This window comes from Quercus suber, unplaced genomic scaffold (assembly GCF_002906115.3).
Source record: "Quercus suber isolate HL8 unplaced genomic scaffold, Cork oak 2.0 scaffold_403, whole genome shotgun sequence".
In the NCBI taxonomy this organism is placed as follows: Eukaryota; Viridiplantae; Streptophyta; class Magnoliopsida; order Fagales; family Fagaceae; genus Quercus; species Quercus suber.
The window spans coordinates 549,993-622,081 of NW_027069854.1; the positions used below are offsets into that span (position 1 = coordinate 549,993).

Genomic DNA, 72,089 nt, shown 5'->3' on the forward strand with positions numbered 1-72,089 from the left:
CTGCATACATTCAATTGTGATCCAATAGCCTTAAGGGCAACAGGAATTCATGTTGCACTTCAAATCATATTCAATTATTTATTAAAAAGTTGATTAGCACCTATAATTTTGTACACTCATCTTCTTGTCTGTTTACTTTAACAATACACTACCATTTTCACAACATTTTGCACAAGGTGGCAAATTGTTATTGATTTTTATATAAGCCCATCATTTACACTACTTTATTGTCTATTATATTGTTGAAAATTTATAATCTCAACAATTGTAAATAGAAAATTGTGAATTAGCTGTGTCTGTAGATTTATTGATCATTTATCGAAAGTTTGTTCTAGGTCTCCTAGACAACAAAAGTGGTAAAGCTTCATTGAAAATAGAAAGATGATTTTGGGCCTGGTAGCAAAGTTGTGATTTGAAACTGGAGTAGTCTCATTTTCATCCATTCGGAGCATGATTTTAAACTAGGCCTGGCCTGTTCTCCGGGATGGACTGACATTATTTAGACCCTAACCAAAATTGAACCCAAGGGTAGGGTCAACCAGACATGTTTCCCTACAAATAAAAATAATATACCAAAAAAAGTATTACACCATAAAAATCTTCTCTTTTTTTTTTTTTTTTTTTCCTTTGAAGAAGGAAATAAGAAAAAGATGTGAAAATCAGGTTCCAATTAACTCGTATACTTAATTCATTCGCATTAGTGGCAGGCACGTTTTAACACACATAAAATCTTCAGTTAGTTTAAATTATGATTCATATAAAATTTTATATATAAAACAATAGTTTAATCAACCAATCATTTGTTTTAAAATATCTATACTAGCAATAATTTCCTACATAAATAATATAAAAATAAAATTTCTCTTGGTAGATCAATTTTGGAGTGGGCCAAGTTAGTTTGATCTTATGACCCTTTATAACTTTTTTTCTTTAATTAACTGCTGTTCTGATTCATTCTATTTCTTAAAGTTACAATACCATCTCTTTATAAAAGTTTGACTCCTTTGTAATATATTTTAATAATTTGATTCGAAACTAAAGCATGCTCTTATGCAGAGCATATAAATTTAGATTTACCCCTAGCCAAAAAAATAGACTTAACAATTAACATTTTAATATGTAGTCTATATGAATTGTGGTTCACAAGATACCAAGGATAACAATTGGAAAAAACAAACACTATCGAATCAAACGAACATTATAATTTCTCATTATATGTACATAGCTTCTTCATTGACCATTGGGGAAAGGTACCCCTTTTACCGACTATACATTAGACCAACTTCAGCCCTCTCAGCAATTTCACATTTGCTCTACACTCCAGGCCTTTCCCTCCACCCAAAATGGTATAAACGCAAAATAATTCTATTTTGTCATCTAGGTTGTCTTTCGAATTAGATGTCTAACCTGGCACAGGAAATTAGGACAATGAACAATGATCTGTCAGTTTTAACTTTTAAGTTATAAGTTGTTCTTCAGTTTAGCACTTAATCTTCTTTTTAAATGTTCTGCAGATACCAGGTCTTCGCCAGCCATTCCAGCCTCAACCTTGAATCTGATGTTGGAAAATCAAATGATGACAACCTCCTGCACGATGAGCAACCTTTTCCATGACTTCGGCCTTTTCTTGGTTATTGCTTCTTTTTCTTTGTGGGTGTTAGGGGGAGGGGGTGTTTTCTTGGGGCAGAGGTAGTTAATGGAGTCAGAAATAATGATAAGCAGACAATGTTGGTTGTCTATTTTCTGAGATTTGCCAAAGCTTTAGTAAATATTTCCAGCTGTTTTCTTTACAATAAATTATATATAAAAATCCAGATTTGTTTGCAATTTTTTAATTAGATCATTTAAAGTTCTAAACTTATGAAATCATTGCAATTTCAAGTTTTTGTTTCCTCCTACCATCTTTGTTATCATGGACAGAAGAAAGCATAGAAAAACTATTGATAAAATTTTGTCTATGGTTATCCATAAGTTAATTTGACAACCAAACTTAGAGCATAAAGAGAGAAAATTGTCTAAACCTATCCAAACCAGCACATGTTCATGTTGGCTTTGGAAGCTATTTTGGCCAAACCAGCTGCTTCATTTGTGCCATAAATCCATTTTGACTGAGCGTCTATAAGGTTCAAAATATCAAAAAAAAAAAAAAAATAGGATACACCTTACATGCAATCTTCATTTATGCCAGATCAAGTTGCTCATGCAAGAGAAAGCCAAAATGACCAAAAAACATCTCGCAGTAATAACTCTCTCTATAACGTCACATGAACTCTCTCACAGAGTTGTCATCAGCGCCATATCCATGAATAGGCACAGAGAGATCTAAAATTACCGCTATGCTCAAAGTCACAAAGGTTTCAGACAATTCAAAAATTCACTATTATTTTATTTATATGCTTAAAATAATATGCTTGAAAAGGCTACGAGGATGATTTTGATCCAGAGGTATTTTTCTACATCCTTTTAAATTGAAACTCATTTGGCAAAGTCCTTTGTTGCAAAACAAGAGAAGGTACTATTATAAACTACATTTCTCTTCTCATCATTACCCTCTAACCAATTCGAGCCTAGTTTTTCTGTTGGAAAATTCTTTAATGCGACCTATTAGACATAAATACTGTCCAGCAAAAAATAATTTTTTTTTCATTATAATGGGAGAAAAAAAAAATGATGACATTTCAGTATTGATCACCAAAAAAAAAAAAAAAAATCAAATATAGCTCAAAGAAGAAACTTTTTTCTATTTGATAGGTGAAGTCTATACTCAGGTATGTTCTTAAAAATTACAATGTGAAATGTGAATTCTCCATTCAATACTGTTACATTATGAATGTACTATCAGTTTGGTCACTAACAAAAAATGCTGTATTAATTCAGAGATGCACACCTGTTTTCATTAAGAAGTGCATTAATCATTTCTGCCCAAATAAAATAAGGCAATGGAATTAGGTAAAATTGGAAACCATAAAAATACACTTCTAAATTGAAACATGTTAGCAGTTCTTTGTTTAATATAAATTCTATTGTTCATCATATTCTACAAAATTCACTTCTAAGCCCAAATCCCCACTTGCTACATATCCCGCATCTTTCATTAGCTCATTTAATCCATCCAATAAAGTGTAAATTTCTTCCGCATGGGGGTTTGATGTGTCGCCCGCCATAAAGGGCAAAAATCCCAAGCCCATGTCAATCCAAGTACTGCCAGGAGCCTTCCTCACACCCAAATCCCTCATGGAAGTCCTAACCTTAGCTACCATGTTCCAATGACCATCAGCAGCATACATATTAGCAATCGAGACGTAGTAACCTGAATTTTCAGGCCTCATTTCTAACAGTTTCTCACATTTGCGCACTCCCCTAATTCTGTATTTCCATAAATCCAACAGGCTCCTATTAGTGTAGCCCACATGGCAGGAGTTGGACTGTAAGGAATTGTTTTGTAAAAAAAAAAAAAAAAAAAATGAGCTGCAGCCAAGAGATACAAGAGGGTTTAGTTCCCCAAGAAAACTAGTTATGATCAGAGGGAGTTAGATAGCTTACATGTAGATGCCATCAAGTAGAGCAAAAGATCTCAGATTATTTTGCTAGAAGATTTACTTTACACAATCAAGGAGAGGCCTAATACTAGGCCAAGAGATACAAGCAAAAGATCTCACACTTTTAAGCCCAAATCCCCACTTGCTACATATCCCGCATCTTTCATTAGCTCATTTAATCCATCCAATAAAGTGTAAAAATCCCAAGCCCATGTCAATCCAAGCACTGCCAGGAGCCTTCCTCACACCCAAATCCCTCATGGAAGTCCTAACCTTAGCTACCATGTTCCAATGACCATCAGCAGCATACATATTAGCAATCGAGACGTAGTAACCTGAATTTTCAGGCCTCATTTCTAACAGTTTCTCAGTTGCCCACTCCCCTAATTCTGTATTTCCATAAATCTGACAGGCTCCTATTAGTGTAGCCCACATGGCAGGAGTTGGCCTGTAAGGAATTGTTTTGATAATATCTTTTGCTTTGTGCAACAAACCAGCCCTGCCAAATAGATCAACCATGCAAGAGTGATGCTCCAGTTGAGGACTTATACCATAAATACAAGGCATTTTTTCAAACAGCCTCTAGATCAACCATACCATGTTCCAACAATTTGCCAATAACCATCAAAACCAGTATTTGAGTCTATTGTGAATGCAGGTGCCTAAAGCAAATCAAAATGCTCACTGTCAGTATTTAACTGCAAATAAACACCAAGGTAGATGCTGGCTGAGGAAATTCAACAAATAAAACCTTGAAAATGAAGTTTTGTGAGTAAAGTTGAGTTGAATTTGAGTATTAAAAATAAAAACTAAAAAGCCAATGGGACAACCAAAAAAACCAAAGGTAAGAGCTTTATACCACTATAGGGAGGTCATCAGAATTGTGATTTCACCCATGCATGTAGCAATAAGTGCATTTCTAATGTGTCAAAATTATTGATCAAAAAAATTGGCAAACAATTCATCCAATTGAATAGCAAACTGAATAAAAATTTTAAAAATAAATAAGGAATTAAAGAGAAAAGCCAGACGCATACCTCTGCACATCTTTCTTCAATCAGCTTCTTATCCCGACCCCCTTGTAGAATTATTGTGTCATCAAGAGAGACAGACACCTGTTATTTTATTTTACTTTTTTGAAGTTAGTTGTGTCCCAAAGAAATTCAAATATCCATTGCCCACTCTGCACAAAAACATAAACCTTTTTTGCAGTTCCAAGCATTTCAAATTGAACTTTGTCAAGGGTTAAACCACGGTCTTCAGTGATAACCTGCACAATAAAGGTCTTAGCATAAAAAGAAAAATATAAAAGAGAAAAGGTATCATTTGATAGAAGTCTGGCATTGCTTTTAAGAGTCACATGTAATTTTGAAGATAGGCCCAGAATTATTCCAGAGCTTGAATTCTATACATTATTTTGTTTACTCCATGTGGAAATATCTCAAGATTGAGAACTCTTGATTAATAACTCTTTAACTTCTTGGGCACACCATTTGTGTGTCCCAATATAAAAGTTTCTCTTTTTTATTTCTTGATTTATGGGAGGAAAAAAAAAAAAAACCTTAAGAAAACCTTTCATAATACAGAAATATGAAGTCATTTAACTACTTAGAAAAACTCTTTTTTTTTTTTGGGGGGGGTGGCGGCAGTGGATGCAATAATGTAGCTCTGCCCCCCAGATGTTTCAGTTTTGATTTTGCTTCTTGTCAAAGGGCATACATGTACTTCAACTATCTATATAGCTCAAGCATGAAGAGCACACAACCGCGGAACATCATATTGCTACCAATAATTGTGTGGCCCTCTTGAGAAAAATATTTCAATGTCCAAGGACGTATGAATTACTAGAAATACATATACTATCTCATAAGGATTTCAATATCATTGCAATTCATTAATGGTCCCTATATAGATATAAAACTAACAGTACTAGTCCTGGAATACAGAATTAGAATATCAAAATAAAAGCAGAACTAGAACAGAAAATTTCTAACCATTAAGCCACATGACTAAGAACTCGGGGTTTGCTTCTAAGATCAGTACTCAAAGAGTTTTTCATATTAGAAAACATAAAGCAAGCAACTAAAAAGAACCAATGATAACAAGATGAACTTAATACCAACTCCAATCCATTAACTCTATTCCAAAAACTAACAATGTGATAACAATAACCAAAAATGAAGTTTAACCAAAAAAGCTAACAGCTGGAAAAAAAAATTCATATGTTGTCTAGTAAATATCCCATCGACATTTCACTATTAAAGAAAATTATAAAAATTTGTTTCCAAATCAGGTGAGCCAAAAGCTGGATGTTCCATGGATTCAGGGACGTTGTCACCATCAACACGTTCACCTTGTTGAATATGTGTAGATGGACATGTGCGCCTTGTGTGTCCAACATCTTTACAACTGCTGCATCGCCTAACTTTCGCATGGTTGTGGCTGTTGCTTGTGCTACCATGGTCGCCTTTAGTCTTGACAATGGCTGGATCACGAACATTTAAGTTTGCTTTATTGGACGCAGTGCGTATCCCATCTTCAGCAGCTTCTTTACTTGAATTATAAAGTTCTTCCATGCGGCGTGTCAACCTTGCTATTTCAACCTTCAATTCTTCAAAGCCTTGTGTTGTTCTTGAACCAAAGTAACACATTTGACTACAACTAGCAGACAATGCACTAAACCGTGCCATACGTATGATATCAGGAGAAATTTGGGATTCAAGTTTGCAAGGCAGGTCGGACTTTGCTGTTTTCAGCCATCTGTCCATTATACATGTCGGTGGAATCTGTTTCAAATGTTCAACCTTCATAATAGCAAATAGGTGCCCACAAGGATATCCATATGACTCGAATAGCAAACAAGAGCACTTCATAGATTGATCAGCTTGACAATACTCAACCTCCCATCTTGAGTCAGGGGATGCATACTGAGATAAGGTGTACGTACGATAACCTTCCTTATCTATGTAGTAAAGCACAATGAATTTTTGTTCATTCAATAATTCTTCTTGAACCATGCTGAATATCTCCCTTGTGAATATAGTGGCAGCATGTTTCTCTATTTCAGCTAATCCAGTAATCAAAATAGGTTCAGTATAATTTGAAGAAAAATCTGCCCCCATCTCATTGTGTCTAATACGTGAAAGTGCCCTATCAACTTGCTGGAACAACTCATAAAGCCTAGTCTTCCTATCCAAAAATCTATTCAAGAATGCATTCATGGCTTCACAACGTTGTGTACTCCTACACCCAGAAAAAAAATGACCTCTCATGTAAGCTTCAGCCCATTTCATTTTTTTAGCATACATTTCATGCAACCATTCATGGTTATGTAAATTGTAATTGTCGACCATTTTCTTCCACATGTCTTCAAATTCATCTGGTGTAACATATCGTACCATACACCTAATAAAACTTTCATATACTTTATCATGTAGATTTGCAAAAGCATTCCTTTCAAGATGCCACACACATAAACGATGTCGAGACTTTGGAAAAACCGTTTTAATAGCTTTACTCATTGCTTTGTCCCCATCTGTCACGACTGAAATAGGAGTCTTATTGTTCATTGCTACAAGCATATTTTGCAACACCCAAGTATATGTTTCGATGGTCTCATCAACCAATAGTCCAAAACCAAATACTATAGTTTGCCGGTGGTGGTTGACTCCTACCAATATAACAAGGGGTTTTTTGTATACATTCGTCTTATATGTTGTATCAAATGCGACTACATCTCCAAAACATGCATAATCTAAGCGACTTTGAGAATCTGTCCAAAACAGATTAGCCAAACGGCTTTCTTCATCAGTAGTGTATTGAAAAAAAAATGAGGAGTCCATGTCTGCTTTTGCTTGTAAATATGCCAAAGCACATTCAGCATCACCATCTCGCGTACTATTGTTGCGAATTGTCGCTAGATAATTGTAGAGGTCTTTTGAAGTGAACCCTATATTCTCGTATCCTCCAGCTTGTTGGATCATATGATCCATGATTTGATTTGATTTGACCCCAACATTATGCAATGCCATAATCTGAGCCTTATCAGAATCCTTAATAGTCCTGTGTGAACGGAGAAATTGAGTCTCCAATTGCGGAACTAAGTCATGATTATGCTCCCTTTTAAACTCTCCTACCACCCATTCACCTAACTTCCGTTCAAACCTAATACGAAAAGCGGCCTTGCAACCACTTCTTGTTATTGGTCTCTCACGCATGCAATTTAAATTAGACTCATTTTTCCTAATTCTCAATCCTTCCTTTGCACAAACCCATCTTCTAGAGGTCACAATGTTATCTTTATTACGCTTTATCTCATCTTTGCGAATGCTAAACCCAACCAATTTTGCATATGTGTTATAAAACTCTCCACCATCATCTAGGGAATTGAATTTCAAACTAGTTATTTGAGCATCGGTCAACTGATCTACTCCTTTTTCTAAAATAGTACTCCAATGTTTTTCCAAATCAATAAAATCAGTCTTCCCTTCATTCTCCATATCATGATCCATGTGAACCAATAAATTATTCCTAAACAAAGAAGATGTACAATTTTTAATTAAAAAAAAAAAAAGAAATAAAGAAGAACAATATATTATTCTTGTTTCATGATCCACTGTAAAGATCTCTGTAATATTCTGAGTTTTCACTATTATTTTAATAAATTTGTGTAATAATTTATTATATTATATGATTTATGATTGTCTTTTGTCTTTTGTCTTTTGTCTCTTTGCCATTATCTTTCTTTTTCTTTTCTTTTTTCTGTCATTGACCCAGTCACCCAGTCCCACTACCGACACTATGAATCCCCTACCAACAAACACTTTTATCATTTTTATTTCATGAAAGTTGAAAAGTTTTCCTTTTGATGCGAGCCTGGAACTTGTCCCGATTTTATTGCCCAACTACCACACAACAAACAGTCAAACACTGATATTTTCTCTAATTTCTAGAGACTCTACTCTCTCTCTCTTATCTATATAATATAGTCACACAGAGTCACAATTCACAAAGACAAACACAGGCTCATGAGTAAGATAGTCAGAGAGTTACAGAGCCAAAAAGCCAAAGAAAAATATCACAAGCACAGATTCCTCATCAGTAAAAACACAAAAACCACAAGCATAGATTCTGAAATTTTGAAGGATAGATTAAATACTTGAGTGTGAAGGCTGGAGCAGATCAAAGCCAGCAGCGGCGTCACGGAGAGATGGGTGTCGCGTGGTGGGTGTGGCCGTGTGGGTGTCGCGTGGGTCTGCGAGATGGGTCTCGCCGCTCTCGCGTGGTGGCGGCGTCACGGTGTGGCCAGCAGCAAGATTTCAAGCTCTCACCTTGCGTTTTGGCAACTTCACTCACGGCGTGGGCAACGGCGAAGTCTCTCGCCTCTCACTGTCTTTTTTTTTTTTTTTTTTTTTTTCATATAGCACATTGGGAAAGAGACAACCAACAATGAGTAGTCCTAGAAAATGTAGCAAATTATAACCATTTCAAGTGTTCTTCCCCACAAGAACTTCCTATATGATGGCACTTAAATCTAACCTTTTTTTTTCTCTTTCTAGGTAGCTCATAATTCGGCGGACAAAGCTACATTTGCATAAAAAAACAAAGAAGTAAGAAATAACATACCTGATCTGCCTCATTTCCTCAAGAAGTTCAGCCAAGTAAAAATTAGCATCATCAGCAAAGTAAACAATTCCATCAAGACGGTGAGTTTCTATGTGTGACAGTGCCACATTTCTTTGATGAATGTATTTATCTTTTATGTCAGACAAATTTTTATTGCAAACAAGATGCCTGTACACAACCCCAGTTTTCCTCAAGATATCAGCTGTTTCTGCAGATTGGGAGGTCATCTCCACTACAATCCATAACAGAGGAGGTGGGACAAGCTTCAATGTATGAGCTAAACGTATCAGATAATAGGCTTGAAATGGCCGAGCATATGTTGGTGTCACTATTATCAAAAGCTTCCGGGACACCAAATTTGAATAGTGGAGACTTCGAACAAAAGGGTGAGAAAGGGAGGAAAATTGGTTGCTATTATCACCAACATTGAAGGAAAGAAGATTTGGGATGAACAAGGGTTTTTCTTGGGCGTAGGATCTTGTGGGCTTTTCAGCTTATGGATTGAAAATAAAATTGCAGGCGTGAAGGATTCGAACCAGAGTTGCTTGGCAAAAAATATACCAACTTGCCACCATGCTGATTAGAACAAAGTATAGAGATGAAAATTGACCTTTTAACAACCAATTATATTCAAATTACACGTTCCAATATTTTTTAGGAACAAATACCAAATGGCTTTAGAATGACAAGTTTGTATAAATTTTGCGAAACCCAGAGAGAGAGAGAGAGAGAGAGAGAGATAAGTGCTTTGTGGCACCAATAAGTCTTCAACAACAAAAACACTTCATTGCTATTAGGGCTCTCTCAGATTTAGCTAATGGAGGCTTTGCTGACTCAAATGAGGCTCACACTTATCATTGTGGTCGATATGCTAAATTCTCAATGACAAAATTATTTGAATAATTTTTTTAAAAAGGACTGGTTTGTTCGTTTTTGGTAAAATCGGTCAATTTTGCTTAATTGTTTTTAGCTTTTCTATTGGTAATTTTTGTTATTGTGGAAATTTTTTGGGATGTTTATTTTGCTTTTGATGGCTCTAAATATAATAATAATTTTATGAAACAAAACTGCATAAACACTTTAATTGGGGTGGTTATACTCGTGTCGGACACAATCATTTAACACTTCTGCACACGTAGATCTAATGAATATGTCTAAAAAATATAAAACCTGGTGTAGTAGCCTTGATTGATGACTATTTCATACTGGATCTGTAGTTTTAATTCAAGTGTTTACTAAAAATTTTAAAATTGTCAACAATCTTTGTATTGGATTTTTTGCATAATTTGCTAATTGTATAGTCATCCTATTTCCAACCTTAGACACCACAATAAACCCACAACTGTGATTTAGTTGCAGATATTGCATAAGAACAATTAGAGAGCACATAAGGTTACCAAAATACCTCCAAAACCTAAAAAATGGCCAAAATAACCCTAAAGCCTAAAAAATAACCAAAATACCCCCGAAACTTAAAAAATGACCAAAATACCCCCAAAATCTAAAAAATTGCCAAAATAACCCTAAAACCTAAAAATGATCAAAATAACCTAGAAACCTAAAAATAACCAAAATAACCCTGGAACCTAAAAATGACCAAAATCACACTGAAGTCTAAAAATTGACAAAAATAATCTCGAAATCTAAAAATGACCAAAATACCCCCTAAACCTAAAAAGTGACCAACATGCCCCTGAAACCTAAAAATGACCAAAATACCCTCAAACCTCTAAAGTGATGAAAACACCCCGTAAACCTTTGAAATGACCCAAATAAACCCAAAACCTCTAAAATTACCAAAAATACCTTGAAACTTCTAAAACGACCAAAATACCTCTAAACCTATAAAACGACAAAAATACCCCTAAAAATCTCTAAAATGACCAACATACAACTAATCCCGTAAGATGAACAAAATACACCTAAAGCCTCTAAAATTACCAAAATAGGAGTTTGGGGTATCTTAGTCATTTTTTAAGTTTAGGGGGTATTTTGGTCATTTTTTATGTTTAGGGAGTATTTTGGTCATTTTTTAGTTTTACGGGGGATTTGGGTAATTTTTTAGGTTTAGGGTGTATTTTTATCGACTTACAAGTTTAAGGGGCCTTTTTTGTCATTTTATAGGTTTCGAGGTATTTTGGTCATTTTTTAGGTTTCGAGAATATTTTGGTCATTTTAACGTTTAGGGGTTATTTTGGTTGTATTTAGGTTTCAGGGGTATTTTGGTCATTTTTAGGTTTCTGGGGGTATTTTAGTTAATTTTTAGGTTTTGAAGGTATATTGATCGTTTTTTTAGGTTTATGGGGTATTTTGGTCATTTTTAGGTTTAAGGGCTATTTTGGTCATTTTTAGGTTTCTAGGTTATTTTGGTCAGTTTTTAGGCTTTGTGGTTATTTTGGCCATTTTAAAGGTTTTATGGCTATTTTATTCAATTTTTAGGCTTCGTGGTTATTTTGGCAATTTTTAAGGTTTCGAGAGTATTTTGGTCATTTTTATTTTTCAAGGTTATTTTGGCAATTTTTTAGGTTTTAGAGGTATTTTAGTAATTTTTTAGGTTTTGGAGGTATTTTGGACATTTTTTGGGTTTAAAGAGTATTTTGGTCATTTTTAGGTCTCGGGGGTATTTTGGTCTTTTTTGGGTTTCAGCGGTATTTTGGTCTTCTTTTGTGTTTTGGAGGTATTTTGGTCATTTTTAGGTTTCAAGAGTATTTTGGTCATTTTTTGGGTTCCAAGGGTATTTTGGTAATTTTTTAGTGTGTATTTTTATCAACTTACAAGTTTAAGGGGCTTTTTTGTCATTTTATAAGTTTCGAGGTATTTTGGTCATTTTTTAGGTTTCGAGAATATTTTGGTCATTTTAATGTTTAGGGATTATTTTGGTTGTATTAGGTTTTAGGGGTATTTTGGTCATTTTTAGATTTCTGGGGGTATTTCAGTTAATTTTTAGGTTTTGAAGGTATATCGATCATTTTTTAGGTTTAGGAGGTATTTTGGTCATTTTTAAGTTTAAGGGCTATTTTGGTCATTTTTAGGTTTCTAGGTTATTTTGGTCAGTTTTTAGGCTTTGTGGTTATTTTGGCCATTTTAAAGGTTTTATGGTTATTTTGGTCAATTTTTAGGCTTCGTGGTTATTTTGGCAATTTTTAAGGTTTCGAGAGTATTTTGGTCATTTTTATTTTTCTAGGTTATTTTGGCAATTTTTTAGGTTTCAGAGGTATTTTAGTAATTTTTTTAGGTTTTGGAGGTATTTTGGACATTTTCTGGGTTTAATGGGTATTTTGGTCATTTTTAGGTCTCGGGGGTATTTTGGTCTTTTTTTTGGGTTTCAGCAGTATTTTGGTCTTTTTTTGTGTTTTGGAGGTATTTTGGTCATTTTTTGGGTTCCAGGGGTATTTTGGTCATTTCGTAGGTTTCGAGATTATTTTGGTAATTTTTTGGTTTCAGGGGTATTTTGGGCATTTTTTTTACATTTCAGGGGTATTTTGGGCATTTTTTTTACATTTCAAGGGTATTTTGATCATTTTTAGGTTTCGAGGGTATTTTGGTCATTTTTTTGGGCTTTGGGGGTATTTTGGTCATTTTTTGGATTTCAGGGGTATTTTGGTCATTTTTAGGTTTCATGGGTATTTTGCTCATTTTTAGGTTTCAGGAGTATTTTGCTCATTTTCTGGGTTTTAAGGGTATTTTGGTCATTTTTTAGGTTTTAGGGATATTTTGGTCATTTTTTGGATTCTAGGGGTATTTTGGTCATTTTGTAGGTTTCGAGATTATTTTAGTAATTTTTAGGTTTCATGGAGTATTTTGGTCATTTTTTGGGTTTTGGGAATATTTTGGTCATTTTTGGGTTTCAAGGGTATTTTGGTCATTTTCTAGGTTTCAAGGGTATTTTGGTCATTTTTTGGATTCTAGGGGTATTTTGATAATTTTTAGGTTTTGGGATATTTTGGTCATTTATTTGGATTTTGGGGGTATTTTGGTCATTTTATAGGGTTCGTGGTTATTTTGGTAATTTTGAAGTTTTTGGGTATTTTGGTCATTTTTGAAGATTTTAGAGTACTTTGGTCATTTACACTTAAAGGACATTTTGGTAATTTTGATAATTGGGTAATTGGGTGGGTTAGGGTTTATCCATAATAATTGGGTTGGGTTGAGTTTGGGTTAAAAGCAATTAGTTAAATGGGTTTTAATAGGTAAATTGGTTTTATATACCTAACTCAATTATGCCCACCCCAAACCCACCCATTTGACACTCCTAGCTGCACAATGTGAGGATGAAATCATCAAGTATGAGAAAAAAAAAAAAAATGGAACCACCTAAAGTGACAAAAGAACTATCATATGTGATATTAAAACTGCACAATGTGAGAATAGAAACGTCAAGTGTGAGAAAAAGGTAAGGGAATCACTCAATGTGACAGAAGAACTGTCATATGTGATGTTGGAATCGCACAATGTGAGGATGGAACCGTCAAATGTGAAGAAAAAAAAGTAAGGGAACCACCAAATGTGAGAAAATAACTGTCATATGTGATGTTGGAACTGCACAATGTGCGGATGGAACCGTCAAATGTAAGAAAAAAGTACAGAATCTGTCAAATGTGAGAAAAGAATTGTCACATGTGATGTTGGAACTACACAATTTGAAAATGGAACCGTCAAGTGTGAGAAAAAAAGTAAGAGAACCACCAAATGTGAGAAAAAAACTGTCATATGTGATGTTGGAACAGCACAATATAAGGATGGAACCGTCAGATGTGAGAAAAACAAGTAAGAGAACCACCAAATGTGAGAAAATAATTGTCACATGTGATGTTGAAACTGCATAATGTGAGGATGAAATCGTCAAGTGTGAGAAAAAAGTAAGGGAACCACCCAATGTGACAAAAGAACTGTCATATGTGATGTTGGAACTGCATAATGTGATAATGGAACTGTCAAGTGTGAGAAAAAGGTATGGGAACCACCCAATGTGACAAAAGAACTGTCATATGTGATGTTAGAATCACATAATGTGAGGATGAAACTGTCAAATGTGAGAAAAAAAAGTAAGGGAACAACCAAATGTGAGAAAAGAACTATCACATTTGATGTTGGAACTGCATAATGTGAGGATGAAACTGTCAAATGTGAGAAAAAAAGTAAGGGATCCGTCAAATGTGAAAAAAGAACTATCACATGTGATGTTGGAACTGCACAATATAAGGATGGAACCATCAAGTGTGAGAAAAAAAGTAAGAGAACCACCCAATGTGAGAAAAGAACTGTCATATGTGATGTTGGAACCGCACAATGTGAGGATGGAACCGTCAAATATGAGAAAAAAAGTAAAAAAACCATCAAATGTGAGAAAAGAACTGTTACATATGATATTGGAACTGCACAATGTGAGAATGGAACTGTCAAATGTGAGAAAAAAGTAAAGGAACCACCAAATGTGAGAAGAGAACTGTCACATGTGATATTGGAACTGCACAATGTGATAATGGAACCGTCAAATGTGAGAAAAAGGTAACCTGGTGTAGTAGGTTACCTACTAGTGGGTACCGTACCCCCCCTTTTTTTGGGGGGTACTGTAGAATTACTCTTTATATATATATAAAAATAAAAAAAATTAACCTGAAATTATAGCAAGGAATCAACCAAATATAAGATTTGAGAAGATTATGAAGAGAACCGCCGAGGAGATAAATATCTAACGAGTCCACCCACTCATAGATTGTCGGTTTGTGGACTACTAAGCGATTATGGGTCCCACACATGTATGGGTCCCACAATATATGAGTGGCTAACCCCACAAAACATAATCACAAGATATTTCCTAGTTACAGTGAAGTTATGGTGGTGGAACAAATGTATTTAAAAATTTTAACAAAACAATCAATGTGGTATTGTATTTAAGAATAAGCAAAATCATACCTAATTAATTTTAATATTTATATATAAATTCAACTAAATTAGGAGTTTATTGAAATGTTTTTAAGTGTGGTAGGATGTGTTGATTTTTAAGTAAAATAATGATGTGGCAATTTCTTATTGGATAGTATAAAATATGAGTTTTAGATCACGTTTTTACCAAATTTGAACTCCATAACATAAACTGCCATGTCAATCTATAAGATGAAACAAACTTTGGAGAATGATTTTATTCTTTATAAATCTAACATTAATCTAAGTAAAATTCTTTGGTTATAATTACAGAAGGCTAAGATTGCAATTTTATTTTAATTGTAGCTAAGAGATATTGCTTGGACTTCTTTACGCAGACAACTAAGTTTCAGATCTCCCTGCCTGATTATTGTAATATTTAAGATCTTTAAAAAAAAAAAAAAAGGTGAAAAGAAGGTAAAAGGAAATAGGATTGAGTTTTTATAGGACCACAATATTTGTGTTACAACTTTCACCATAACTTTGATATAGTAGACTATGAATAACTGGTCTTTACTTTTACAAAAATTCACAATTTTTTTTATCACTTATAATTAACCACGTTAGAGTTGTAACAAAAGTTGAAGGGCAAAAGTTGCGTACACGTATTTTCTGAATTGGACCGTCTAATAAGCTAGCTACACCTTTCTACCTGAAATCCAGCTGAAAGGAATAGTGGGTGCTTTTTGGGCTTTGGCTATAGCTCTCTCCTCTAGCCTTCTCATCCTTTGAGCCAACCTACATACATAGTCTTGGGCTTCTCGTCCCTCGCTTGTAAGTCCAGTAAGCTTCTCTACCTTCCATTTAGCCACCAAAAGTTCCACAATTTCTCTATAGTCCCTAGCTGTGTAGACCCCAATTCTTGATGAAACAATTGCAAAGTGATCAAAAAGATTATGGTCATGGCCATCATACATCAAATGGGCTGGCATTGAGATTTTCCTCTTCATCATGTCTGCAAAGGCTATTACCATTTCATTTGGATCGAGCTCAAAAAGCTTCTCAGCTATTTTTGTATAAGCACTTTCATGGCGCTTCTCATCCGAGGCAATTATACCACATACTTGGGCAAGCTTTACGTCCCCATGTTGCATAGCCAGCTTGGCTGTGTTCCCATGGGAGATAAATGCTGCTCGTTCTTGAAATGATGTGTAAATGGTCCAAAGGTATGAATCTTTCCCGGTGCCAATATCCTAGGTGCAAAATGCAATTAGACATTAACAAGAATTATATGAATTTTAAGACTATAGATCTCCACCCAACATTATAACTTTTAACGGCATTACATGTGGAAATCGTATAAGGAACATCTTAAGCAAGGTTATCTAAATGTGATATGATAGCAAGGCTTAACTTCTCAATGGCAATATTAGGCTTAGATGCAAACTCCATGTGACAGTGTTAAAGAGAGTTATAATTATTGTATTTGAATTAGGTTAACAGTTTGGTCAAAGATAGTGGTCATTGAAGGAATTTTTGTTGGGTGGTTATTAAGAAATTTAAATTAAACAAAATATAATAAAAATAAAACTTGAATATAATGATATTATAAAATAAATAAATAAATAAATAAGCACAAATGCATAAAGTTTAAAATTTTCATTCTATGATTTTTTCTTATTTTGAAATTATCATTTGATAGCTTCATTATTAATACTATCAGCTACATCTTTTCAATGTGCACAATCAAATAATCATTAATCTACTGATTTCCTATTCAATTGCCAATACCTTGTCTAAATAAGTAACAATATAAACAAAATACATCATACTTTTTTTTGATGTTTTCCATACATTTTTTATTATTATTTAAACTAATTATGATTAAATTGATGCAAAGTTCCACCATTTTTTTTAAAGAGAAATCATGACCAAGAGGTTGACAAGAACTTCTTTGTCAATACACTCTTTTTAATTATTTCATCTTGATCATTGGGATAAAAAGATGAAACATTTTCTCATAGCCTAAGATCTGAAAAATTTTATTCAAGTCAATACAAAATTTCTTAGAAGATAAATCTTGCAATAGAAGTGATAGCAAAAGAATAAAAGGTAAACTATAAGTTCATTCAGTATATTCAACTTAGCATTAAACCATTATATTTAATCATGTTCAATAAAGTATTGATGCATTATTTTAGTGCATATATGTATTTACAAGATGTATCAGATAAATCCAACAAATTTAAGCTAAAGACTAAAACAAGCACTAAATGATTAAAAATTTAAAAATATGCATTTTTTATATAAAAAAATAGCGATTTTATTTTGAAAAAAAAAAATTTTAAAACATCACAAGCTAATTTTTTTGTTTGGAAATTTTTTGAGAAATGCTACGTTTACAAAATTTTCATAATAAATCCTATGTGGCAATTTGTTACTGGTTATAATATATATGCCACTGAAATTACTTTTTTTTATCCATTAGTAACAGCCAGTAACAACTGAACACCTAGGATTTATTGTAAAAGTAGTGTGAACATAACATTTCTTGTAATTTTTGGTTCAATCTTCAATAGACCACAATTTTTGAAAGGTCAAATTTTATTTTTAATGGGCTCAAATTTTTATTTAGGATGTTCAAGGTTTTTTTTTTTTTTTAAATTCTTATATATATATATATATATATATTTCTTTTCAAGTAGGGTGGTCCTGTGACCACCCTGAATTACACTTGGCTTCGCCCTTAGTCAAAGAACTTATTGCACTTTTGAAAATGAATTTGTCTTACCTCCAATACTTTTTCAACTGGTTTTTATTTATTTATTTATTTATTTTTATTTTATTTTTAAGTTTACAATGACAAGTGATAGTAGGTTTTAATCTCCATATTTTATTTAGTTAGTATGTGATGTGGCAGTTTCTCATTAAAATAAAAAGAGATTCCATTTAAAAAAATACTGGAAGTAACCCAAATCCTTTAAAAACCAAGAAGTGGTTTGATAGGAATTGCATCTATGTGATATTCAAAAGTGAAAATTAGAACAATTATGGGCAAAGAAGCATGAACACTTCAAAACCTCCAACATGTCCATGTTGGACAAGCTAGAGACTCTTCTTCATACTTGTCTATTTTAATTAGATATGTTTTTAAAGATTTTAATAGTTGTTATTTATTTTGAAAACTTATACATAAAAATGAGATATGCCTATTAATATAATTAATTAATTAATATATCTCTCTCTCTCTCACACACACACACACACACACATTTAATTATTTAATTTTTTTTTTATATAAGATGGTGTAAAAGAAAAAAAAAATTGTTAAAATAATAGTTAAATTATTAAAATCTCAATTTCTTAAAATTTAAGAGATTTTAAAATAATTATGTTGCATATCTTACCATTCCTGACTGAATCAAGTATTGAGTTGTCTTTTCAATTTGCTTCATGTCCACTCTTCCAGAAAGGAAAAGGTATTTATTGAGAAGATCACCATGCCTATTTTCTTCTGCACTCCATGCCCTAGCCCAAATTGCCCAAGGAGTGTTATCTACACCCGTTTCATCATGAAAACATTCTGTGGAATTAATTCGAGTTTGGTAAGTTGGAAGGGCTTCTTCTGTGATCATATCACCAACTAAGGCAACAAAGTACTCATCTGGAATGTCTCTTGTTCTCTTTCTTAGTTCATGGATTTGCTCAATAAATTCATCTGAGGTAGGATCTGGCAAAAAATCTTGTGGTTGCCAACATTCCTTAACAGGTTTTAGGAGAGTTAAGACATTGTTTTTAGCCCAATTCTCCATAGATTTGAAAATTTCAACCTTCTTAGGTGGCATGGGGCAAGCTAGGTTCACATTGAATTCACCAAGATGGTCTAAACCCCCTTTTGCTCCTCTAAATTCCAACAAAAAGGGACAGGGAAGTAATTAATGTCAGAATATTGAAGCTAAAATGTAATATGAAAACAATTGTTTGTTTATATATATCTGTTTGGTACACATTATTTTTTTAGCTTTATGAGAATTAATGGAGTTTAATTTTTTTTTACCTATGTTAAAAAAAAAAATTATTAAAATTGTATCATAAAAAAGCTGAAAATAAAATAAAGTGATTTCGATTTGCTATGCCAAATAGCATGGACAAATGCATGCATCATTTACTAATAATGTATGTAATTTAAACTCCTTGCAGGGGTTGATTTTAGGTGAGCCCAAGCAAAATGGGAATTGGCCCAACTAACCTCAGCTCAAAAGAGAAGGGAGTCAAGTCCAAAACTCATTATAGATGTCCAATAGAGGGTAATGACATATAGCAAAGAAACAACTCAAAAACACGGAGTCACAATAGCTAAAATAGATGAAAATACTTTCAATATCTATCAGTGTCAAATACAGCAAGATGAGTAAAGCAAATAAGATGGTAAAACTGTAAGAGAGAGAGAGAGAGAGAGAGAGAGAGAGAGAGAGAGCACTATTGTGCTGCCACATGTTCAATATACCCTTAAGAGCTCCTATCTCAGATGTTCTTAAGTGTTTTGAGTTGAGTAAGTGTCTTAGGTAAGATGGGTATTATTGGGTTATTAATGCAAGGCTTTGAATTAAATCTGAGATGCTCTTACCATGATAGGATGGAAAGCTTCAATTTTGTTTTTGCTTAGGTTTTATGGTGGGTTGGTTTAATCATAGTTTGGGTAATTTTTTTACTAACCTTAATTTGTTGAACTCTTCTAGGCCAAAATGACACCTGGAGAACCTGTTAAATTTGCCAAAGCTTGTCATAAAGCATTAAATGAACTTGGCATGCTTCTCATAACTAAATGCAGTCAGACCGAATTTTCAGTCACATAGAGCAACTCTTGAAGGTATCCTTTTGCGAGTAAGTGGCCAGTATATGGGTATATTCATAGGCCTTTATATTTTGTAAGTGTCACCAGCCCACTTTGCAAGTGTTAAATCTTATATTTTAGGATTAAGACCATGTTAAACCTAAGATAGCCCAAAGCTTTACCCTCCACACCTATTTCATTCACTTTCCCATTAAAGTACATGGACTTGAACCACGCATACGATAAAATAAGATATTTCAGAGCAATTGGTCCCAAGGGCCTGGGATTTGCTTTGCATGGGCCAATCAGGTTTTTAGCAAAAATGAGCATCAACATATCTTTTATAATTTCTAAAGAATTAAGTGACCATACTAATAATTCAAAAAAAAAAAAAAAAAAAAGTGAACGTATCATTGTGACTTTGTGCATGCGCGTATGTAACATGTTTAAAGAGCAAATAAAAAATATCAAGATATTATAATATATGATACGAAAATCAACAATTCAAATGGGTTATTGATCTATTTTTCATTCTAATTATGAAAATGTTAGTTCATGTGAAAAGATGAGAGAATTCGAAGTTTAATCTTACTTGTTGTTGGAGAAGAGTGGGGAAGTCATAGAAAACTTAAGAGATCTCGGAGTTCTCATCAGTGGGAGAGCAAGTGTTGAAGGAAAAAAGTAAAAGTTGAAGGAGTTGAGTATTAAAGCCATGTCTTCTCTTTAACCTCTCTTTTAGCTCCTAAACACCAAACACTAAGATAAAGGGGATTGGTTAGTACTTAGTTGTTATGAAATTAGGAATACATATATAGAAAGCAGTGAGGGAGAGAGGTAGAAGAAGACGTGGTGGATGGTGGAAAGAGTTTAATGTCTATTTGTTTGTTTTTGTTTTTGTTTTTTTAAGGGAGTTTAATAACTTAATGGAATTACATGATTGATGTCTAGAAGGATGATGAAATGATCACAAGTGTTTTTTTAAATGTTGGACTAATTAGAAATCAATGATTATACTAGGTATATCTTTTTTTTTTTTAATTAATTTATTTATTATAAATATGATAGAATTTCAACTTATAATATCTGTTTTATGATGATTGTTTTTTTATTATCATGACAAAATACAAATCATTTTTTGAAATAGGCAGGATTCGAATTTAAATTTCATTTTCGACATCAAAAAACTCTACTAATTGAGTTTACCTAAAGTCGTCTATATATTTTGTATTATATGATTAAGGTTACACCCATTTTAGAGGGTTGATTCTTGTTAAATGTATCCCGCAAAAAGTCTCTCTCACATTCTTAATCATTAACTTTTTATTATAACTTGCCTTGTCAAGTCATTCAAAATTTAACAATCAACATTTCAACAAACATATTCGACTCCCCATGCCACCAACTTCTGTCCCTCTGCAGTAAGATATAATAACAGCAGGCGCTTAGACAATTGCCAATTGGAGACGTCAACAACCATGATGCAAGAGCCAAGAGCTGTGTCAACTTGGGAGTGGTTAGTGAGCGTTCGACCTCTATTATTTTATTTGAAAGAAGCCAGTGGGTTTGTTTTTGGGTTTAAGTTTGAGTTTTAAATTTGATTTTTTTATTAATATATTAATATAGTCCTCTAATTTCAGTAGGTACGAAGATTGTGGCAAAGATGGTGGTTCCTTGTTTAGCAAAAATGATGGTGGCTCCTTGGACCTTGGGCAAAGATTGTGGTCCCTTGCTTCATAAGGTCTCCCATATTAATAAGCGTAGTGTCTTCTATCATTTTAGTCAAAAAAAAAAAAAAAAAAAAAAAAGCGTGAGTGCCGGCTAGCGTACCGTTTATATTTAATATTTATAGTGTGTCTATCATTATGGGCTGGAAGTTAGGCATTTTGAAGATAAGGTTTTTTAGTCCAATTAAGATATGTTACTTTAAAATTTTAATTAAAAAAAAAAAAAAAAAAGCTACTTCAGAAAGTTCCATTATTTATTTTGAAAACCCATTCCTTCTAGGTAGCCCAATATTAGGAGAAACTCCTAAATGTTTCCGGTGCATGTTACCTCCCTCTTACAAGGGAATGGGGTCCACTTTCTTGTGAGAGAGAGGTAACATGTACCAGAAACATGCAATATTTTCTCCAATATTAGGTGTATTAAGATAAAAACATTGATGGGACAATGTTTTCCTATAAACATCCGATGCTACTGAACTTACACTAATTACATGTAGTTATATTATTTAGGATAAAACTTAATTACATACTTGGTAATTGTTGCACACTCTTAGTGTGATGGTCACTTCATAAGTATAAGTGCTTCTAAGGTGTGGGGGGCAAGGGACATGGTTCAAGTTCCCTGAAGGGAGCTTTATACATATATACACTTAGATTAAGTTAGAATAGAATTTCTATCTTGTATATATAAAAAAAAAAAAAATACAACTTCAGGTAAATTGCAAATTACACCCCTAAAGTTTGGGAGTGATTGGATTTTACATCCTGAAATTTCAGAATTTGGATTTTACCCCCTAACTTTTGAAAGTTTTGGATTTTACATTGTGATGTTTCAGAATTTAGATTTTATCTCCTATATTTTAAAGGTGTTTGAATTTTATTTTCTAAAGTTTAGGAGTGTTTGGATTTTATACCCTAAAGTTTCATAATTTGGAGGTGTAAAATCCAAACACCCTAACTTTTAGGAGGTAAAATCTAAATTTTGAAATTTGATGGTGTAAAATTCAAATACTTCCAAACTTTAGGAGTGCAATTTGTAATTTACCCTATAACTTAAGTACATAACTTAATTAGATTCAAACATTTGGTTACATTGTCCAATAAAGTACATTCAATAGTATCATTTAAAAAAAATTAAATTAAATTTCAAGCAATTATGTTTTTTAATCTAATAGAGGAAGCTAGCTCACTTCACCTAAAATAATATGCCTAAAAAAAATTACCTTATTATTTATTCACTGCTACAAGTAATAACCATCTTCAAGTCTATATTGTGAGGAGATTTCCAAGTTTATGCTCCTTATTTTTTCTAAGATAAAATACAATTTAATCTCTAAAAAAAATTGCACTTTACTTCCTTCAATTTTGAGATTACTTCTAAATCAGTTGTCAATTTTTAAAATTTACAATTTGCATCATCAAGTAAAACTATATAATAATAATAATAAAAAGGTTAAAGTGCAAACTACATCTTTGAAATTTGGGTGTCTATAGATTTTACACCCTAAAATTTCAAAATTTGAATTATATTTGCTAAAGTCATATTCTATTTGTATCAATAGCCAATTTGTTCCTATTTTCTGTTAAGTGCCACATAAACTTGCTATGTGTGTTTAGTTCATCTAATAAATTGATGCCATTTGGCGTAATAAAAATGGCATGGCATAATGACAATGATGTGACATTATTTTATTGGACAAACTAAACACATGTGGCAATTTTATGTGACACTCAACGGAAAATATGGAAGAAAGGGCTACTAATATTGCAAAAAAAAAAAAAAAAATAATAATAACTTTAAGGGTGAAATCCAAATTCTAAAATTTTAGGGTGTAAAAATTTCAAAACCCTCACAAACTTTAGGGTAATAGTTTGTCTTTACCCTAATATATACATATATATATATATATATATAAGTTGAAACTCTATTGTTAAGGCATTAAATGAAATTAATTATTTCATGCCCATAGCTAATTCTATAAAAGGGTTTGTAAATGGACATTGACATGTAGAACAGTATGACGACCTTAAGTTTAATCAAAAGCAAAGATACATGTATGTTTCTTGATTTTATTGTTTCTGAACAAGAATTTACAAGTAGTGATATAATGTTTGCACTTACAACTGTCCAACTGTGTGAGATGCAGAAACTTGCCTACTCCCAGACAAGATTAAGATTGTTCTTCCACTGAATTTTAGGTTAACTCTACCATGATAGTACTAACATGGCCTCCCAGAATCAATAGCACAAATACACTTCTATAGGTACTACATCCTACCAAAATGATCATATCTATTAAAATAATGTCATATCATTGTCACTATTAATAGGAATTGCCACACTTCTATAGGTATTACATCCTCCAATATTTATTTGACTTTTAATTTTCTACATATTTAGAATATATTTTTCATTCTCTTTGAGATATAAAATTATTAATTAAGTTTTTATATCCAAGTTTCATTAACATTTCCTTTTTAATTGATAATATCAATTAATCTTTTAGTAAACATTTATAATTAAAATAAGGGTTCAATTAATGTGTAACCTTGGAGCATATATTAATCATTCATTTAAAAAAAATTATGAAAAATTGAAAAAGCTATCACAAAAGTCAGTCATTTTTTATTTTCCCATAAATTTTTTTCTAAAATAGTTTTACTTGAGCATATATTAGTAAAACCTTTAAAATAAAACATAATATATAATTAAAAAAATGATAAATTATCTAAAATAAAACAAAAATTGAAGTATAAAACAATAGAAATTGATTTATCAAAAGCACAATTGCAACTTTACAAAATAATATGATCACTTTACACTTTAAATTTGCAGAAATAAAAAATTATTTATCATATAACTTAACAAATTAATTTTAATACAAAATATATTGTGCTATTTTATAATTTTATTAAATTAAGATAACCCTCGTACATATAACAAATTAAATGACTTTCTAAAAATGGATGGGGAAAAAAGCAAAAAAAAAAAAAAAAATCACTAGGTGAGGGTTGAATAAATAGCAGCACTAAAATAAAAATAAGTGACCGCCCACTCAGTATTAAAGCTTGAATTAAAACAAAAAAATATATAAAAAAGCAATTTTCAAAAATTTCTTAATTGTAAGAAACGTGTAACTATAAGTCTGCAATTCACATGAGTTTTAATAACTCCTAAGGATTGACATGATAACTCATAAGAGCAACAATATCAGTTAACACAAAATTTCTATCTGTTTTGCAACAAAAAAAAAAAAAACCTACTTTTTCTATTTTAAACACCCATTTTTATCAAATCAGTTTGTCTATTCTACCATATATTTTATTTAAATAATCATTTTCCTCACTTTTAAATTATTTATCTCAACTCTCTCACTTCACGGTTTGAAACTCTCTCTCCATTCATGGTCACAAGCAATGATCCAAGCATCAATCCACTATGGTTGAAACTCCCTGGTCCACAAGCACCGATTCACCACAAGCACTGATCCACGAAGATTTGTTCCAGTCGACCCAAACATTCTGATCCCCTCCAAGCACCAACCCACAGCCACAAGCTCACAAAAATGCTATCTCTGTCTCTGTTGCTATGTTCGTGTGTGGGTGTGTTTGATTTTTGGTTGATTTTATGGTGTGTCTATGGTCAATTTTGTGGTGTGTTTGTGGTTGATTTTGTGGTGTGTTTGATTTTGGGGTTGATTTTTGGTTGATTTTATGGTGTGTCTATGGTCAATTTTTTGGTGTGTTTGTGGTTGATTTTGTGGTGTGTTTGATTTTGGGGTTGATTTTTGGTTGATTTTGTAGTGCTGGGTTTGTGTTGATTTTGCGATGTTGGGTCTGTTGGTGTGTTCGTGTGTGTGGGTGTGTTTGTGTGTATCAGAGGAAGAGGAAGATGACGAGGGAGAGAAGATGCTTGAGTTGGTTTTGCAGGTGGAGAAAAGAGAGAAAAAAGGAGTGAAATGTGAAATTAATAAAATATTAGTATGCAAAGCTATGGTAACCATGCATCTATGCATGGTTATTGTAGCATTTTTGTATATATGCATAATTTTGCAAGCATTGATGTGAGTGTTTTTTTAATTCAAATGTGTAAAATTAACCAGTTTTTATATTTTGCACAATTTTGTATTAATTAATGCAGTTACTCTAACATAGAAAAAAACTAGAATGCTTCCCAACCATAAATGTACAACTTGGACTTAGGAGAAAAATATTAAAAATTTTGAAAGTTTAGGAAAAGGACCCGTGGCGCCTTAAAGTTTTTCCTAGGTGAATGAGCCATAATTAATTTGTATTGAGGGCCTTCTTTTATTTGGTGGTCTTAAGCTATTGTCTCAATTGCTTATATGATTGAGTTGACCTAATTGCCAAAAAGATACATGTGTTGGAATTTAAATCATATATGGGAAGCATGATCTTAAGATGTTTAGGGGTGGCAAAATCTGACATGACCTGAGAACCTGATATGACTTGCGAACTCGACACGACTAACTCATTTATAAACAGGTCATGGTTTAAAGGTAAATGAGTTCAGGTTATATTCAGGTTGACATGGCTAACCAATTTAATAAACAGGTCATGTTGTGTTCAACAAGCGAACATGTTTGCCCATTTAGTTTATAAAGTTATTAGTTATTTTGATATTATTGCTTAATTTATGATTGTTTTTATATGTTTATTATTAGGGAAAATTACACTTTGCTCACCTGTGGTTTGCCCGAAAAACACTTTGTCTACCTGTGGTTTAAAAATTGACACTTTACCTATCTAAGGTTAGCTCCATTTGTCTCATGTTATCTACCTCTATTAAAAACATGAATAAATTTGTATTTTTGTTACCCTTTTATGTTTCTCTCATCTCAAAACATAAAAACCTAAAAAAAAAGGGGAAAAAAGATCTAAAAGCAAGGTTACGTAAAAATTAAAACCTAACTTTTACATCTTCTTGTCTTTTTTTTTTTTTTTTTTTTTGTTAAAACATGCATCTTCTTGTCATATGCTAACTTTTAAATCTTCTATTTTAACACATTAAATTTTTTTTTTTTTAAAAAAAGCGTTAGCAAACAAAAATTTGATACCTGGCAAATACCTCAGGTCAGGAAAATACTGTACTAAACTCCTCAAGGCAAGAAAACGCATAATTAAGCCTTGCACAAAACTTCAAGGAACATGTATCCCACACATAATATATTAATGAAAAATCCAACTAAATCGCTGCAGTAATACTATACTAGGGTTTATCAAACTCCAACAAAATAGCTGCTGAATTCATATCCATCATGTCAGGGACAGACCCAAGATTTCAAGCTAGGAGGGGGGGGGGGGGTCTTCTCCCATATTTTTCTATGCCTCTTGTTCAAATTTGGCCCATATAAACCTGTAAAAGCGTACTCAAATTGATCGCCTACATTTTTAAATTTGCATGAAACAGAAAAACGCCCTACTGCTTCCTCCACCTTTTCCATTGCCCTTCGATCCCACATCAAGACAATACCTCCAGAAGCACCTTCTGAACCCAAGTACAACTAGTCTACATATGGACAACTCCATATACTTCTGACAATTCCTCTAGTAATCCATTCGAGTTTAGTCTTCTGCAAACATACAATATTAGGCCTCTATGCATGCAACAAATTATGAATCTGAAGCCTCTTCTCAACCTCATTCAATCCTCTGACATTCCAAGGAACCATCTTTAGGTTCATTTAGGAATAAAAAGAGCCCGCTCCCTATTAATACCACTGCGCCTAGTTGAAGTAGAACCATAATTAATTAAGCTGAATAAACCCTTTAGCTCTCTTATACCTTTCACTCCAGAACTGTTCAAGTCACATGCCTTTTTTTTTTTTTTTTTTCCAAAGCAGCCCTATGGTGTAATTCAGCCTCAACAGCCAATAAAAAGGTGGTTGCTTGATTTTCCAAACCTTTTAGGGATGTGCCTAGGAAAAGTTATCAAACCCGTTAAATCTGCTTTGGAACCACTCAGAGTAAGCTTCTTCCCTCACTGGATTCTCCACACCCACCACTTCCTGTCCTTCCATTGCCAAGGGTAGAGAAAAGGCTAGTGGTTCTACAACTAGAGGTGACAAGCCCCCTTCATTAGGTAGCTCAGTAGACTCTAAACAAGTGTTTGAGACCCAATCCTCCACAAGTACTTCATTCATATCAAGTTGGGCTGATGACACCTCCAAAACGTCTGAAGACTTCAATGGGACCAAGGCCAGTTGGGTTTGCCTTTCCAAAACCTCTGTGACTAATCGGAGTTGCCACTCTTCTTCCATCTCGGAGTTCAAGCACCCACTGCTTTGAATTCCCCCACTTCTTTCTAACATTGTTGGAATGCTCCTGAAGTATCAAATGGATGTCTTGCTGCAAGTTGTCTTCACCATCGGAGGTGTTTGCTTACTCATCGAGCTCATCAGAGCAGAGAAACTCTGTATCGGTCTCATTGGAGCCAAGGATCTCATTATCGGGCTCGTCGGCACCGATAAAGTCAATATCGGCATCATCAGGGACTTTCATCGACTAGGCTAGTCTCAATGAGCTTTGGGAATCAACTTGAGGTTGTTTCGAGTCTACAACCACATCGCATCTTCTAGAACCTCGCATTGAGCTCATCGAAACCGAAGGCAAGTTTCTTGGGTTCTGGGTCTCACCATTTGGAAGTGGTTGTTTTGGTTTAGGCTGCTAGACTGTGATGGGCTTGGGATTAAATTTGGGCTTTGCTTAGAAGGGAGTTTTGGGTTTAAAATTATGGTTTTTATCTTCGGGCTTATTGTTATTATCTTTGGGTTTTTCTATGCGGCCCACTTCTTGGACTTCGGACCACTTTACCTCCCACCCACCATTTGGCACATGCTCCAATCTCAGGCCAACATCCAACGTTAAATGCGAATCATTGACACCGCTAATGTTCTCTATAATCTCAACCGACGATTTAACCTTAGACGTTGCTTGTTTCTTCCCAGCATTCAAATCGTAGGTATCGTGGCTTTGATTGCTCAAATTTGATTTGGTTGAAATTTGAAAATTTGGCATTAATTGCTTTCCTTTCCTGCTACCACTATGCTCTCTCTGGTCACCCTCCGCTGTTGCCAGTAGAAAAGATTTGGAATTCTCCACTATCGGTTTCAGGACAGAATTGAATGTCTGTTTGATGGCGAGCGATCCAGGAGCAATTGCTTTCCGTAGATGAAATCCAAAATCTTGCCACCCACTACCCGATTTCCCTTCTGGCACCATGAGAAAGCCTTTCCGACGGCCATGGATAAGTTTCGAGATCATTAAAAACTGCCATTTGCATTGGAACCCAATTGCAAAATAAAAACTTTCTCACCATCCTTGAAGGTTCGTGCAAAGTTACCAGGAGTTGTATTAGACATTAGATCCTCCACAATAGCTAGCAAACGCTTTGCACTCTCTTTGCCCATGAAAACTGATCGGAGAGAATCCCGATTTCGCTCAAAAATGCGTAACATGAAATAAGTACCTCCCTCCGCAACTGAGAATTTGAAAGTCTTGGACTCAATGAAAAAGAAAATTGAACCTCCCATAACAAAAGAGAAAAACATCAAGTTTTGTGATTAATTCGAGGTAGCCAGGCCTTTTTTTTACCATCACAGATGAACATAATCACAAAGGCAGGCAAGCATAGCAAGCAAAATTTCTATTTTAGTAATGCAGAAAATAAAATAATTTAGTGCAGTCATCTGTTGTAGGAAGCCCACTTTTGATTTGAATGAGGATGTTAGATCTTGCTGGAGGAAGATTCGACATCCCATTCTGAAATAGATCAGAAACTTTGGCCTTTCTGCCACTAGAAATGTCATTAGACACCCTATGACCAAACTTTATATAAAAGGAACAGGGGATGCCAGTAATTATACCAGAAGAAGATAGATTGACCAGATCCCTCCTTGAATCAAATCAGGTTCCTGGCAAGCTTCCTAAGCTGTAAAATTATCCTCCAACTCCAAGAGCATTGCTAAGGAATAGGGATAGACTAGAAACTGCTACCTTTTCACAAATATTTCCTCATTCAAGCCACCCAAATTACCTGCTTTAACAAACATCTTTACAGGCAACCTTAGCCACAATATGTTTTACCATCCTTGCCTGTCCATTGTGAGGCATTAAGTTTTTGCTCAATACCTATAATCACTCTTTTAGTTAAGATGAACAGGCTGGACCAGAATACTTGCACACTATCCAAAACCAGATTGATCAATTGGATTCTCCCACCAAAAGATGAATTCTTTTCTGTCCAGGGATAGATTCTAGCAGAAATTTTTGCAATGATAGGCTTGCAATCTTTATAGGGGAGTCTTATAGTTATTGAAGTTAGAGGAACCTCAAGATATCTCAAAAGCAGCTTTCCAACAGGTAATTCCAGCAAACCAGACACTTTCTGCCTTAAATTATCATCAGTGTCAGATGGAAAGATCTCACTCCTTTTTATTTATTTTTATAATTATTGACTGAGAGACAAGAAATTTCCTTGTATTCATAATTTCATCTAGCATGTCAATTATTATTTTTTTAGTAAGGGCCAATGGGCTGAAGCAAACAACAAAACATCATCTATAGAAAATAGATAAGGGGAAAGAGGGTCCTGTTGCCTTTAACCCTTTTTCATTGCAAAATACCCAGCCAAAGAAGCATTAACTGCAATAGAAAATTTAGGGAATGTTATACAAGCCTTCACACAACCAACAAACTCATCAGGAACATCAATAGCCTTCAAGACCTCAATTATAAAATTCCATTCAACCGACTTATAAGCTTTAGATGAATGTCAATGATAACCACCAGTTCATGAGCATAAAGAATATTATCAGAGATATTCCTGCCAGGAATAAAAGCTGATTGTTCAGGGCTAATGAAATCCTTTAGCTCAACTCTCAATCTATTAGCAAGCAATATTGAGATGCATTTATAAATGGCATCACAAGCAGCACTGGGTTTTAACTTTTAAATCATTTATTTTTGAAGGGTTTAAGGATCTTAGGAACCAAAGTAATGATAATTGCATTTGCCTCTGCACGCAACCCGCCTTTCCAAAAGAAATCTAAGGTAGCTGCACTGACCTCATCCCCTAAGTGTGCCTGAAGAAAAGAGGAGTATACCCATCGGTACTTGTAGCCTTGTCATTCTTGAGAGAGAACACGACTTTCTTATTTTTTTTATCGACTCTGCTGTCACCTGCTTCTGTAAAGGCCTCTTTGATAGTCTGAAATGTAGTGCTGCACCACCTTGGCACCTCCTTAATTTTCTGTTCAACATCTTAATCATTACCAGTCTTAGTAGAACGAAGGAGATTTAAAGAAATTAACAGCAAGTTCCTTGATCTGATTAACACCATCAACCATATTTCCATTCCATCAGTAATACACCTAATAGAATTCTGAGCATTCCTTACACTAGCCATTTTGTGAAAGTATGCAGTATTTTGATCCCCAGTGTTTATCTATAAATTCCTAAATTTCTGTCTCAGAAAAGCTTCCTCAGCTTTTTTTGACATATAATAATGCAACAACTCCTTTTCCTTTTTCAGGAGCCTAGGCATTCTTGGACAACTGAGAAGACCTTTTAAGTCCTTCCCACAAACTCCACAATTTCTGTCTCAGAATAGCCTCAGCATTTTCTATTGACATATAATAATGCAACAATTCCTTTTCCATTTTCAGGAGCCTAGGCATTCCTGGACAACTGAGAAGATCTTTTTGATCCTTTTCCAAGTCCTCCCTAATCATTTGAACTCTCAGACTCATGCTCCCAAAATTTTCCTTATTTTACTTCCTGAACACCATCTTTACTGCTCTGATCCATTTTTGTTTTTACTACAGAGGAACTGAAGCACTCTTTGTCAATTAATTGATCTTTCCATTTTGGGTTATGTCCTTCAATGATTATAACTTGCTCTGATCCAGAGTTTAAAGTTCAAAGGTGTGCATTATTCCCAAATGCAGTATAATTTGCATTTAAACTTATGTAAGTTGTACTATGAGGAGAAAGATATCAATGATCTGTCAGGAAGTAAATAATTGACTTCCTGACAGATCCTTGATATCTTCTTGTGCCATTGATACAGCCATGGTCATTCTTACATAAGAATTTGTGGACATAATGTCATAAGAACGTGTAGTATTTCTATTTGATCTATAGATCTATAATATGATTCTCCATTTGATATGCTTGTCTTGCATTGAATTATATATTTTGTTTATCTGATTGTGAACATTTAATTATTTGTACATTTGTAGTTGTATTGAAGCTTTGCTTTTGTATCAATATTAATTTTGTTTGTATTTCTAGTGCTGTTGCTTGGTGTGGAAAACTGAATGCTATAGCTTGTGCATCAGAGACCTGTGCAAGAATTCCAAGGTTAGTGTACTCTATCCCCACCCCCCAAACAAAAAAAAAAGTGAAGGAAATATAGCAGGTAATCATTTTTTAGTATTTTCAAAATTTTGTTTCACTTGTCAATTCTGAAATCCATGTGGAGCATTGAGGGAACATGTTGCGGGAGTTAATTCCATATGATAATATGCGATAAGATCTGACAATAAATTTGAAGAGGTGACTTGTGTAGTTGTGTTTGGGGAAAAAGAAGAAGAGAAAGAATAAATCAAAGGGATATTCAAGCAATAAAAACGGAAAAATAGAAAGAATCTAGGCATCAACACTTGGGGCTGCTTGGAATCAGCACCAAGCATAATAGGAACCCAAGAATCAACTTTGGGCCCAGTAAAGAGTCCCCAAATTACATCAAACATGGAAAGAACATAAAAGTATAGTGAGATCATATCATATATTGAAATACAATTCAAATAGCCATCAAATCTCCTGAATAGCATCAATCAGCAGCAATCAGGTCCAACAACATCAATTAATCTAATTTTCTGTCTGCATCAATCACAAGAAAATAGTGTGATATGGGGAGTTCGAAGATAAGTATAATACATTGATAATGCCCATAGCAGACATCTTCTATGTTGCCTTATTTCTTGATAACAGATTTGGTATCCGCTTGTTGCAAAGTTATACATGTCAAGAGATTGAGATGGACTGCACAAGGATATCACAACTGCACAATTACCTTGAGTGACAGAACTTGACTTTGTAGCTCTGTAGCTTTTCATCATATGTTATTATGCATATGTCCTGAAACATTACATCAATCTCTTGCTGATTGGAAATTCTCTCATATTGAAGTTTGGATAACCCTAGTTTCTGAATAGCCATGCTTTCATCACTCTATTTCTGAATTGCATATAACCATTTTCAATGATGGTGATGGGAGGGTTCTTTATTTTGGCATTAGTAATTTTCCATGGCCCCTTTTCTCTTTCCCTCTTATCCTGCTTGTGAAAATTGATTCCTATGAGTATAATTTTCCGGTTCATATTTTGCTTTTGCAGTTCTAATGCAAATCCACCATTTTGGATCCCCATACATATTGTGATTCCAGAGCGACCAACTGAGTGTGCAGTGTTCAATGTCACAGCTGGTATTTTGATGATCATTATCACTCGTTGTTGTATAATTTAATTACGGCTTTTGATGTTCTGATGTACAATTGTTATTTGTCCGTTGGGTGTTTTACTTTTGTGAGGTTGGGAAACTACTCTTCCTGGGATTTGAAAAATAGGTGCTCAATGCTCAGTGTTCTGATCCTTAACTGAACCGCTTCTGTTAATATTTTTCCTTATAATTGTGATGGGCCAACTGGTTTTCCTATATTTTCGTATTATTCTGCTTTGAACAATCTGAAAATTGGGGAATGCTAATGCTCTTACTTTACCAGTAAAAGGCCTGGGTTAAAGAAGTGCCCCTTTTCAAGTTGAGAGCAGGTGTTAATGCTTCTGCTAAAGCCATATTAATGAAAGAAAAAGTTAGAGATATTAGGTTTAAAATTTGAGTTGTGAAGAGAGAACTTCTGGTCTTTGGATAGTTTGCCTAATTTTGTGTAAGCATTTTTGTTTTTGGGACTCATGGCTGTCATATTATTGTGTAAGCATATGATTTTGAACACTGAGTAGTTCCAGAATATCAAAAAAATAAAAATAAAAAGAAGAGACAAGTTGCAAACTTGCAACTCATTGAGCTTGAAATCTCTTAAAATTAGTTTTTCTTTAATATGAATGCAAACGGGCTACTTATGTGTATATATATATATATATATAAAGAATAAAGAATGCAAAGGGCAACTAAAATTTCATATGATGCTCTAAATTGATTAAACATTTTTCTGAGTACATATATAGGTCTTTTTGGCGGCAAAAAATGATGTGATTCTTTGATAATAAAATTTAATTTAAAGCATAGGTATGCTGAACTGTTAGTGAATTAGCATATGTATGTTCAACCTTTTTTGATACCCTCGTACCCAATTATGCTTTTCTTTGCTATCATTTGAACTGGTTGATTCCAGAATTTAAATGGAGTGGTGTTTGTGAAATCAGATGGACTAGTATATGTGGAATTAGATGGCCATTAGTTCTTATTATAATTTTGCAATTTTTATTTGTGGCTATATCTGTGCCTAGATAGACCTAAAAACCTCAACATACGATATGCAACTAAGACATGATTAAAAAACATGTCTTATTTTGCAATTGATTTGTTAGTTTACATTTTCTCTGTTTTCATTTTCATTGTTGTCATTGCATTACATATGGAATGTTGCCTGTGTTAAATTACCAAGTCTCCCAAAAGCTTAAGCCATTAGGAATGATGAATTTAATTCTAATTCTAATACTTCTCCTAATGTGTGGGCCTAAACTCTCCCTCAATAAGTGGGGCCCAACCTGTGGGATTTTTAACATTTAGATTGGGTGGTAGAGTAAAGTTGGGGATCGAACTTAGGCTCTTCCACTCTGCTACTATGTTAAATTAGCGATTGTTTCAAAAACTTAAGTTATTGGGAAATGGTATAATCATTTAATCACATACTTCTAATAGCCTGATTTGTTTATCATACTGGTAAAAGTTAGGGTGTCCATTTGGTGTATACCAAATGTAATTTAACATAATTCATTGTTTGTCATGCTCTACAAGGTTTTTTGCTTTTTATTTATTTATTTATTTTGTGTTGTGGTGGATGAAAGGGGGTGGGGGAGAATTGGTCTAATTTTGTCAATTATGATTGGTTGCATTGAATATCTTTTGCAGATTCTCCTCGTGATTCTGTTCAGTTTATTGAATGGTCTCCTACTTCCTGCCCTCGTGCCTTGCTAATTGCTAATTTTCATGGGAGGATAACTATTTGGACTCAGCCCTCTCAGGTAAGCTAAACTTTCTCCAACTACTTAAGTAGATGCCTTTCCCTGACAAGCTGTTAGTTGCATGTATCTAGCATGCTTTTTCTCAATTGGTTGACTTCTCTCTGTTTAACCTGTTTATCCTGACTGTATGTCTAGTATTGTTTATATGTTGTTGCATATTCTCATTTAGCATATATATGATCTCTTCATTCAGGGGCCAGCTAATCTGGTACGTGATGCTAGCTGCTGGCTGCCTGAACATGAATGGCGACAGGATATTGCTGTTGTTACAAAGTGGTTATCAGGGGTGTCTCCGGTATGCAAGAAATTTCTGTCTTCTACTTATCTGCTAAACTATTTATCCTTTTTTTTTTTATAAGTAATAAGTATATTGATCTAAAAAAGGAATATCCTAGTACACAGGGAGTGAACAAGGGAAAGGAAATCAAATATAAAAATTGCAAGAATCTAGGAAATCAATAAAAGAAGGGAATGATTGATGTTGCAAAGCAAACAACCAATCCCTTAAAGTACTAAAAAAGAGAAGCTTGAGGTCCGGAATAGATCTCTCAATATCTTCAAAACATCTACTATTTCTCTCCCCAAAGACACCACATTAAGCAATGAGGAATGATGGACCAAATGTAACCATTTCGATGACGACCAAAGCTGCCTTGCCAACACCCTAACAGCCCCAAAACAGTGTGTGGCATAACCCAAGTTACTCCAAATAGACCCAAAACCATAGACCATAGATCCATAGCAAAAGGACAATGAAGGAATAGATGGTCAACCGATTCACCATTTCTCTTACACATGTAGCACCAATCCAAAATCCACACCTTCCTTTTTCATAAATTATCAATCGTCAATCGTCAATCGTCAAGCTAAACTATTTATCTATATGTTTTGCTCATCAATTATCATGATGTAGTATGGTGCTTGAATTGTAACATTTTTGTTTTCCTAATAGTTGTTTTTAAGCTTCTTGTCATGTCGACTGAAATAAATCCAGCAGATCTAATTGCTATGGTATAGAGTTGAGATATCTTAATTTTGTTTGAACAAACGGGAAAACAACTTATTATAAGGCATGAAGTCTTTTGAGCTATGATTTGGAGGGATTGGATGTGAGCAATGAGTGTTGGCAAGGAAATTTGAAATTTTGACTTTTGAGTGCATTCAAATAAGGAGGGGGTATTCAACTATAAGTCTATTCTTCATTACATCCATCATATGGGAAGAGTAAATTAGAGATTTCCGGCCTATTAGTTTGGTGGGGAGTGTGTATAAGATTTTGGAGGAGGGTGGTAGCTATGGAGTTTGGGAAAGAGTGGCGGGAGTGGGGGGGGGTGGGGGGGGGGGGGTGGGAGATGGACTTCTAAGTTGGGTAGGGATTTACATGGTTGTGATTTTTGGAGTAGTATTAGAATGGTTTGGGAAGCATTTAATCAATACACTGGGTTTGAGTTTGGGGTGGGGAGTTGTGTGAGGTTTTGGCATGATTGTTGTTGTGTTGAACCTCTCAAAATGGCTTTCCTAGTTTTGTATGAGATTTCCACTAATAGGGAGGTCTCCTTAGAGTTTTCATTGGTGAGTCAGGGGGTGGAAGAGAGTAGTTGGGATTTGAGGTTCATTCGAGATTTGAATGATTGGGAGTTGGGTCCAGTGGTGGTTTTTCTTCATATTTTGGGATCCCGTACCCCCTCAACAGAGAATGGGGAATGTGTGAGGTGGAAGTTTAAGAAGAACGAGGGCTTTGATATCCATTTGCATTATAATGCACTAAGAGGTTCCTTTTTTGTCATCTTTCCTTGAAAAGGTATTTGGGAGTTAAGGCATCTAGGCGAGTTTCTTTCTTTATTTGGACTGCAGCATGAGGAAAAATACTCAGTGATAATTTAAGGAGAGGGGGTTTTGCCTTTGTTGATTGGTGTTGTATGTGCAGATGTAGTGGGGAGACAATGAATCATTTATTGATTCAATGTGAGTAGACTTATTAGTTGTGGTGTTTTGTCTTTAGGGTTTTTTGGGTTTTACAAAGAACAGTGCTAGATCTTCTCTTGGTTGGAGGAATTGCTTGGGGAAGCACTTGTTAGACATTTGGGAATTGTTGTGTTTGATGTGGTGCATACAGAGGGAGTGTAATATATGCATGTTTGAGATGTGGAAAGTTTGGGGGATCAGCTGTTTGCTTCATTTATTGGTTCTCTGTTTGATTGGTCTCAAGCTAGGGGGCTCAGATAGTGATTTCCTTCCATTGTTTATTAACTTTCCTCTCCTGTGCATATTTTTCTGTTTTTTTTTTTCTCTTTCTTGTACTATTCAACTGCTTTGTGATCTTATCGCATGTAGTCTTTTTAAATAAAGATTCTTCTTACTTATCAAATAAAAAATATATGTAAAAAATCCAGCATCTGGGAAGTCTAGGGTTTGATTCCCAAGGTTTGACAAATGTAGTGATGGACCAAAAATGGTGAAAAGGAAAGATGTTTTAGAAAGCTAAGTTGCTTAGAGAAAAGAAAGAATGAACTAGCTTTTCAAGAGACACGCTCTTGGAATAATACCTCATAGGTAGAGATTTCTTGGATTCAAATTCAACTAGTTACAATGAGGGCAACCTTGATTATTTATAGTTACATAAGCAAGCTGCTGAGTTAGTTACAAGAACCCACCATGTGGCTGCAATGTTATTGGCCAAAGCCTAACAAACTTCTGTAAATAACTAATAGGCTATTGCACTTATCACTAACAACCTATCAGCTAACTAACTTTCTGTTACAAGTGATAAAGGCTATTAAAAGTAAAAGGAACTACTTATTATACAACATAAGCTAGTAATAGCTAGCTTTAAAAATGAATAGGCAAATGCATAGGCAACAGTAGCTGCCAAACCAGGGGGAGAAATAGAAAAGCACGCAGTAGTGGAGAAGAAGTCTGGATAATCAGGTCATCTTTGGATATGAATATGACTGTCCAAATACCCACTCAAACTGACTCACCTGCTCAACCTAGACTGACTTTTTGGGATTTGGCTGGTTTTGATGGTGGCGACAGGTTCAACAGTCCAAAGTATGCCTCAAATGGGTCAAGTGTCAGCTTTCCCACTTGGGAATCCGTTGAAACTGACCTGCCCAATGAAGATGCAATACTGGTAAAAAATTTTCCCAGATTGGCTGAGATGATCTCTGATATCTGGTCGGAGATCTCACAGATCTCCAATCAGATACAACGGAGATCTTGCGATTTTGGATGTTTTTGCTCTCCATCGCCTTTTTTAGCCGGTTTCAACTGAATCTGACCACCACTGGTGGACACCTGCAAGTTTGAGCTGCTCTTTCTGCTCAGTCAGTGATGGGTCTCATCCTTCACCACCCAATGACCGACATAATGTGTGGAGTCCAAACTGACTTGTTCCTTTCTAAATGCAGAGCCTTTCATTTGAGTAATATTATTGTCCCTCCAAAAATTTTTCTGTTCATGAGCTTTCAGCAGGTGCTTCATATCTTATTAGATTGCTTCAATCAAAAAGATTTTTCTGAAGATGTTTTCATAGGCTTTTTCACCTTCTTCCACTACTGTATAGTGCAAAGTCACATTTTCTGATGTCTTAGCATATTGTTACTTTTTTGCTTATGGGCAGTTTGGGTAAATTTTTGTATCACAAATGGTTACTCTGCGTTTTGTTTTAAGTCATTGTCCTGCTTTAGTTCTGGTATGTTCAACTCTTTTCTTTATAATTTGATTCTGGTCTTTTTAAGCATATTTTATTGTTGTATTTGTTTTAAAAATCAGTATAGGTGGCTTTCCTCGAAATCCAATGCTTCCACAAGCTCAAAGTCAACTTTTGAGGAAAAGTTCCTTTCGCAGCAGTCTCAAACTTCAGGTTTGTTGCTCTTTGCAATATATTTTTACAATGTTTGGTTTATGATGCTGCCATAGCCCATGAGCCAAGGAATTTTAAGTTATGTGGTGCAATTTTTCATACGTAACTTGTAGGTTGTGGTTGTTCATTTGTTAGTAGCAAGCTTAAAACTAGGTGGTTCAGATCTTGGAAGCTTAATAAATTAGATGATTACTGGCTTAATTTTGATCTTCAATGGTCCTCTGGTTATAGTTTCTTAATTTTGTACTCATAATTACATGATCTAGTAGCACAAGATTCTTTGAGTAGGATATATTTGTTTTCCTCCCTGCTGATAGTTTTCATGTTTTGGCATTCAGCCTTTTTTTTTAAGGTGGACCATATGCAAAGTTGCAAACATGAAGCATATAGTTTTGAAAGTTATATATAGCTAAACCATATAATTTAAAAGAAAATGAGAAAAATTATTGATCCATTCTTTTTTCTATTACCACAAGAATATGATTCTTTAAAATACATGAAGGTTTTGAAAATATGAAAATATTGCTGATATTGGAGGATATTTAATATTTTCCTAGGTTTCTGATGTACCATCTGAGATGTGTATATATATATTTGTGTCGAGTGATATTTAATTATTTATCAGCCTGATTTTTGCTGAGAAAAAAAGGGACGGCTCCTAGTGAGTATGATATTTAATAGATTTCTAAGTATTGGTCAATAAATCCTATGGAACACCTGGTGTGCTTAACAATTTTCCTTTTTCATTTATTTTACATATATTTGTGTGCTGTTTCTAATATTTTGCTGAAATTTTATGAGAAATCAGCCAATATATTTTTGATTGATATTTTAAGATATCAATAATGTTTCTTATTACCAATACTTACATATTTCAGTATCTCAAGAGATCTTGGTGAGATTTTAGACTATGAAATTAACTGATTGTTGAAAATATTAATATATTTTACAATCTTATTTAGGTATTATGGCTGCCTGTACCATTTACTATGATGAAGATGAATGATAATGTCTTCCCAATTAGTTGTCTATTCTGTAAGCAGATTGAGTTCATAAATCAGAACAGCATCAGGAATGTTACATCTGATGCAATATTTGGTTTTTGTTTCAGCTCGGTGGCCCAACTTTCTTTGCGTCTGTTCTGTTTTCTCATCAGGCTCTGTTCAACTTCATTGGTCACAGTGGCCTTCTAGTCATAATGGTGCAGTGTCTAAGTGGTTTGGCACAAGCAAAGGACTTTTGGGTGCTGGACCTAGCGGGATCATGGCTGCTGATGCCATCATAACAGATAGTGGTGCCATGCATGTGGCAGGTGTTCCTATCGTGAACCCATCCACCGTAGTTGTTTGGGAGGTGACTCCTGGTCCTGGAAATGCATTTCAAGCAACTCCAAAGACAAGTTTGAGCAATGGGGTTCCACCTTCTCTTAACCCTCCGTGTTGGCCAGGTTTTGCCCCTTTGGCTGCATATTTATTTAGTTGGCAGGAATATTTAATATCTGAAGCAAAGCAAGGAAAAAGGACAGATCAAGATCTCAGCGAGACAGTACCACTTCATTGCTCGCCAGTTTCAAATTTTTCTGCATATGTGAGTCCTGAGGCTGCAGCTCAATCTGCGGCAACCACTACATGGGGTTCTGGGGTTACTGCAGTAGCCTTTGATCCAACTCGTGGCGGTTCTGTGCTAGCTGTTGTTATAGTTGAGGGTACTTATCTGTTTTCTGTCTTGAAAGTATCTTATTTACTTTTTAAATTCAATGTCATGCTTCTGCTAAAGCGGAGCAATCATTTGTTTGTTAATTATATTTGGTTGAGTAATCCGGGGCATTGATAATGCAGATAGTTTGTTTTTTAAACGTTTGTAATTGTTGCCTTGTAATTGTGCATATTCTTCATGTGCTATGACATTATGAAACAACAAATTGTAAGAAGATATCGATTTTTCTTGATGGTAAATAATTTTTTGAAAGTAAGTGTATACATCTCATGTATCTGGGAAGTATGTAAAGGCTGGACTCCTTAAAAGTTAGAACCTAGTGAGCACTAAAACTTGCTAGGCAGAAAATCTATGGAATCAAGAAAACAATCCGAGATGGTAATAACTGCTCCCTCATTCAAATAATTGCTAACTTAATATAATGTAGCGGCCACTCAGGTTGATTTACCCTATGTTGATATTATTTTGTTATCTGTTCCTTGCATTTTATCTTGTTTTACTGATTCTCAAGTTTCTGGCCATATAAGTTTGGACACATGGTAACATAATGCCCTGTCCTGTCTTACTTTAGCCTGGGTACTATTTAACTGAAAGGTTTTTAATTGCTTCATAAAGGTGGAGAAGATTGTGTCATACCCTTATTGTGGATTTTTACTCTATACTTAATGGTTCTTTACTCTGATACACGTATTAATTGTCTTTTGGCCATTTCCTAATTCCATTTTATTCTCTGATTTGTTTTAACGTTCAATTGTTCTATGACACGAGTGCATAGACAGGCAGATGAAACTTAAACAGCAAAACTCATGTCCCATTTGGTCTGTCACAAACCAACATATACACATATGGTTTTCTGTCCATGTCTCCTCACTTTCCCGTGATAACAGATTTAGTGGCTTTAGGAGTTTAATCAATAACAATTTTCCACATGTGCAGGACAGTACATGTCCCCTTATGATCCGGATGAGGGTCCTTCGATCACAGGGTGGAGAGTGCAACGTTGGGAATCATCTCTTAAGCCTGTTGTCCTCCATCAAATATTTGGAAATCCCACTTCTAGTTATGGTGGGCAGGCACCCATGCAAACAGTTTGGGTGTCCAAAGTGGATACAAGCATTACACCAACTAATGATTTTAAATCTCACCAAGCAGCTGCAACAGGACCAACTTCTGATGCAAGGAAGATATCTGATTCTGGTGCTGACAAGAGGAAAAAAGTCATTTTTGATCCCTTTGATCTACCAAGTGATGTAAGGACACTTGCTCGAATTGTCTATTCTGCTCATGGTGGTGAGATTGCTATTGCTTTTCTGCGGGGTGGGGTCCACATTTTTTCTGGTCCAAACTTTGCACCTGTTGATAACTACCAGATTAATGTTGGATCTGCAATTGCTGCTCCTGCCTTCTCTTCTACAAGCTGCTGCTCAGGTTCTGTTTGGCATGATACTAGCAAGGACCGTACTATGTTGAAGATAATTCGTGTTCTTCCTCCTGCTGTCCCAAGTAGTCAAGCGAAGGCCAACTCATCAACCTGGGAGCGTGCAATTGCTGAGAGGTACTTTTTGTAACCACTTGAGATATATTATCTGCAAGGTGTAAATTTGATAGTTGATATAATCGTGCTTATGAATTTTTCCATCTCAGTTGTCAGAATTATCTCAATATTTTGCATTGTGATGCTGATTTTGTTTGTTGGAACAGATTTTGGTGGAGCCTTCTGGTTGGAGTTGATTGGTGGGATGCTGTTGGCTGTACACAGAGTGCAGCAGAGGATGGCATTGGTAAGAATATTTTTGCTACAGTTTGGTGTGACTGATATATAATAGTGCAAGAGAAATTAGAAGATAAATATTATGATATATTATTATTATCATCATTTATGCATCTTCCACGAGCATTTGTATGAAATGATGACAGAACTAACTTGTTTATGACATTGGTTCTTTCTTTCTTTCAGTTTCTCTGAACAGTGTCATTGCAGTCTTGGATGCTGATTTTCATTCTCTTCCTTCCACACAGCACAGGCAACAGTATGGTCCTGTACGTTACTCTGGACTATTGCCATCTTAAATTGTCAAGAATCTTTCTTTGGATATCATTAGCGTTATTTAGCTTTTATGGACTTTTGTTGTTGTCAATTTGCTACTTACCATTATGAACACCGTATTGCTTGCTATAGCGGGTTCTTCTTACTTTTTCTTTTAAAAAAATGTGTATTCTGGAGATTACATGCCATCTTAGGGGTTGTGGCTTTTAGAAACTTTCTATCCTATTTGTGGTTCTTTGCTATCTTGTGGTTGTGTTGTTCATTACCCTAACATTCATACCATGAAAAAAATGAAAGGTACTATTAGCAAATATGTTAAAGAATTCTGACAAGAATTATTAATTAATATGCTGTGATCTGATATATTCCTCTAATTTCTGTGCAAGTTGCAATGTATGGGAAGGTATGATATAGTCATGAATAAGTTTCTGCTGCAGCTGAATGATGTTGCAGTGCAAATGTTATCTGTTTGAGGATATTCTCATGCTTTTGTAACCTTAAAATGACCTTTGATTAAGTCTGGATATTGAGCTGACCTTTGAATTGATACGAGAAGTCTACATTGGTGACCTCCCTGTTTTCTCCAGCAAAAAATCACCTGCATTATAGGATTCTGAAATTCTAAATGTAGCTCAGAGTTGTCCTACTGTCCCGTGTGATGCATCCTGCCACTTACCTCTTTTTGGTGGTGGTTTATTATTATTATTATTATTATTTTTTTTTGGGGGGGGGGGGGGGGGGGGGGGGTGGGGGGGGAAGGGGAAGTTGTTTTCATGCTCACTAACTTGTTTGCTTTGTAGTTTTTATTGAAGATATGAAACCTGGTTTTGCATGATGCAGAGTCTAGACAGGATAAAATGCAGGCTACTTGAAGGTACAAATGCTCAAGAAGTTAGAGCAATGGTTCTTGATATGCAAGCAAGGCTGTTGCTGGATATGCTGGGGAAAGGAATTGAATCAGCTTTGATAAATCCTTCGGCTTTAGTACCTGAGCCATGGCAGGCATCTGGTGAGACGTTATCTGGCATTGATCCCGAAATAATGGCTGTTGAACCAGCACTAATTCAGAGTATTCAGGTTAAATTTGGTTCTGTTTGACTTCTCATTTTCATCAGTCCTTCCATTTCCTTATCTTTTTTCCTGTCAGTTGATCCTGTTGAAATTTTAAACACTAAGATCAGCTGATGCCGCTGATTGGTTCTCCATTGTTTCATAAAGCCAGAAGTGCCTTTAATGTGGTGTGGTTGTTCTTTGCCACATGCAATGTATTTTACTTTTATTATTTAATTAGTTGCTAAAGTACAAATTTCAGTAGATACTGAGGACTGCTGTCTTCAGTATAATTGGTTTGTGTTTATCTGGGCCATGTAGCTGGGAAAGTGTGACCTAAACAGAACACTTTATTATATTTATTTTTAATTGGTAAGTTTACACATGCATCCAGTGGATTTTGAACCGGAGCCGCTTCATGGGCTTGTAATTGCAGCATTAACCTAAGCACTGTCATTTAGTTGGCCAAAGGTGTCCCTTTCTATCAGTCAGCTCCTTTGATATGGAAGTTCTATTTTGTTAAGAATTTGATCAGAAATACTAGTGAAAAATAGAATTTGACTAGAAATATTTTTCTCATTCAGTTTTGAGCTTTTCTAATTGCTACAATTTAATGCAGGCTTATGTTGATGCCGTTCTTGATCTAGCTTCTCATTTCATTACACGTTTGAGGCGCTATGCAAGTTTCTGTCGCACATTGGCCAGTCATGCTGTTACTGCTGGCACTGGAAGCAATCGCAATATGGTGGCCAGTCCTACCCAAAGTTCTGCAACTCCTGCACCAAGTCAGGGTCAGTATGTGCTGGTCTTCTTGTACTTAAAAATTAATCTAAAGAAAAAAGAACAAAATTTATTTTGATGGTTCATCGTAGAAGACATCAATTTCTATAATGTAATACACCATAAAATTTGATCACATGTTGATCAGTTACTATATTGTACCTACTTAAGAGGCAAGGGTGGCTGCATAATTATTTGTCTTGTTCACTGTCATTGATGTGTTTTGTGATGAAGTCATGAGAAATCAGAAACTCCTTTAATTTGTTTCCTCTTTCTTCATTATATCATTGTTACATCCTTCTCACACTTTGATGCTTTGTTGTCCAGGAGGTCAAAGTGGTACCACAAGCTCCACTGGAAGCACCCAAATGCAAGCCTGGGTACAAGGTGCTATTGCTAAGATTAGTAGCACAACTGATGGAGTGTCCAATTCAACTCCTAACCCTATAAGTGGTCCATCATCTTTCATGCCGATAAGCATTAACACAGGAACTTTTCCAGGAACACCAGCTGTTAGGCTCATTGGGGATTGCCATTTCCTTCATCGATTATGCCAACTTCTGCTTTTCTGTTTTTTCTTCCGACGATCACTTCCCCGCTTTCTTGGGGCTGCACAAAGAAATGCCGATACAAATATGCAAAAACCACAACCTAGTGCTCCTGCCAAGGTGGAGGAGATCAATTCTGTGTCTGCAAAGCCAACTTCATCCATGGCCAGGTCAGATGATGGTCAGGTAGCTCGAGCTAGTCAACTTATACCTGGGGCAAAAGGAGTGGAAGAAGGATCTGGTGTCCGGTCAAGATTAGGATATGGCAATGCTGGTCAAGGATACACTTTTGAGGAGGTGAAAGATGATTATTTCTTTTTACTTCAAACTCCACAAAAAAATGAAGCACCAATATATGAAATTTTCTTTTGTTTGATTCATGAACTAAGAAAAATGGTTTCATTTCATGTTCTATAAGGAGAAAATATTTGACATTAAGAACACTATGCATTGATGTGATGCAGGTAAAGGTTCTTTTCCTCATACTTATGGACCTCTGTCGGCGAACCGCTGCCCTGGCACATCCCTTACCAGTTTCTCAGGTGGGGAGCAGCAACATCCAGGTGCGGCTGCATTACATTGATGGGAATTATACAGTACTTCCAGAGGTTGTAGAAGCATCTCTTGGCCCTCATATGCAGGTATTTATGTTTATGATTTAATTTTCTGAATGAATTACTGATTATAGAGATGAATGAGGTTGGCTATCTGTAGTTATTAAAGATTTTGCCAAAGATTATAAAATTAGTCTGCATTTCTTTGAAAGCCTGCAATATAGTAAATTCATTTAAACAACTCTTTCTTTTCTCCTAAGGTAAAACTGGCCATCTACCCGTGTAATGCATGAAAAAATATTACAATATAAATACATTTATGCTTGCTTGCTGATAGCACATGCCTATCCATTGTATAACAAGAAAATTCAAAATAATATTAAGTCACAGCTTTCTCCACTGCTAATTATTATTTGAAAAAAATTATATATCAGCTCTACAAATGTACTTCTGTAAAATATATATAAATATATATATATATTTATATATCTATATTATATATAATAGGATTTCCCTCTTTCAACTGGACTTTTATGTGGTTCAAATATACCTTCATTAATGAAGGGTAACTTCATTTAGAAATAGAGTCATAAATGTCAAATAACAAATATTATTTTCAATTCAAAAAGAGAATTCCTAAAATTTAGGATTTTTTTCCCTTCACATTCAAAAAATAAATTACAATTACTGTTTATCTCTAAAGTTTATCATTTTTATTTTTTTGAAAAAGAAAAATATATGTTTCTAAATTATGATAAATACAAATTATTAACCTTTACCCAAAAAAATAAAAAGAGCCTCTGAGCACAAGCTCACAAGCATGCACATGAGTGCATGCTCAATGGCTAGTATAAATATAGAATGGCTCTAGTGCCATTCTATTGATGGAATTGTACTGTGGCAATTCTGCTAAAAATGCTAAAATGTTTAGCATTTGAGACATCTCATCAACCTTTCTTTTCTGTATTTGGTGTGTCAAATGCTAAAATTTTAGTATTTGACACACCTAGTGCTAGTGCTCTAACAAGAAAATTCAAAATAATAATAAGTCTCAACTTTTTTCCCCGCTAATTATTATTAACTTGAACCCAACTATATATATATATATATATAAACATTGTCTTATTCATTAAAAAAAATAAAATATTGTCTTAAATAGGAAACTGAAAGAATAAGTTAGAGAGAGAGAGAGGGAGAGAGATGCATTGAGTAAGGAAGGAAGATTAATGAGAGTAATTGCTTTCCACACATGGCATGCTCAGTCTTTTTCATAAACTTTCCCTCAGCTTCAGATGCTAATATTAGATGCCCGGCATAGCAACATACTTTGTTGACGATTGTGCTTTCTGATAGAATTTGGAAGGGCTGTTTAGATTCTGATATTATGCCACAATTAATAGCTTGGGCACTACGATTTGACCTTAACTCGGTCTTGACTCTGGTTGCTTTGAATTTTTTAAAACCATAGATTTATTCTTCCTTTTGTTAACGTTTTTTTCTGTTTCTCCTGAACTTTTTCCACCATTCTCTGATTGGCTGTGTAGAATATGCCCCGGCCTAGAGGTGCAGATGCTGCTGGTCTGTTACTCCGTGAGCTAGAACTCCATCCTCCTGCTGAAGAGTGGCACAGGAGGAATATGTATGGTGGGCCTTGGTCTGATCCAGATGATATGAGTCCTGTAGATGACTCTCCCAAGTTAAGTAATTCTGGAGACATGCTTGATTTCAACTCATTGGAAAATTGTGATGCTTATAATGGTGCCCATAGCCTGTGGCCAAGGAAGCGCAGGATGTCTGAAAGAGATGCAGCTTTTGGCTTGAACACTTCTGTTGGCCTTGGGGCATATCTGGGAATTATGGGTTCTCGTAGAGATGTTGTTACTGCCGTGTGGAAGACTGGTCTTGAAGGTGTTTGGTACAAGGTTTGATAGTCTCATCTTCATATTTCTTCTTCTTTGTTCATCCTTTTATTTGTTGGGTCTTGGATTCAAATGCTTCTCATATGGGTAATTAGTGTCGTTTGCCTTCAATTTACTTGATAGTGATAATTTAAAAAATCACTAGCTAATTTCTTTCTGGGAGTATAATCATATATTTCATTTGTGTGTGTTTGTGTATTTTACTATCTTTTTCTTACACCTCTTCATCCTTCTCTCCTCTGAGTTGTTGTGTTTGCTTAATCTTTTCCATTTTAATCTTTGTATTCTGGACTTTGTGATGCAGTGCATAAGATGTTTGCGGCAGACTTCAGCTTTTACCTCACCAGGTCCTGCACCTAATCAAAATGACCGGGAAAGTTGGTGGATCAGCCGCTGGGCTTACGGCTGTCCAATGTGTGGTGGAACATGGGTTCGAGTTGTATAGATGACTGTTTTATCTGTTAGGTGCTCTCCTGTCTCTAGTTAAGTGGGAACCAGTCCTTTGGTGATGAATACATGTATCGTAGTTGATTATTGACAATATACCAAGTATAATGCGGACTGGTCATTTAGAGGAGAGGTGTTGGTTTTGGGGATAAAGTCAGAAGATTTTCTTTCCCAGTGGTCCACTTCAGTTGGATCTGATGATAGTAGCAATCCTATTTATTTATGTTTATAATTATAATTTTGTTGAGTTCTAATTATGCAAAAAGAATCTTCTGTCGGATATGCAAGTTGGAGTTTTAGGTCAATATTATCCCAAAATGACTAGTCTTCTCCCCTCTAATGTGACCAAATTTTTCTGCAGCAATAGTAGGAATGAAGCCCCAGGCCTGTACATATTTTAGCCCTTCTCAGGGTATTCCCCCCAAGAATAAAATGGATGTGTAATGTGTACTGATTTTTTTTTTTTTTTTACTTCTAATTTTTGTATTTTTTTTTTTTTTTTTTTTTTTTTGGGTATTGTTGTATGATGATGCCTTCTGACATGTAGGACTATTACTGTAAATTTTATGTAAATGCTTTCACATATGCTGATTCTCATTTTTTTCCATTTCGCAGATTTTGAATATCTTGATATATCTATTCCACGTGTATTGCTGGAAATCTCTACCAGATGGATAAATCTGTGAATCTTTGTCGTGGCTGCTGGGATATAATTGGCAAATTGTTGCAGAGGCAAACAGTTTGCTTGTGATTAAAGGATCGTTACTTTAGTAGTACAAGCTGCTTCCCTGAGTTGGCTGGCAGATGCCTATTAGGTTTTATAATACATTACATTGAAAAAGAGCCAAAGCTTTTCTGTAATTGCATTAGGGTAAATTGAAAATTACATCCTTAAAGTTTAAAGGTGATTGGATTTTACACTATGGAGTTTCAGAATTTGGATTTTACCTCTTAACGTTTGGGCGTATTTGGATTTTATATCTTGATGTTTCAAAATTTGGATTTACTCATATTTTAAGAGTGTTTGGATTTTACTCTATAAAGTTTGGGGTGTTTGAATTTTACACTCTAAAGTTTCATAATTTAGGGGTGTAAAATTCAAGCATTTCTAAATTTTATAGGGTAAAATTCAAAATTTCAAGCGTTAGTGTGTAAAATCTAAACATTTTAAACTTCAGTGGGTAAAATTCAAATTTTGAAACTTCAAGGTGTAAAATCTAAACATTTTCAAACTTTAGGGGTTCATTTGCAATTTACCCATTTTATAATTATGTATTCAACAAATTATACCTTCTGTAACACAAAGAATCACATGTGGAGATGATAACATACTGTAAATTTTTAAATAATCGAAATGTAAATTGATGGCAACTGCAAACTAATTAGGTTGTTGTAAGTTAAGGTTTTTAATCCACTATATCTCTACAACCATGAATGAACTTGAGGGTGCCCCAGAAACAAAATGGGCGCAAGGATTTGTATAATGCAATGTACGCAAAGCTTAGAGGGGGAAGAATGAAAAAGCAAGCTAGTAATAACAAAGAAGCTTTATAGACGAGCTGTAAAAAGAGATTGTGAAAACAGTAAGTTTTTAGAAGTGCTAAAACCTTAGGTTAGGTTTAGTTTTTTTCAAAGAAATGAAATCACAGCTTCTGCCATTGGATAGCTTGCTATAAAACTTTCAATCTTTCTTAACAAGCTAGAGCAAGTGCATGTGAAAGTTCGCTGCCATCAAGCCGTGAGGATGGTAGACAATAAACATGGAAAAATTGGATCCAAAGTAGGGGTGTGCAAAAAACCGATGAACCAAACAAACTGGTTGAACTGTTGTCAAATTTTCAGTTTGGTTTTGGTTCGGTTCAGTTTCGGTTTTGAATTTTTAAAACCAAAAATATTCGGTTCGGTTTTCGGTGTCAGGTTTTTATGCACTGAACCAACCGAACTGAACCAATATATATATATTTATGTAACACTTAGTCAGCTACGCGTCTGTAGCTTAGTGGTATGATGTGGCTTTATTGACTAAGTGATCTCTTGTTTGAGTTTCACCTAAACGTTTTTGAGTTTTTTAATTTTTTAAAACCATTAAAAGTTAAAACCCTAGCATTTGACCCTCTTACCCTTTTCTTTCCAGCTACCCCTCCATTTTTTTTTTCTCTCTCACCATTTTTTCTCTCTTCTCAGCGTCAACCCCCTCCTTGAATCCCTACCCACAGAGTTCAGCGCTCATCTTCTCTCACCGCTGCACATGCCGCTCCACACATCGGCCTTCCTACACCGGCCTCACCATGTCGGGCTCCCTACGCCGGCCCAATCTTTTCATTCTCACGGAGTCACGGTGACCCTCTCTCTCTCTCTCTCTCTCTCTCTCTCTCTCCATAATACCTGCTAAGACCTCCCTAATTCTACTGTGGATCACATCTTTAGAGAAGCCAAAGGCGTGCCAACAATTTGGCTAAAATTGGAAAGGCATAACCTATAAATCATCAATTATTCAAATTCCATATTTTTACATAGTACATCTCTGATTAGATTAAAATATACAACTCTCATAAGAAGATCCTAAAATACATAATACTGCAAAGTGCAGAGCTAGGTATCAAACCACCAAAATTAGGAATCTATATTCTTGAAACTAAAATCAACTCCTCTCAAAACTTGTCTAAAGCTCCTATTACTCTTGAAGAAAACTTGTTAACTAAAAGAGTAGAAGGGGTGAGCTACATAGCTCAGTAAGGGTAAGTCACACGAGAATTTAGTAAGAATACATATAAACCAAAATATTTCATTTTGTGGATATGTGGAAAGGAGAACATTTTCATGCATAGTAAATTTCTTTTTCTTTTTCTTTTTTTGATAACCTCATGCATAGTATTTATACTACTATTATAATTAACTTATACAATTCTCATAAGGAAAAAAATTGTTCTCCTTTCCAAGTAAGAATAACATAACCTTTCATGCTAAAAATAATCATTTCAAATTCAAGTAAGAAAAATATTATATATATATATATATATTCTTTCATAGTCACAAAACTTAACATTTCATAAAGAACATATATATATATATATATATATATGATAACTTTATAACATAAACTTAAAATTTCATCGGAAACTTTATCTTTAAAGAACATGAAAATCTTTTATCATAAACTTTATTTTCATGAGAGATTACAACTTTCACTATACTCATAATGCATTTCAACAAAACCATTCTCTCATGATCATAAATAACATAGTTGTTCACGAATAACATATTGATTAGTCCATATCTAATGGGAGGCTTGCAACACACTGTGCCAGTCATTTAGCACTCCCCACATTGCTAAGAATTCTTGGCATCACACCATACTTATCACACCACTTTTGGTGTGCTCAGAACATCATCCATGGGGTTGGTTGACATCCTCCACAAGTTGGTCGTTCACAACAAGGGTGGGTATATCAGAATCCTCACCACTTTTAATGGTCAAGCACATAACATTTTTCATATAAAGCTAGTAAATTAACACCTACTGGCCGAGTTTGACATAACCCAAAAACTACATCATACTAAAATTCATACTCTTACATAACATTTAATAACAAAAGTATAATCATTATTATCTTTTAACATCAAATTTAAGAATGAGTAATATCATTGATACACTTAAATCATATACTTTTTAGCTTTTGAAAGCATCACGAACATACCATTGTCTGAATTATGACCGTATGCAACATCCCTATTGAAAACCTTTTAATGCATAATAATCTTTTTAAAAATAACTCTTGACTAACCCAATGCCCATATCAATTATCCCTTACTTGAAAGCAGATGAATCGAGAGTTTAATTTGTAGGAGTTCAAACTTGGTGCTCATAACACCTAAACTAAATATCAAAACTTATTACTACCATACCACTTTAGCATAGCCAGAGAGAAATCAAGAAAATCCTATAAATCATTGTGGATGCCTATAGACACCGTATTTTTTACCCCTTACAATTCAAGCTCTCATTTCCCATTGATGCTGAAATTCAAACGCCCAAGGTTGGAAAAGGGCCCAGTCAAATTGAAATTGACTTGAGGAAAATGTTTTAGGAAAAATATAACTCTTTTATGAATAAAATAAGTTATTTTTGGAAAATAAAGACCACAGAAACCGTAAGGCATGCATATGCATACACACATATGCACACGCATGCTCAAGCTCTTTGCACGCATGCTTCTTGCATGCGTACGCATACACGGGCATGTGTATGCATGTTAGGGTTCCAAAAACTACGAAAGACAAGTTTTTTGCATTAAATTTGAGTTTTGGAACGAATTTCATATTGTCTGGGAGCCGTTCCAAACCTCAATTTTCAAACTATAAAAAGCCATACATAGTAGCTTTTCTAAACACATAGAAAATTCTAAGGGAAAGCATCAAATTCACTAGAAATAGTGAATCAAAGAGGGAGTTTTCACAAAATATCATCAAATCAATATTTTTCTGATTGAGGCATTTTCTAGCCTTGATCTTAGAGTTTTGAGATTATTAATCACTTCCTTGTTTGATTGTGAATAGATTTGACTAAGGCGAATGGTCAAAATCAAGCTAAGGAGCTTTGTTTTTTGAGGTATGTGTTCTAAGTCCTTTTCCTTTCTTTTCTTTTTTTAATCTTCTTGTTTTCTTCGTTTTTCTTGTTTAGTTTTGTTATAACATGCTTGCTTAGTTTAGGTTTCATTTGCTTTATCATTTTATGTATGTTAGGTTGTTAGTTTAAGCTTTTTGTTTTATTTTGTTTTTGTTTTCTGGGTTAGGGTTAGGATGTGTATGCATATGCATGCTTTCTGCATGCGCATGCATACTTAAAGTATACGTATGCATACAACTAGGCTATGTACGCAGGCTCTATTTATGCTGAAAGCTTGGATTTGTGCTAAAACACAAGAGCTTGTTCAGACCCCAAAAAAAAAAAAATAAATACGGCTAGATTACTTTTACTCTAACTTAGACTAAGTGTGAAACAAGAGTAAATAAGCGCAATGACTCTACCCTAAGCCATATTCATCCATCATAAACAATAAAATGAAAGCTTAAAGAGTAGGGAAGAGAGATGTAAACACAAGATAACACCGAGATGTGTTCTTGAAGAGGAAACCAAAGAACTCGGCAAAAAAACCTCTTCGCGACCCTCCAAGTCGAAATCGATCCATTAGAGAATAAAGTTGGAGTACATGAATAACAAAAGACCCTCCAAGCCTAGTCTACCCCATGTACTTGANCTCTCTCTCTCTCTCTCTCTCTCCATAATTTCCTCTCTTTTTTAGATTCTAGGTTTGTTTAATATTGAATCAATGTTATTGTTTCAATTTTTATGTGGAAATAAAGTTAGGGTTTTGAAAAAACCCATGTGCTTAGTTGTTTATTTCTGGGTTTGTTTATTTTTTCAATTTCCTCTCTCTGTTTTAGTGTTTTATATTCTGGGTTTGTTTATTATTATTATTTTTTTGTTTGCTTTCTTCGCCGGTACGTTGCTTCGCTATTCTCTCTCTCTCTCTTTTTTTTTTTTTTTTTTTTTTGTGTTTGCTACAGCTTGGTATTTGGGTGGTGAGAAAACGTGGGAAAGCAAAGGGATTTTCTGGGTTTGTTAATATTTTCTGGGTTTCTAGGTTTGTTAATTTTTTTCTTTGTTTGCTTTCTTAGAAAATAAATGATAAGGAAACCGAAAAAACCCACCGAAACCAACTGAAACCGAAATCCAACCGTAATCGATGGTTTTCCAATTATTTCGGTCGGTTTCGGTTGAGAATTTCACCAACTGAAAATTTCGGTTTCAGTTGGCCAACACTTAGAAAACCGACCAAAACCAAACTGACACACCCCTAACCCAAAGGAAAAGTGCCTAATTTGAATCTGAATTTTTTAACCCATGGTAAAAATGAGTTAACTCGTAACCAGTTCCTTTTTTGCAATTCGCTTATGACTTGACGGGTTTTTAAAGCTTTATATATATTTATATATATATATATATATAAGGGGGGTAAGTTACAGACGATGGGGGGAGACCATCTGATTACGAAATAAAATGTATAGGTTACAGTTGTGAAGACCAAAGTCTATGGAGTTACAAATGTAAACTGAAACTAGAACTAGGGTTGCCATTTGTTTACAAGATTGAGGGTTGTAAAGGAGAGGGCTTTGTGAGGTGATTCTGGAATTCTTCCTAAAATTGGACCTGCTTTAGAACTGAACTTGAGCTGCCTTATATAGCTTGAAGGGAGCCTTGGATTCTTCTAAAAATTGCTGAAAATCCGGAAGGGTGAGTTGCTTTTACTGGAATTGAAAATCTTTTCAACCGAAAGCAAACCGTAATTCTATTTTTTTTTTTCCAGGTACTGTAGATGAACAATAACGGTCACTGTTCATGAATAGTAACTTGTCTCCTTGTCTTTATACGGCTGCTGATGCGGGTATTGTGCATGTACAGTGATTGGTACTGTAGATGAATAGTAACCGAATTTGAAAACTGTTCTGAATAGTGACTAATTCTATCCAGAATATCTAATCGCTATCCAAGTTGTAACCATCATAGGGATCTTTGGGAATCTTGGAAGGGATCAATTGGATTGCAGTTGACTGAGGCTTCTGAAGAGACAGAAGAAATCCTTTCTTCTGACTCTAACTTCTCTGACTGAATGAGCAATTGCTGGGCAAGATCTTTTAATTCTTTCCTAGATATTCTAGCGATCTGGACGAAGTCTAGGCTAGGCTGAGATCTTGTATTGTAAGCAATGACTTTCTGAATTGGAAGAGGGAAGTCCTATACTAGTGAATGATGATCAGATCATCCAAAGGGCTTTACTCATTTTATAGGAGAATTTGCTAATCTGTATCATAATACTCTGACAGAATGCCATCATTGAGATCCCAAGGAGGATTATAGTTGCAATCATGCTCATGAAAAGTAGCAAATTGATTACAAAAACCACACCAATTCAGGGGCTCGTAGTCTGGTGCTCGATGAATTTCCTTGGATCATTGTTGTGGTTGACCCATTGGAGGTCCATGACTGCAGTGGAGTAAGGCTTGGTCGTAAAAATTGAAATTCTTCTAGTGCTTCCAATGAAATGATAATTTTTCCATAAGTCTTGAGCAATGGTAAGGATTTCATTATTGAAGTAGTTTCTCCAACATTCTGCAAGATCATGAGGTTCTTTATAAGATAGATGAGAGTTCCCTTCATACCAAGGACCTTAGTGGGTGTAACCATTGATAAGTACCAGGTGTCTAGATGGTAGGACAGTCATCCAATTGCTACCATCCCATTGTGGGAGAGTACTCCAGCATTTGATTGATACAAAAGGACTTTTGATTTTGGTGACAACCTGTTGTATGATTTGTGGGAACTGGCTGATTTGACCATGGTGAGTTAGTTTGATTAATCTAACAAAATCATATTCAAACATCTGTGAAAGCCAGCTTGAATCTCTATCTTCTTCATCTGACCCATCTTCATAGTTGGCTATGAGGCCAGGAAAAGGATGCCTTTTTTCGTATACCCTGTGACTGCTTCCAAAATATTCTTCCCAAGTGGCCTGTGTTAAGGCAGTATCAACATCATCATCTGATTCTCCAAATACTGGGAAGTAAGTGGTGACCAAGATTTTAAAATATTCGAACCATTGGTCAAATGATTCGAACATAGCCTTGCAACCAAGAATATTGGTTTGTATTTCTGGTGGCAAGTTGGCAATAGCACTTCTTAAAATAGTTTGAACCTTAAGGCTAAACTTAGCATAATCAGTGCCCATGATAGTCTTTTTATCCATTGAATGGATGTCCTCTTTGCCAAAGAGTTGACTAGTGATGGCTGCATTTCTTGCCTCAAGGTTAACTAGGTAGATTTCTAGTGCTTTGAGGGTTCTCTGGAAAAGACCATTTCTGTCTAAGGTCCAGGCTACTTGAAGGTTATCGAGGATAAACTTAATGGAAAATGGCAAGTTTTTGTATGCACCTTTGTTCCATTGTAAAGAGTCTGATAAAACTTCCTGTAAAATAACAGCCATGTCACGACTGGAGTATGTCACCTCTGCCGGGACATAATCCTGAAGGGATGTTGATCCTTTTTGATTTCCCTTAGAGGATGCACCTTCATGCATTACAAAAGACTATCCCGCTGCTAGGAGCCTTTTGTCTTGAGGATAGCCCTGTGCAGGTGCTTTCCCCTTGTTCTTCTTCTCTGCCGAAGAAGTCAATTTTCTCCACAATTTATTGGTATGGGTATATGTTATTTGCTCCTTTTCCTGCCAAAGACAAGTGGCATGAATTTGCATATTTGTACAAATATCATTATTAAATGCATGTGATGTCATGAAGCAAATACTTTTATGATAAATTTGTGGGATAGGATATTGTGATCATTTTTGGAAGTGAATTGGACCAAAGGGATCATCAACTATGAGAAGACTGGTGAGTTCTGATGGACCACGATTCTTAGCTTGATTGTGACTATTTAAATTTGTAGAAGAAAGTGTTTTGGAATGGATAAGGTTAAGGGTCTTAGAAACGGAAACTTCTTGGAGACTGCTAATCTCTCTAGGTTCAGGGCTCCTAAGAAACTTAAACTTAACTAGATGGCCAAAAGGATGGGCAGTGATTCCTTCACTATCCGTGGTGAAAGGATACAACAAACACATGAATGGGTTTCCTTAGATTACCCTATCTGTCATATTTTTTACTAGGATAAATGTGGTTTTGAAGCATATGTTGTCCTGGCACACATGGGCTTTTGGAATGTTGAATTCAATCTGCATTTTTCCTCCACTTGCAGAAGTTAACCTTTCTTTGGTCTTTCTGAAGTATTTAGAGGGAATGATTCCTTCTTGAATGCAGTTGAGATTAGCACCTGAATTCATTAAGGCTATGACCTCGAATTCAAAATCTTTGCTGATGACAATCCTGACTTTGGAATGCCATTTCTGGAAGTTAATCCTACTGATGGTCACTAAGAACTTATCACTGGATTGAACCGGATCTTGTTCTTGAACCATATCTATAGTGGGGTTAACTATTTCATTTTCTTCATCATCAGAAAGGTTCTGTAATGAGGGTCCTTCCTTATTGCCTTGATAAGAAGTGTTTTCCAAATTTTTGATTCTTTGATCAAGGAAATTGTGATCAACTCTAAGGATGGTTAGCTCTTGCTTAAGGGTTCTAACCTCAGATTTTGTTTCCTTGATTTCTTTTTGAAGGTTGCTAATTGTAACTTCCTTCTTGGATTTGGTAAACCTATTGTAGATTTTCTCCAAATCAACCTTGGGTTTCTGAATCCTTGGTTTGGGTTTACTGGTTTCCCTAACTAAGGTTTTCTTGAATTCACTAAGCTTTGGAGATGACTGGGTTTTCGATCTATTCTATGAGATCTAAGAGGAGCTATTCTTGCTTAGAAAGAACATTGATAGTTTTGTTTCTACAACAACTATCCATGCATGGAACGGGTTCATCTGGTCCACTAAAGGTGCTAGAGGAAGCTCTAAAGGGTTCAGAGGATGACTGGTAAATCTGACGGATCTCACTACTGGAAAATTCATTGTTTAAGTGGTCAAGTTCTAGGAGCTTAAAGATCTCATCCTTCCTGGTTTGGTCACTAACAAGGGTGTTGATAAGGGATTTGGCCTTAGCTTTACACTCTTTTCTAAAATAACCTCTTTTTCCATAGTTGAAGCATTTTCCTGATGCTTTAGGAATGAGTTTTCCCATGGACTTGGATTTACCTTTCTTATAGAAATCATCTTTGCTGTATATCTGTTTTCTATAATACTTGGCTGCAGTTTTCTTCCTGTGGAAATTCTTAGAGGATTCTTTGCCTCTGTATTTGGACTTTCTTTTGGGAAGAATTGAAGGTAAGCCATATTGTGTACAAAAGTTTCCTACTTCGTACTTGGCTTTGCCTTTGCTGGCTTTACTTTGGATTTTCAAATCTCTGCACATTTTCATTCCTTCACTTCGAATGGTGCTAGAGATGTCTCCATAGGTTATGTTATCATAATCGATGACACCTAAGGGGCTATAAAAGGTTTCTTTGACCTTTTCACCAAAAAGGGTGGGCAAGCCATTGATGAACTTCTCCTTCCAAAATGGAGAGTTACAATCATTTCTGTGCACGACTCTGGTAGTGAACACATCTTCATACCACTTAAGGTCACCAAGGGTTTTACATTTAAGGTTACTCAACTTGTCGTAAATCCTAGATTTGATATTGCTAGGTTTTCCTACGAAGTGTTTCATGATCGTATAAATCAGGGTATTGACTCCATCGAGAATTTCTCTACCTATGGTTTCATCAAAGATGGGGGTTCCTTCCTCATCTTTTTGGATAGCATGCTTAATGTCTTCCTTAGACTCTTCTGTAAGGCAGTTGTTCCACCATTGCAGAAGTTTTCCTGTAAATCCTAAGGATATGAGCTCTATGACCTCAGTATGGGGATGTCCTTCACTGATGTAGTTATTGGCTACCATGGTCATATGCTGAATCTTGTTTAGGATTTCCTGTTCTGATAAACCATCTATGTTCCATCATAGAGTTTACCTAAAGACACTGAGAACTGGCTGCTAACATTCCTTTCCTCGAACTGGAGGTCAGGGGGTGTAGGTCTGGGATACCAATTCTTAGTTAAGCTGGTAGGGGTTACCTTGGGATTAAGGAGCTTGTTCACTTGTCAACCCTTAAACTGGTTTTCTAGTTGTTCTATCTCCTTTTCATTATCGAGGAAGTTCTGCTAGAACTGCTAAAGGCTGTGTGGATGTCTAAGACAACTAGATGGGAATCTAGTCTGGGATCAACACTGGTTGAAGTAGTAAATGGTGAAGTGGTGACTGGTTCCTTCTTCACAAGTTTAAAAAAAAAAAAAAAATACGGCTAGATTACTTTTACTCTAACTTAGACTAAGTGTGAAACAAGAGTAAATAAGCGCAATGACTCTACCCTAAGCCATATTCATCCATCATAAACAATAAAATGAAAGCTTAAAGAGTAGGGAAGAGAGATGTAAACACAAGATAACACCGAGATGTGTTCTTGAAGAGGAAACCAAAGAACTCGGCAAAAAAACCTCTTCGCGACCCTCCAAGTCGAAATCGATCCATTAGAGAATAAAGTTGGAGTACATGAATAACAAAAGACCCTCCAAGCCTAGTCTACCCCATGTACTTGAGCCCTCCATGCTCCTATTATCAACGGACTTCTCGGAGTCTTGTCTTCCCTAGCTTTTTGGATCCTGCAATTCAGCCCAATTACATCCGCTAATGAATGGCTCCTTCCAATGCTTCCCATCAACACCAAAATCTCACTTTACACTCAGAATGGGAGTGGTAAGTGTTTGGGCTAGCAACCTTTCAAAGATCTAGAGATGAAGAGGTAGGAGTTGAGGAAAACTACAAGGAAATGTGTAGATGATTGTGGGTATACAATCACTAACTCTTAAGTGTAATTTCTAGGGTTTTCTCTCTGAAAAGCACTCTTTACAATTTATGAGTAATGAGGGTATATGTGGGTGAAGAATTGATAAAGCAAAACACAACTTTTTGCCAAACAGAAACTTTCGCGAGTCCTTCGTAAGTTGGCCTTTCTCACGAGATTGTCGCCAAATTGAAAGCCTGGCATGACTCTTCATCTTCCAATCATGTGCTCTACATGTGGCCTCTTCGTAGGTTGCTTCTCATGAGCTACTCGTGAGCCAGTCACGAAATCCACTTATTTAACTTTTGAAGCTTGATTTTTCACCGATCTCTTGCACTCATCCCTTACAAGTAAACCCGCATACATACAAGGAAAATAATTGAAGAAATTACAATAAAATTTGGCATGAAATTAAAGCCAACAGAATATAGTTGGAAATCACAACTTTACATATGCGCACGCATAGTTGTGCCCAGAAACCCTAATCCAACCATTTTGCTTCTGTGCCTTTATTCTGTTTCCACAATATGCTTCTGTTTTGCCTTGTTTTCATGCCTACAAGTCTCTACCTTTCATGTTTGTTTGTTGTTTGTCCTTCACATGTTAGATTACGATTTCTTTTCCTCCCTTTCTTTGAAATGCTATAAACATCCATCTGATATGACCATGCATCAATGCATAAGTGCTGTGGTGTAGTGAGGTAAGTCATGCATTCACATGAACATGCATTTGTTTGAGATATGATCTTGATCTTGCCTTGATGAACATGAATAATTTTTGTGAATGATTTGCTTAGGATGTGATAACTTGTTTGTTTGATCTTAGCATGCCCATGTTTCTGTTTTGGATATGACATGTTTGTTTGGTTGCTGCCTTGAATATGATGATATGAGTTGAATGATAGATGTATGCTAGGATTTAGTGATGAAATGCCATGTTGTTTGCTTAGATGTATGCTAGTGTGTGTGTGAGTCTAGAATAACGATGTTGAATTTGCCTTTAACAAGATTAAGATGTAAAATACAATGAGTGGAAGCCGACTTACGGGTCGGGTGGGGTTGGGTGCCTAATACCTTCCCATCTCCATACCTACACTCTAAACATGTTCTCTGGTAGTTAGATCAGTCCTTCCAGGAAGGGCGCTATATATATGGTTCTTAGATTTAATCTAGGTGGCAACTTTATTTCTTTTCTCCACCCCGGTGCACTTGGCCGAGGCGTATTGCCCCCAACCCGCACTTACGCCCACAATGGTGACTCCACTAGGGATAGAGAGTTTGATTACAATGTGTCTTACTCAATATTTGTTTGCACACACTTCACTTGGTTCTTTTGTCCCTTTCACCTCGGTTGGTGATGAGTAGGAAGATGAGTACTTGTATCCTGAAATACTTGCACATAACAACAAAACTTCATTAAGCTCAAAACAAGTAGAACACAAGGCACGTATAAGGAACAAGTAAAATGCAATCAAGATACCAAAAGAGATATATGACACTAAGCATAACTTGATCAAACATAAACAGTCATTAAGAAATGACTACAATGAACATTTATCAAGTAAATGATCATCCGGTCACACAATGCAATTAAGAGCAATGCTAAAATCAATTGCATGTCCAACAAACCACATGATGCATTAAAGAAACTAAAGCAATAAGCAATAGAAAACAATAAGCATCAAGACACAGCTATAAAAACCAAGATACAAAATAGTACTAAAGAAAACCATGTTTTAAACTAAAATACTTGAAAGCTTTAAATAAAAGCACTGTAAATATCCAAAAGCTATAAAAGCGTAAAATAAAACTAGAAACCACCAAAATAAACCAATGTTATACTACTCCCCCTCAGGCTATACTCCCTCTCAAGCCTAAACTACTTCCCCTTTTTAACTGGAATGGCCAAAGGTCCTAAAATGCATTGGACTCTGAGTTCGACTTCGATTTCTAGCCTTGAAGGTATGTGAATTGATCCATGGAGTAGTTGATGTGTGAAGCTAGCATCAAATGCAACTCTTCAACCCTTCCAAGTAGAAGATCAAGGTGGTTGGGTGCTCTTGCTTGCGCTTGAGAAGAAGGCTGTGGAGTATCCTTTGATATGGAAGTGAATCGATCAATCTCTTCATCAGTGTTGCCTTCTTCTGCTACTTCTTCATCTCTCGGAATCTAAGATACACCGAGGCTTGGTCCTGGAATGTGAGCTTTGCTTCGAATGATGGTCTGCTCACTAATAGGGTCTTCCCTTTGCATGATTGGAAGCCCACCTGGAATCTTCACCCTTGCCCTTAATATAAGAGACATGATAAGGCATGGAAACGGTAGAATTAGCCTTGCATTCCTCTTCTTGATGCTCTTGAGAAAAAGGTGATAGATGTGACCATAGATGTCAATCTCCTTGTGAGTGAAGAGATCATATAAGAACACAGTCCTTGGTCCTGACAAAGTCGTCAAGTTCTTCACCGGATAGAAGTTGAAGATCATGATGTAGGCCAAGGCTCGCATTTCGGGGGTGAACGTAAACATGTGCAAAGCCTTTTTCTTAAGTTGTCCTCCAAGAACTTCCACGAGAATCTCTAATTTCTCCTTTATCTCATCATATTGAAGAGATGCATCCAGAGTCGTCGGTTGAATCTCCAAAACTTCTTGAATTGATTCTCTTGAGACAGAGAACTCTCTCCCCCTTAACTAACAGTTAATATGATCACCTTCTACAATGGCATTGGCAAAAAATTCACGAATGATGTCCTCAAACACATCGCCCATCGGATTTAGCAACTTTTTCCATGTCCTTTCTTTGAACATGTTCAGAATGAAGGTGCCCTCTAGGGACTCTAAGTCCACAGCCCTCTCTAGGACAATTGGGGCTCGTTTGTAGTGATCAAGGAAGGCCATGCTATCATCGTCAATTCTAAATGAGTCCAAGGAGATGCGTGGGTGCTTTGAAGACTTCTTTGTGGCCTTTTTCTTAAGAGGAGACACCTACAAAACAACCACCAACACAAACAAACAACAACAAAAACAAACATTGAAACAAACTTGATTAGATACAAGTTAGTCCATAAAAACGAACAAAATAGTCCTAAAAAGCATATAAACAAGCACACTAAATCTTAAGATCATGTTTTAAGTGCTAAAGGTCTAACAAGACTTACATAGCATGAGTGAAATGCAAAACATGTCAAGTGATAAAGTGTATGCATCAATTGTGCTTGTGATGTGCATGTGAGATGCATGAACAATGCATGACAAAGCACTCATGAGGCAAAGTGTGTAAAACACACAATCAATGTTCAAAACATGTTAAGCATGTAAAAACATAGTAATTCCCAAAAATTGGTACACATGGGAGTCCAAAACAATGAGAAAATGCCATTTAGGCATTTTATCAAACACTTAGAGTGCACACAAACTACTAACATATGAAACAATGCATTAACATGTGAAAATATTACCTAAATACATGTTAAAATGCCACTTGGAGCCAACACAAACACAAACAAACACAATGCGACACAGCCTAATCAAGAAAAAAAAAATTGACAATAAATTAAGTTTTTCCCAACCCCTTTCAAAATATCCCAACCCTAAAAATCCTAGAATATAAGGCTTAATCTAAGGATTTAAGAGATAAAGAATGTTAAAACATAACTTAGATGAGTCTTAGAGATGAAACCCTTGAGATTTGGTTCAGTTTTTGAGTGAAAATGTGTTTTGGGTTGAGAGAGGCACAGAGGAGGCAAAAAGAAAGTTTTGAAAACTGTCACTGTTTGCCCTTTAAAAACTAAAAATCCGCTCATTTCACAGGTAAGGTACTCACGAAGTTACTCGTGAAATGGCCTCAAAAGCATAGGGCTTGTTTCGCGAGAAGCTACTTCTCGTGAAAGAGTCACGAGAGAGTCGCGAAACTCTCTATGTAAAAATTGGGAAGAACTGAAAATAACTTCCTCATTTTCACAATTAGGCTATGAGAAGTTCTTACTCGCGACTTACTCGCGAAAATGCCTCTGAAGGAGTTTTTCAACAAACAAATTGGGCTTTTTGGAAAAACTATTAACACAAAAATGCTATAAAAAAACACTTTCAAAAACATATAAAATACTAAAAAATCTTTTTGGATTTGGTCATCAAGCAATTGAGTATATACATATCACATTTGAACATGTACAATCACACAAATGAAATAGGCATTAATTGACCATTAAATTTGTGTGTTGTGTGTGTGGATCAAGTATGAACTAGTCCATAGTCTAGTATGAAGTTTCAATGATCAATTCAATCAAGTCATACACAACTAGCACGAAGTCAAGTGACCTATGCCACTTGTAGAAATGAACATATATGACCCCTCACCAATGTGTTTACATTTAATTGAAAGCTTTTCATTTGGCTTTCATTTTTTCATGCTTTTGATCAATACAACTCAAATTTTTTAGAAACGATGCCATGAACTTTTTGATATTTTTTGGGATAATTACAATTTACCCACCTGTGGTTTGACTCGATTTCTATGTGCCTACCCGTGGTTCAAAGTTTGACACTTTGCCCACTTGAGGTTCTCACCGTGAGTGTGCCGTAACCCACCTCTGTTAAAAAAGAAGGGTAAATAAGTCTTTTTACGCCCATTTTATATCTCTCTCCTCCCAAACAAGAAAAACAAAAAAAACGAAAGAAAAAAAGGATTAAAATATGGTATAAATTTCTCACCATTCACAAACACGAAGAACACACAAACATGAAGAACATGCGTCCAGAAAACTAATACATATCAAAGCAAGCAATACCATCAAACATAAATCTATCAAAATACAACCCCAAAATATAGCACAACATTTGATCTCAAGAACTTAAGAATAAATGAATTCAAACCCAGGAACTTAAGAACAAACGAATTCAAATCAAGCATATATACAATCCCAGGAACTTAAGAACAAACGAATTCAAATCAAGCATATACACAATCCCAGGAACTTAAGAACAAACGGATTCAAACCCAGACATATATTTGAAACCCCAATTTCAAATCCAGACTTCTCAAACTCAGAAAAATTACACTCAAATCAACCACTCCATGGATCTCAATCCCAAGACCCACGGACCCAGGTCCACCCACAGCACCATGACCCCACGCGAGTGGTCAAGCTTGACGGCAGCTTCGTCTTTCACCAGAGGCCACTGGATCTCATAGGCGGCACGGGCGAGGACGGCAACGACATCATTGCCCTGGCGGAGACGGACAACTGTGAGATCGCCGGGGATCTTGATGAGGACCTCACATTCATCCTCGACGAGATTGTCTCCGCCAGCGATCTCACAGTCATCCTCTTGCCATTATCGGCGTCATCGCCATTCTCAACCTCAACGCTGTAGTGCTTGTCGATGAGGTTGAGAATGGCGCCGGCGATCTTGATGAGGACCTCTTCGATGGCCTTCAGCGGAGCCGTGGGTGAAGTTTGGTGGCCGATTGTGGGTTCCGGGAAGAGATCTTGGCCATTGTATATATGCTTGATTTGGACACTTTCCTTGTATCTTTTCACCAATACACACCAGATCACACTTTCCTTGTATATATGCTTGATTTGGACAACAGATCACACATAAAAAAAGAAAAAGGAAAAAGAAAAATGGGCCTTATGTGTTGTGAGAGTGTTTATTGTTATGTCTTTAGTCTTTAGTCTTTATTTTAGATTAGCTTGATTTGTTAGTCTTTAGTGTTTATTGCTTAGTCTTTAGTATTTATTGTTTTCTGATCTTTATTATTTTGGGTATATCCTTCATGTTCTTCATGTTCAAGATTTGAATGAGAGTGTTTTGATCCGTTTTGGGGTTTGTTTTTTACTTATTCTGTGTTAGAGTAACGGAAAGTAGATAGGTGGGTTACGGCACACTCACGGTGAGAACCTCAAGTGGGCAAAGTGTCAAACTTTGAACCACGGGTAGGCACATAGAAATCGGGTCAAACCACAGGTGGGTAAATTGTAATTATCCCATATTTTTTTGACAAATATGCCTTTGGCTTTGGCACCATACATTTTAATACATATTTGCTCCACTTTTTCCTAGTTAAACTAATTTTTAAAGCAAGGCTTTTTCAGCTTTTTTCTCTTTTTAGAGATAGACATTTGTATCAAAATCCAACAAGACTATTAACTAATCATTCATGATAAGCTTGAAGATCTATTTACATCAAACGTAAATTTCTAGATTTCGCTCATACTTAGAAAATGTGTATACATAACAAGCTAAGCTCATAAATGCACTACTCCATTAGTACGGAGGTACTAGGCCAAACTCAACATGTGATATACACAACACAAGCAATCAAACTTTTTGAGATTTTTCATTTTTATGGGTTTTTTGAAATTTTCAATACACTAAAAAACAAAGCAATAAAGTAAGATCAACAAAAAAACAAGGTAAACAAATAAAGACCTATAAAAGAAACATGCTAAAATGGAAGCAATGACACAAGAAGATTGCATATGTTATGATGCATGAAACTATAACCCTAATACATTGGAAGTATTAATGCACGGGCATAGTGAGTGATCATGCATGAGTACCCTTTTTCACTCACACTGTACAGTGTTTTAGGTGAGATCCTTAGAATGAGGGGTACGGCCGACATAACTTTCAAACCTTAGGATGAAGCTAGCTAGGCATAGTGAAATGTTTTTCAACATCTCCATAACATCTCCAATAAGTTGTTCCTCATTTTCTCCTTTAGCTTGAGTTCCCTTTGATTTTTAGGCAATGACTTCCCTTTTTCCTTTGGTCTTGGACCAATAACTTTCTTCTCAATAGTGGGGATCTCAACCTTAGGCTTCTCTACATTCTTTGTTGACACAAACTTCACTTCCTTCTCAGGTTCGCTGCTTGAGCTTCCTTCACTAGTATAGCCTAAACCAATCTTGTCATTTGAAGGTTTTTGAGAAGAGAGCACACTGTCAAGCTTTATGGTGGAAATGCGCTCCACTTTGATGTTTTCTTGAATTATTTCAAGTTCAAGGAACTTGATTTCAGAATAAGCATTTAGCAACTCTTCCTTTAGCTCTTCAACTTCACCTTTAGCTTCCTTAAGTTGCACAAGTGTGGACTTATGCTCTTCTTCAATTTTCTTCATCTTTTTAACAGCATTCTTTGCAACTTTGGCATATTTGCCATAATTTTCAAGCAACGCATAATACATTTCATGAAGGTTCTTCTTACCTTCATTGAGGTACACATCTTTATCTTCCGAATCATCAACTTCTTCACCTTCAGAATACCTTCAGAATGTACACCTAGCTCATCAACCAACTCACTCAATTCATCTCTAAAGTCTACTGTGGTTATTGCCATGAAAGCTGAATAGTTTCCCTCACTATCACATTCTCCTTTCACATCAGAAATTGAGCTTTCCAAATCACTAAGGATAGTTGCAAACACTTTACCCTTTCCTCTCAAGTAGTTTGGACATTCTTTCTTTAGATGTCCATGCCCATTACATTCATAGCACACAATTCCTTGGGTTGATGATGATTCTTTCCCATCCTTCTTCTTGTATTCTCTTTTATTATTTTTGGATGATGAGAATCTCCCTTTACCAAATGACTTTCCATTATTCTTCATCTTAAGAAATTTCTAGAAGTTCTTTGCTAGAAATGCCACCTCCTTTTCTACATCGTCTTCATCTGAGGAATCACCCAATCTCTCATTTATAGTTTTGAGAGCAAGTGATTTGCTAGACTTATGAGAGGGCAGTTCAAGCTCATAGGTTTGGAGAGATCCAATGAGTTATTGAATCTTTATCTCATCCAAATCTGTGATTTCCTCTATGGTGGTGACCTTAGCCCAGAAGCTTTCGGGTAAGGATCTAAAAATCTTCCTCACCACCTTAGCGTCTTCAAATCTTCTCCCCAAGATTGAGCTTGACAATCACTATCTCATTGAGTCTCCCATAAAAGGAATCGAATGACTCATCGTCGCTTATTTTTACTTCTTCGAACCGAGTAGTTAGCATTTAAAGCTTAGTGTCCTTAACCTTCTTGGTACCTTCGTAGGTCATCTCAAAAATGGTCCACGCCTCTTGCAAAATCTTGTGAAACTCATCAGTAGAAACACCATAGAAAATAGCATTAATCACTTTGTTATTGGCGTTTGCTAAAGCAAGAGCAGCCTTATCCCATTCGGATTTGGCTGTTGTGGGTCTTACCCAACCATTTTCAATGAAATCCCACACTATCTCATCAATCACACAAAGAAAAGCATTTATACATACTTTCCAAAAAGCATTGTTACTCCCATTAATGTAGGGAGGTGCATTAAGGGATTGAGATCTATCCATTTCACACGGGGTATAGGATCACACTAGGATATTGAAATCCGATAAGTGTACCCGCTCTAATACCAAATGAAAGCTTGGACTTGTGCTAAAACACAAGAGCTTGTTCAGACCCCCAAAAACAATTACAGTTAGATTGCTTTTACTCTTAGACTAAGTGTGGAACAAGAGTAAATAAGTGCAATGAACCGATAACTCTACCCTAAGTCATATTCATCCATCATCAATAATAAAATGAAAACTTAAAGAGTAGGGAAGAGAGATGCAAACACAAGATAACACCGAGACGTGTTATCGAAGAGGAAATTGAAGATCTCGGCAAAAAACCTCTCCGTGACCCTCCAAGTCGAAATTGATCCACTGGAGAATAAAGTTGGAGTACACGAATAACATAAGACCCTCTAAGCCTAGTCTACCTCATGTACTTGAGCCCTCCAAGCTCCTGCTACCAATGAATTTCTTGGAGTCTTGTCTTCTCTAACTTTCCAAATCCTGCAATTCAGCCCGATTGCATCCGCCAATGAATGGCTCCTTCCAATGCTTCCCAGTAGCACCAAAATCTCACTTTACACTCAGAATGAGTGTAGTAAGTGTTTAGACTAGCAACCTCTTAAAGATCTAGAGATGGAGAGGTAGGAGTTGAGGAAAACCACAAAGAAATGTGTGGATGATTGTGGGTATACAATCTCTAACTCTCAAGTGTATTTTCTAGGGTTTTCTCTCTGAAAAAAATCCTTATAATTTGTGGGTAATAAGGGTATGTAAAAAGAAAAACATAACTTTTTGCCAACCAGAAACTTTCGTAGGTCCTTCATAGGTTGGCCCTTCTCGCGAAACAGTCGCAAAATCCACTTATTCAACTTTTGAAGCTTGATTCTTCATCGATCTCTCACACTCATCCCTTAAAAATAAACCCACATACATACAACGAAAATAATTAAAGAAATTACAATCAAATTTGGCACAAAATTAAAGCCAACACAATATAGTTGGAAATCACAACTTTACATATGTGCACGCATATTTGTGCCTAGAAATCCTAATCCCCTTTTGTTTCTGTGTCTTTATTCTGTTTGCACAATATGCTTCTGTTTTGCCTTGTTTTCATGCCTATAAGTCTCTGCCTTTCATGTTTGTTTGTTGTTTGTCCTTCATATGTTAGATTACAGTTTCTTTTCCTCTCTTTCTTTGAAATGCTTAAGCTTTGAAATGCTTTAAACATGCATATGGTATGACCATGCATCGATGCATAGGTGCTGTGGTGCAGTGAGGTAAGTCATGTATTAACATGAACATGCATTTGTTTGAGATATGATCTTGATCTTGCCTTGATGAACATGAATAATATTTGTGAATGATTTGCTTAGGATGTGATAACTTGTTTGTTTGATCTTAACATGCCTATGTTTCCATTTCAGATATGAAATGTTTGTTTGGTTGCTGCCTTGAATATGATGATATGAGTTGCATGATAGATGTATGCTAGGTTTTGGGGATGAAATGCCATATTGTTTGCTTAGATGTATGCTAGTGTGTGTGTGAGTCTTGAATAACGATGTTGAATTTGCCTTCAACAAGATTAAGATGTAAAATACAATGAGTGGAAGTCGACCTACGGATCGGGTGGGGTTGAGTGCCTATCACCTTCCCATCCCCATACCTAAACTCCGAACATATTCTCTGGTAGTTAGATCAATTCTTCCATGAAAGGCGCTATATATATGGTTCCTAGACCTAATCTAGATGGCAACTTCATTTCCTTTCTTCGCCCCGGTCCACTTGGTCAAGGCATATTGCCCCCAACCCGCGCTTGCGCCCACAGTGGCGACACCACTAGGGATAGAGAGTTTGATTCCAATGTGTCTTATTTCTTAATCTTGATAAAGACTTGCTCAATATTTGTTTGCACACACTTCACTTGGCTCTTTTGTCCCTTTCACCTCGGTTGGTGATGAGTGGGAAGATGAGTACACTCCATTTTAGCCAAAGTCTTTCGGATTTCATCCCACCAACTCACAATCAATGTCATTGCCTATGATGGGGTTTGAGTACGTTAATGGTGTGCCCCTAATCCACTATAGTCCATTTAGGCCTAAGGTTGGAATCATGGCCCTCCTAGTTGTGAGTGACCTGCTGATCTATCATTTTAGCTCTAGGGAGCCTACCCACACTTATAGAGATTATAGATCCTATCAATAAGAGGGTACCCTTTATATCTCTTATTTGTTCAACCATATATCATGTATTCACCTAATTCTAAAGGACAAATAAAAGATGTAAAAATTAAAGGATGATCCAAAAATTATGGCATGCCCTAAGATAAGAAATTTTCACATATAAGAAGCTTATCCCAAAGTCCAAAGATATATCTTAACTTGAAAGGTTCATAAGACCATAGCCTAGTTGCTATCATAAGCGCAAATCAAAAGGCCTCTTGAAAAGGAGAACCCTGGGCCTAAGGTAACAAATATGCTATAGACTCAGCATCCAACATCCTACAAAACCAATATGAAATTTCTTGGGCCTCTTTGTTGCATGCCTAGCCCAAAATGATGAGAAATTCATAGACTTTGAAAGGAAGGCTACAATATATTCTAGCTAGAAGGCTACTTCAAAAAATAAAATGATGATAATGATTGGAAAAAAGAATAGCCTAAAGGTGATGGAAACATTGTAAGCCCATATTTAAGACAAAGAGTTGAAAATATCTAAGCATGTTCTAATGAAAGCCCACGAGAGTAAGATAAGAGCTTTGTTGTAAATGGACTAAAGCCCAATGAAACAAGGGGCAAGGTTCATGAGAGGAAAGTGAGTGATTTTTGTAGTTGGGTCTTCATTAAAATGGATTTAAAGATTTTCTAAGAACATCTAAGTTAATGAAAAGAACCTTTTAATTGGGACATGGGCTTCATAAAATGGGACATATATTTAGGCACCATTACACCACTAATATCAAGAAAGCGTGTCCCACTCCAATTTCAGTCCGAGAAAAGAACAGAAGGCATTTGGTCAAAATTGAGGAAACATATCAAGAAGAGGTATTTCAAGAAGAGACATTGCAAGAGAAAGCTTCTCAAGAAGGAATGGATGCTCCAATTGATGACACGATCGCGTAAAAAATATTCAAAGCAATAGAAGAGCAAAGCGATGCCCTCAAGAAATAGGAGGCCATCTCTCCAAGCTAGAGGAGAGCAAGCTCAATAAGCCCATACATGTGGAGATACATGATGAAGATGAAAAAGGGATAAGGCTGAATATGAAAGGAACAAGCAATATGAGAAAATCGCTGCGAACATTGTGGCCATGAAGGAAAAGATGGACAAGATGCAACTAGCCTTTCATAAGGCTCGAGGGATGGGTAATTGTCTCTACAACATGGGTGGAGTGGGCTCCAAAACTCCCATTGCATTGCCTTCCAAGTTCAAAATCTCGAATGCGGAAAAATTTAATGGGACTGGAGATCCTAAACAACATGTTAGGAGATATCTAAGCATTGTTGAAATGAAAGGATTGGATGAGAAGAAAATTTTGCATGCCTTTCTCCTCTCACTTACGGGAGTTGCATTAAGGTGGTACTATAGCTTAGATCCAACTAACACCAAGGTGTGGAATGAGCTAGTGTAGTTATTTATGGATCAATTCCTCCTCAACACCACGATTGATATAACTTTAAGGGATTTGGAGACCACTAAGCAAGGAATAGGGGAGACATTTTCTAAATACATAACAAGGTGGAAAGGAAAGGCATCTAGGATGGTTAATAGGCCAAATGAGAAAGACCAAATCAATATGATTATTAAAAATGTACTTCCAGCATATAAAAGTAGGCTTTTGTCATCACCTATCTTTTGGAGAGTTGTGTGATTGTGGAACTAGGATCGAGGATGCCATCAATAATAGGCAATTGGAGAAAGGTAAAGCAAAACTCTAAACAAGAAGATATATGGGGGAGGAGTTGCTGCTTCTAAAGCATCCAATCTTGTGAATGTAAGTGTCATCATACCTTAGCAACCCCTAGCCTACCCAAGCTTCACAAAGAAAGCCCGCCAAGAATTCTCTGACCTTGGAATGACCCTTACCTAAGCATATGAGAACTTAACTTCCAAATGATTCATCCAAATGATTCATCAAACCCTTATACCCCACACCTATGCCTAATCATGTGCCTTCTACTTGGAATCTCAATGAATATTGCCACTTGCATCAGAAATCCGGTCATAAAACCGACAATTGTTTCCGCCTCAAGCATGAGATACAAGACCTAATAGACAATGAAACCCTTCCTAATCCAAACATCATCACCAAGCCTAACGTTAGGAAGAAACCCTTGCCTGATTATCATCAAGCTCCCCCACCATATCAGAATTGGGTGCAAGTAGAAGAGATTGATTGGGATTGTTCAAAGTTGCTAGAAACCGTAGAGGTTAATGCGGACAAAGTCCAAGTAATATGGGATGAGGAAGATGAGATGTTGAAGAGTGTGGTGGCTGTATAGGGAATACTCCCCAAAGGAATGACCGATTTGAAGAAGAGG

At 35.6% G+C, this 72,089-nt stretch overlaps 4 protein-coding genes and 1 long non-coding RNA gene across 5 annotated transcripts; 2 read left to right on the forward strand and 3 right to left on the reverse strand.

Annotated features, from left to right (window-relative positions):
• Positions 1-5,651: 5,651 nt before the first annotated feature.
• Positions 5,652-8,944, reverse strand: LOC111993899 (protein FAR1-RELATED SEQUENCE 5-like). Its single transcript, XM_065761245.1, has 2 exons — positions 8,698-8,944; positions 5,652-6,782 (listed from the first exon to the last, which is right to left on the reverse strand). Exon 2 carries the CDS (start codon positions 6,758-6,760, stop codon positions 5,798-5,800), a length of 963 nt encoding a protein of 320 aa, XP_065617317.1. The 5' UTR covers positions 6,761-6,782; positions 8,698-8,944; the 3' UTR covers positions 5,652-5,797.
• Positions 8,945-8,984: 40 nt separating this feature from the next.
• Positions 8,985-10,079, forward strand: LOC136062332 (uncharacterized). Its single transcript, XR_010624103.1, has 2 exons — positions 8,985-9,244; positions 9,379-10,079. It is a non-coding gene; the product is annotated as an uncharacterized LOC136062332 (long non-coding RNA).
• A 5,633-nt stretch (positions 10,080-15,712) lies between these two features.
• On the reverse strand, positions 15,713-18,856 carry LOC111996345 (stearoyl-[acyl-carrier-protein] 9-desaturase, chloroplastic-like). The gene is made up of 2 exons (XM_065761255.1): positions 18,437-18,856; positions 15,713-16,282 (listed from the first exon to the last, which is right to left on the reverse strand). Exons 1-2 carry the CDS (start codon positions 18,839-18,841, stop codon positions 15,728-15,730), a joined length of 960 nt encoding a protein of 319 aa, XP_065617327.1. The 5' UTR covers positions 18,842-18,856; the 3' UTR covers positions 15,713-15,727.
• Positions 18,857-29,457: 10,601 nt separating this feature from the next.
• On the forward strand, positions 29,458-48,249 carry LOC112019789 (mediator of RNA polymerase II transcription subunit 16). The gene is made up of 17 exons (XM_065761252.1): positions 29,458-29,517; positions 29,932-29,969; positions 31,902-31,970; positions 33,008-33,096; positions 34,761-34,873; positions 35,067-35,168; positions 38,648-38,738; positions 39,850-40,443; positions 41,391-42,009; positions 42,156-42,235; positions 42,412-42,494; positions 43,342-43,578; positions 44,171-44,342; positions 44,659-45,176; positions 45,344-45,520; positions 46,978-47,355; positions 47,657-48,249. The coding sequence occupies exons 1-17, from the start codon at positions 29,458-29,460 to the stop codon at positions 47,795-47,797; spliced, it is 3,561 nt and encodes a 1,186-aa protein (XP_065617324.1). The 3' UTR covers positions 47,798-48,249.
• An 8,958-nt stretch (positions 48,250-57,207) lies between these two features.
• Positions 57,208-58,293, reverse strand: LOC136062331 (uncharacterized). The gene has a single exon (XM_065761253.1). The coding sequence runs from the start codon at positions 58,291-58,293 to the stop codon at positions 57,208-57,210; it is 1,086 nt and encodes a 361-aa protein (XP_065617325.1).
• Between the last annotated feature and the right edge of the window lie 13,796 nt (positions 58,294-72,089).

What these genes read in the sequence shown, in the direction of transcription:
- LOC111996345 (XM_065761255.1), bottom strand. Translation starts at nt 18,841, where the DNA reads ATGGAGAATTGGGCTAAAAACAATGTCTTAACTCTCCTAAAACCTGTT. An exon ending in ACTTGATTCAGTCAGGAATG is followed by an intron (nt 16,283 to 18,436) that starts GTAAGATATGCA and finishes TTTTGCACCTAG; the next exon opens with GATATTGGCACCGGGAAAGA.
- LOC112019789 (XM_065761252.1), top strand. Translation starts at nt 29,458, where the DNA reads ATGCCAGTAATTATACCAGAAGAAGATAGATTGACCAGATCCCTCCTT. An exon ending in CCCTCCTTGAATCAAATCAG is followed by an intron (nt 29,518 to 29,931) that starts GTTCCTGGCAAG and finishes TATTGAAGTTAG; the next exon opens with AGGAACCTCAAGATATCTCA. An exon ending in CTCTTGGCCCTCATATGCAG is followed by an intron (nt 45,521 to 46,977) that starts GTATTTATGTTT and finishes TTGGCTGTGTAG; the next exon opens with AATATGCCCCGGCCTAGAGG.
- LOC136062331 (XM_065761253.1), bottom strand. Translation starts at nt 58,293, where the DNA reads ATGGTAGCCAATAACTACATCAGTGAAGGACATCCCCATACTGAGGTC.
- LOC111993899 (XM_065761245.1), bottom strand. Translation starts at nt 6,760, where the DNA reads ATGAATGCATTCTTGAATAGATTTTTGGATAGGAAGACTAGGCTTTAT.